General features: G+C 29.8%; 1 long non-coding RNA gene across 1 annotated transcript; it reads left to right on the top strand.

The window, feature by feature from the left end:
• The first annotated feature begins 28,730 nt into the window (after nt 1–28,730).
• Nucleotides 28,731–59,413, top strand: LOC142318087 (uncharacterized). The gene is made up of 3 exons (XR_012754821.1): nt 28,731–28,851; nt 44,589–44,756; nt 59,256–59,413. It is a non-coding gene; the product is annotated as an uncharacterized LOC142318087 (long non-coding RNA).
• The last annotated feature ends 12,676 nt before the right edge of the window (nt 59,414–72,089 follow it).

Below are 72,089 nucleotides of genomic sequence, written 5' to 3'. Positions count from 1 at the left end.
GAAGTCCTACGCAAGAACTATCGCATGAAAATAAACAAGAAGAAAACAAAAGTAATGAAATGTAGTAGAAATAACAAAGATGGACCGCTGAATGTGAAAATAGGAGGAGAAAAGATTATGGAGGTAGAAGAATTTTGTTATTTGGGAAGTAGAATTACTAAAGATGGACGAAGCAGGAGCGATATAAAATGCCGAATAGCACAAGCTAAACGAGCCTTCGGTAAGAAATATAAGTTTTTCACATCAAAAATTAATTTAAATGTCAGGAAAAGATTTTTGAAAGTGTATGTTTGGAGTGTCGCTTTATATGGAAGTGAAACTTGGACAATTGGAGTATCTCAGAAGAAAAGGTTAGAAGCTTTTGAAATGTGGTGCTATAGGAGAATGTTAAAAATCAGATTGGTGGATAAAGTGACAAATGAAGAGGTATTGCGGCAAATAGATGAAGAAAGAAGCGTTTGGAAAAATATAGTTAAAAGAAGAGACAGGCTTATAGGCCACATACTAAGGCATTCTGGAATAGTCGCTTTAATATTGGAAGGACAGGTAGAAGGGAAAAATTGTGTAGGCAGGCCACGTTTGGAATATCTAAAACAAATTGTTAGGGATGTAGGATGTAGAGAGTATACTGAAATGAAACGACTAGCACTAGATAGGGAATCTTGGAGAGCTGCATCAAACCAGTCAAATGACTGAAGACAATAAAAAAAAAAAAGATTAAATCAAAACAAAGTATTAATATCTTCTAAGAACAAAATTTGATATCCTAAAAAAATGGGGAAGGATACATATGAACGATAAATAGTCAGTTAAATAGCTAATTAAAGAAAATTTTCCAAGAATTAAATTAAATTTTCCAAATTTCTTTGACATAACTACTCAAACTCAAAAAAAAAAAAAAAAACAACTTTATAAGATACTCCAAGTAACATCAACAACAATGGAAAAATTTACTTGTATCATAAGTGCTCAATAATTTAACAGCATTAACTTCAAATGCAAAAACGCTGAAAAACCTAAAGTCACTAACGAAAGCTATTTATTTCATGCTAAACAAGTTTAGATTTGGAAAAAAGTTTACTTTATAACAAGGTGTATAAACTATGTTGATTTTACTTTTGCTTATAAAGGAATAACGGTAGTTGGCGAAGATTGGGTAAATATTTATACCGAGGATGTGCTTGTTACTAGAGTTATTGTAGTCAGTACCGCACTGTTATCAACTATATCCTTCTGTAGTTAATGGATATTTTGTGGCTTAGTGCTAGCACATTAGTTTACTAATCTCTGTATTATTTATTGCATATTACACTATAATTGCGCACAAAGGCAGTGCACTGAATCGTATACCTACAATACAGAATGATAAGTACACAACGTTAATAATGGCATCAAGAGACCGAATAGGGACATACTTCAAAAGGATATCACACAAAAGTTAGAAAAGCAGAAAATTTTATTTCATTTCTTTTCAATATAAGCACTAATTAGGTAATCATATAAAAATTAGAGCAACGTTCTCTAATTAAAAATACATGAAACTCGGATCAATTTTAAACTTTTAAAAACCAAAAGTTATTTGATTTTTTTATGTTTTTTAAAATGAAAATTAACCCTTTAAAATTATATTCCTTGAAGCGTTTCTAAGAATTTCAACGATGAATATTATAAAACCATATCAATCTCTATTTTAATTATTAATAATAATGATAATAATAAAGCATAACTACCTCTAAAGCATGATACAAAAAAAGTCATCGCAAAACATGGTTTCTTTCATTACCTTCTTTAAATTGTGAAAATAATAATTTCAAGCTTTGTATTTAGATTTTTTAGCTGCTAATACAGTTTCATAAAAACAGATACAAGGGAAGGTAGAAATGTATTATTTCTGAGATATATACTTGTACATTTCAAAATATTTTTTCTTGCATTTCTGTTTTTCATTTGTTTGAATTAAATTAAATGTTTTTATGGTTGATAGCGTCCCGGAAATGGTAGGAAAATCTGTAAATATACAGTATATTTTCGAGTAAATGGAAAACATTACTGTGTATATACACAGTAATTTAATTTAATTTTTTAACGCAGAATTTTCTTACGAACTTTCAGCGATTTCTGGTAGAATATTTATTAATTTCTGAAACATTTTTGAGTAATTTCATTTAAAAAATGTTTGTCTTATAAACCGAATTTTATTGAAAATTAGTGATTATAACTGACTTAGATTACTTTTTTATGTAACTTTTAGAACGATTACTAATTTTTATATTTTCGTGGTGGAACTGCTTTGTTCATCAATCCGATGTAATCCTCTTCTTTATCTCTTTCAGGTCTCTACTCGACACAAATGTCTCACGTAGATCCTACATGCACAATACACATATTAAATTTTTCCATATACTGTGCGTTTACGTGTCAAATTTCCAACGGTAACATTATTAATCAGCCCTAAATTGCTTACTATTTAGCCAAGAGTGTTTTTTTATTTATTTTGCAAGCTTCTAATATAAAATTAATTTCGTATTTTGATAATGGTAGTTAAAATAAAAATTTATCTATATTGAGTATTCTCCTGTAACAATGAATTTCAAAATACCCTTCCAGCTAACCCCCCTCAGAACTTACATCCTTAATTTTAACATTTTTTCCTGTGATATCATTTTATGATTATGTTAAAAATTGTAATTTCTACCTTCTTTGTCACAACCGGAGTTTCAAGTAAACAAGATGGTTGCTTATATGATTCTATTAGCATGATCTTCAGGCATCAATGTATTCGTGTTTTTATTTTATTTTTAACTGAATAAGCGAGTCTATTGTCTAGTTTTAAGTATCATATATAAGGTCCTTATATTAAAATAATTAACTGGTAAAAGAAGTTCTGGGTAATTTAATAATGTAAAAAAGTTATGGGTAATATAAAATTGTACAATCAGTTAAAAATTTTAGATTCAATTTACATATATATATATGACGTCAGAGTTAGAGATATGGATATATACACGCACCTAGTATGGATCATACTTCCCACGTACTCACAAAAGTGTACAAATATAAAATAGTGGAGTGTAGAATAACAGAGAACTTATGGATAAAAATCAAGAAAAATGAAATTCATTTCTTACTTAATTCATGAGTAATTTCTCATTAAATTAGTTCAGAATCTTTTTAACTTTTTGAATAATTGTAAAAAAAATAATTAATACTGCAAAGACCACTGACCCGGTGGAGTTCCCTTTCCGGGGAGACCATGTCAGTGGCGAGGCGTGCAGAAGAGGAAGACCTAGTTCCGGCTGCCCGGGTGGTACTGCTAGGAACGTCATAGCTGGGCCCAGTGTGGTCACTCGGGTTGGAGGCAGTGGAACCCCCCTACGCAAGGGCCGAGTTATGCTGGAAAAGCGGGTCAGGCCTTGGAAGGGCGGGTTGAGTAGTGGGGAAAAACCAAAAAAAAAACCTTTATAATCATAAATAATAACTGAAATAAGATTTTTATAGTTTAAAAATATGACATTTTTAATATAATGCAGTGTTGAACAACAAATTAGCATTTCATTATTTTATGCCATTCTTTCCTAAAAGAATATATATTTAGATCTTCCTTAAAAATCTTTTCGTATATTTTGATGTACGATTAAAAAGACATTCTTAGGGTAAATTATAAACAACATTTCTTAAATATCGTAAAATCTAGTTTAGGAATACATACATTATATTTGGTTTAGATGACATAATTAGAACATTTTTTTAAGCTCTTTAAATTTATGGTTCCAATTAAGAATCTATTCGAATAAAAACTGAGTTCCTGAATTATTTGTATTGCTAAAGATTTACATCGGTTTCTTTTACTAAACTCTTAATTACCATATTTTAAACGATGTAAAATATCAAATATTTTGGGTTAATTTCCATAAAATTATTCGTAAACCACCAATTCAATCCTTTTTAACGAGTTCTGTATACGACTTTTTATTTTTTATTGGAAATCCAGTAATAAAATAAGGAGTATCTTACAAAAAATAAAACCATTTAAATTTAAATTTCCAATTAGATAAATTTGTTCTGTGTAATGAAAACAAAGATCTGTTTAGGACAGAAGCTGTAGGGATACCACATTCTATTGTCATCGATCCGTCTAACGTTCCGTTTACCTTATATGTGATCTGTCAAGCCAGTTATGAGCGGAGCAATTATAGTGCGACACCATTCACTCTGACTTCGTACAGCGAAGACAATAATATTGCATAGTATAGGATCTATTGTGTCAAATGCTTTCATTAAATCTCTGCAACCGCTTATTATTTCCCATCATTGAGTCCACCTCAAATGGTGTAGAATTCATTACAGCTGTAAACTTTTTACTACGTTTTCCAAACTTACAGTCTTTAACTAAATAATTTACCTTAATACGTTGCAATCGAGTATGTAAAAATGTTTGTAAAAACACCTCTAGTATTTTATAATGTGCCTCTAGGTGGGTGATTTTACTCGTTAATAACAAACTTTTCAACCGTCCACGGTTGCTACCTCCTGCATGATATGGAAACTCAACTAAAAAAAATTTCTATCTGATAAAGGTTTTGCAGAGAAAAAGAGAAATAGAGACTATATGTTTATCAGTTGCACATGACCGGATGTTAATTACTTCATTTATAGAACACCGGATATAATAAACTTATTCGACCGAGAGTTTGTGAACATTTCCTGTGCAACCGTCCATGTGACAGAATTAGCAGGTGATAGATTAGTTTATTTCATCCGATTAGTTGTGTGGGTGTACTTGTGCAGACAGAATGTGCGGGTGTGACAGACCGGGTACTAATATTCGCCTGTAACCGCGTACCGATATCATTCGAACTTCAATTCTTGAAGAGACACATCAGGTTTGATACTTCGAGAAATCACTTTGCTCAACTTCTGAACAAGAAGACTTCACGGGTCACCAACACAAAAGCGTTGGTGATCTCTTTGTTAATAAAAATATGATGTTAACACGTTTAATGTTTAAGTGTATTAACCCATTATTACAAAAATATATTTTCTCATTTCTTTTGCAAAGATTTGAAGTAGCTTAAAAAAATTTATATTGTTTTTCAAAGTATCATATACTTTGTTAACAACATAATATTATATTTTGAAAAGCCCAGAATTTAAAAAAGTAAATTTGTGGATAAAATGATACGATAATAATTTTTAAATGGAGGCTTACAAAGTACAGGGGGAAATAAATGTGAAGAATACAGAACAATTAGTTTAACTAGCCATGCATCAAAAATCTTAACTAGAATTCTATACAGAAGAATTGAGAGGAGAGTGGTGGAAGTGTTAGGAGAAGACCAATTTGGTTTCAGGAAAAGTATAGGGACAAGGGAAGCAATTTTAGGCCTCAGATTAATAGTAGAAGGAAGATTAAAGAAAAACAATCCGACATACTTGGCGTTTATAGACCTAGAAAAGGCATTCGATAACGTAGACCGGAATAAAATGTTCAGCATTTTAAAAAAATTAGGGTTCAAATACCGAGATAGAAGAACAATTGCTAACATGTACAGGAACCAAACAGCAACAATAACAATTGAAGAACATAAGAAAGAAGCCATAATAAGAAAGGGAGTCCGACAAGGATGTTCTCTATCTCCGTTACTTTTTAATCTTTACATGGAACTAGCAGTTAATGATGTTAAAGAACAATTTAGATTCGGACTAACAGTACAAGGTGAAAAGATAAAGATGCTACGATTTGCTGATGATATAGTAATTCTAGCCGAGAATAAAAAGGATTTAGAAGAAACAATGAACGGCATAGATGAAGTCCTACGCAAGAACTATCGCATGATAATAAACAAGAAGAAAACAAAAGTAATGAAATGTAGTAGAAATAACAAAGATGGACCACTGAATGTGAAAATAGGAGGAGAAAAGATTATGGAGGTAGAAGAATTTTGTTATTTGGGAAGTAGAATTACTAAAGATGGACGAAGCAGGAGCGATATAAAATGCCGAATAGCACAAGCTAAACGAGCCTTCAGTAAGAAATATAAGTTTTTCACATCAAAAATTAATTTAAATGTCAGGAAAAGATTTTTGAAAGTGTATGTTTGGAGTGTCGCTTTATATGGAAGTGAAACTTGGACAATTGGAGTATCTCAGAAGGGAAGGTTAGAAGCTTTTGAAATGCGGTGCTATAGGAGAATGTTAAAAATCAGATGGGTGGATAAACTGACAAATGAGGAGGTATTGCGGCAAATAGATGAAGAAAGAAGCATTTGGAAAAATATAGTTAAAAGAAGAGACAGACTTATAGGCCACATACTAAGGCATCCTGGAATAGTCGCTTTAATTTTGGAAGGACACGTAGAAGGGAAATATTGTGTAGGCAGGCCACGTTTGGAATATGTAAAACAAATTGTTAGGGATGTAGGATGTGGAGGGTATACTGAAATGAAACGACTAGCACTAGATAGGGAATCTTGGAGAGCTGCATCAAACCAGTCAAATGACTGAAGACAAAAAAAAAAACAAAGTACATTGGCTTACTTTTATGAAATGTCAGGTTACGTAAATATCAGCTAACTCATTTATTTGTTACTTTAATAACAAAGCCGGTAAGGTGTTCTTTATGTCCTTTCCATTTACACTGAAGATATAAAATTTAAATTTTATAACACCACATAATTGTATTCATTCGAAACATATTTGTATAACTGTTATAAACAGAGCGTAAAAACAGCTTAAAGAATATGACGAAAATTAAACTAGGTATTATATTCTCTTATACCTTACCTTGCAACCTCTTTTCCATATTCCCAAAGGATTCGTTCTTTTAGACAGCATTATATTACCATTCATAATTTTCTTCTGGAGCAAAGTAAAATGTAATAATACTTTCCAATTGAGTTCGTAGATAAATTAAAATGAATTCCACGTCGAATTTATTAATTATCAGATTTTCTTAGTAAAATTTATTACATTTTTAACTACGGTTTACATACGTGTGAATTTACTAATGAGTAGTATAATAGATCTTATTCGTATTGCAACCACTGGATTCACAATTTATTTAATATCGGCTAAAATTATTTCTTTTAATAAAATAATATTTTTCGACATTTAATGGATAAAACAAGTAAACAAAAAATAAACTATAATACTCAAATATCCCTGTAATTTTGTCAAGAATAAATGAAACTCGATGAAACATAAAAATAAAAAGTAAAAGTATAAATTTTACCAATATCAGTTCTTAGTTACCTAAACAAAACGGAAACGAAATATTAAGTTTAAAATCTTGAAATTTATAAACGTATAAAAACAGACACTTTGTGAACAGGTACAGATCGAATGTAACATATAATTTCACATGGTTCAAAATAAAATTATGTTATTCTGACGAAAAGATTATTGGTAGTAATGATATTCGCTGGATTGAAAGTAGTAATAATAGTACTAATCACTAAATCTGGACACTAGAGCGACTTAAAGCATCTTAATGCGAGTTTTACCAACCAATAGTTCTTTCAACTTAAACAATTATGTTATTCAACATATAATCGTGCTAAATATTTTTAAACAGGAAAATTTTAAATATTAGTGAAAAATGTATAAAACAATGTGTATAATATATTTTCCTAGCATAATAAGTTAAACAACTGCAATCTATTTATGGATTGAAAAACTTAAAATTGAAAGCACGTGACTATTATTATTATTAAATTATTTTATATTTCAACCATTCAATTACATTAAATGTTAAATAAAAACATTGATCATTTACCGAGAAATATTGAGTTAATCTCAAATGTAAAAATACAAAAAGACATATTTGGTTACTTTTAAGAGCCGTTGACTATTGACTATTTGATGAGATGACTAATTTGATTATTTAAATAAGTTTACTTCATTTTTACATGAAGAATGTTTATTTGGCTAATAAGCATGTGTTAATTGAATGTTGACCCCAAAGACGAAAAAAAGAGCAGAATAAAATTTACAACTTAAGAGTGTTACTTATGAATTTACATGTACGTGTGGTGTAGTACTTGTGTGTATCTATTAGTATTATATTAATTTTCACTGAACTATTAAGGCATTTTATTTAATATTTCATTATAAATAGTACATACTTATATCTTTTGTAAACGTGTTTTTTTTATTTAATTCAAAGTAAACTTTTTCATACAAATTAAAAATATACGTAGTATTCAATCACACAAAGGATCTGAATAATGTTCCATCAAGCTCGTAGTTTTTGAATTGAATAAATTTATAGTGACTTTTTTTAGTGGTAAACTCTTTTACCTTTAAACAAAATTCACGTTATTTTTTTCTGTATTAAAACTATTGTGAGCTATAAACTATTTTTTCGAGTTAAAATAATCTTAATAAATAATTAAAAATTCTTTAAATATTGTCTTCAGAAAATTAAATATATAAATAAATAGTGAGGTACAATAACAAAAATACAAACTGGAATAAATAAATATATCAATACATCTTTCTTTTAAAAATATATTAATCAAGGATTAGTCTTCCAGGCTGCTTCAGTGATTAACTCGTCGTCGCAATCCATTTGTTTAACATCGGTGGTGAAGTCAAAGGTACTGAGGTTCAAATCCTAATAAATATTAGTGGCTTTTATACGGATTTGAATAGTAGACAGTGGATACCGGTGTAATTTTGTGTCGGGGTTGAATTAACCACACATCTTATGAGTGGTCAGCCGAGTCTATTCAAGACTGCATCTCATTTACAAGTCACACATATATCATCCTCATCTCATTGGTAGTACGGAACGGAGGGATTGAATATTGTTCACAATTTGAAAAGATAGCAACGTACAAATTAAGAAAATAGAGAAAAAAATTATTCATTTGCTCTCCCATTTTAAAATTAAAGATTAAAGAAAAACAAACCATCATACTTGGCGTTTATAGACCTAGAAAAGGCATTCGATAACGTAGACTGGAATAAAATGTTCAGCATTTAAAAAAAATTAGGGTTCAAATACAGAGATAGAAGAACAATTGCTAACATGTATAGGAACCAAACAGCAACAGTAATAATTGTAGAACATAAGAAAGAACCCGTAATAAGAAAGGGAGTCTGACAAGGATGTTCCCTATTTTTTAATCTTTACATGGAACTAGCGGTTAATGATGTTAAAGAACAATTTAGATTCGGAGTAACAGTACAAGGTGAAAAGATAAAGATGCTACGATTTGCTGGTGATATAGTAATTCTAGCCGAGAGTAACGAGGATTTAGAAGAAACAATGAACGACATATATGAAGTCCTACGCAAGAACTATCGCATGAAAATAAACAAGAACAAAACAAAAGTAATGAAATGTAGTAAAAATAACAAAGATGGACCACTGAATGTGAAAATAGGAGGAGAAAAGATTATGGAGGTAGAAGAATTTGATATTTGGGAAGTAGAATTACTAAAGATGGACGAAGCAGGAGCGATATAAAATGCCGAATAGCACAAGCGAAACGAGCCTTCAGTAAGAAATATAATTTGTTTACACCAAAAATTAATTTAAATGTCAGGAAAAGATTTTTGAAAGTATATCTTTGGAGTGTCGCTTTATATGGAAGTGAAACTTGGACGATCGGATTATCTGAGAAGAAAAGATTAGAAGCTTTGGAAATGCGGTGCTATAGGAGAATGTTAAAAATCAGATGGGTGGATAAAGTGACAAATGAAAAGGTATTGCGGCAAATAGATGAAGAAAGAAGCGTTTGGAAAAATATAGTTAAAAGAAGAGACAGACTTATAGGCCACATACTAAGGCATCCTGGAATAGTCGCTTTAATATTGGAAGGACAGGTAGAAGGAAAAAATTGTGTAGGCAAGCCGCGTTTGGAATATGTAAAACAAATTGTTAGGGATGTAGGATGTAGAGGGTTTACTGAAACGAAACGACTAGCACTAAATAGGGAATCTTGGAGAGCTGCATCAAACCAGTCAAATGACTGAAGAAAAAAAAAATTTTAATTCTTCTAGTAATAATAGTTCTTCTTTCGTGGCTTCAGTTCCTTCTGAAGATTCACCAAAATTTCTGAGCGTTGTTAGACCAACCAAGGCTAAGAATAACTTACACTCATTGCGCAATAAAGTATATCATTTTACAAATAACAAAGTATTACACGTATGTGACGTATTTATAATTAAATATATATATTTTTTTTCCTTTTTTAATGAAATTTTCTTGTTGGTACTGATCCTGGAGTAAGTCCAACTTTATTTGAAACGAAACATGTAAATAATATTTCTTTCTAAAATTCAATATTACTGCTGTAGTACACCAGTTATAAAATCTTATTCCAAAATTGAAATTTTCTATTTAAATAAATGTTATCAGAAAATTAAATAATTCATGAAAATAAGATAGTAAATGAAAAAAAAAAAAACAAATAAAAAAGATGAATATAAGAAGAGAAAAAATTATAAATTCTTATTTTCTAGCGTTGCACCTTTACTCTTTTAACTTCTCACTTTCTAAAACAAACAAGGGAGGATTAACGGAAGTCGTCTTAAGTCTGTTTGCAATTCAAATGATTACCCGGGTTTCATGGAATAATTAAACAGGTATACGTAGCTAGCTGATCGAATCATTTTTCGAAATATTTTCTTCAATTAATCTTAACAAATTACGTACTATTCCATACATACATTCTATGAAGTAGTTATGAATATTAAATTAAATACTGGTTTCTAACTTTTTATATTTTACAGTAGAATTAATGTAGAGATAATATTCCCAGTTAATGAATCTTACTTTAGAATTTATTCATGGATAATAACTCTGTAGGATCTGCTAATTAAAAAGAAATATATATATTATCTGTATATATCTCATAATAAATAAATTAATAATAACATCCTCGTCACCGCTTTGCCTTTGAGTTACGGTAACTTTTTTAATGTGTTTTTTTGTTTATTAACCGGAAGAACATGCAGCCAGTCTCGTCTCACATACAGTAATAGTGAGTGTTAATATTTTTAGTTAATTCCTGACCGGTATAAACGAACAAACGTGATAGTCTGCCAATCCTTGAACACGCAAAATATAATTTACCATTCAAAACCACGGATTTTCTTCTAGATCCAAACCACAAATTATCATTGTTTGGCTTTGTGACTTATTTATAATCATTGCGAATGCCAAGCGAATTGGAAAATGCAAAAGTTTGAATGGAATTGGCGAGTGTGAAGGGATCATTGGAATCCGTGATAGAAGAACAACTTCACCTTGAAACTTGCCGTTTCAAATGGTAGCTTCAAGAACATTGCCCAAGATTAATTTATGACAAATCGCGTGCCATTACAGCTTTGGTGCATTCAAATTTCGAAGCAAAAATGATTGGTGAACCAATCTTCAATTCCAAGTTATGTGGTGGCATTCCAGATAAATCCAGTGAATTCAATAATTCAACAGGATAGTCGAAAACTTCCTCAGGATCGACAACACTGTCGATCGATTTCAATGATATTTCGTTGTCAGGCAATAACTGTCTATTTTAAAATTAATTTCATCGACATCTATATTTTTTGCGGCCAAAATAGCTCGCTCATGTAGCCACGCATAATTAATGTAATTAGCTTGTAAATCTGGAAAGATACCATCAAAGCATCTTTGGTATCCACCATGTTGTAAAAATTGTCTGGGAGTCGGATGAATTGTGTATTTTCATGTAATTAAATTTTTCCATTGCCAGTGTTGAGCAATATTTCGGAGCATGCCAATGCCAGTGGATTATTTTGAAGCTGAACACGCATGTTTATGGTAAGGCAAAATTTACTGACACTTCTCCATAAGTATGATTCTTTTAAATATGCGTTAATTTCATGATCTAAGTTTGGTAACTATGCTTAAAATGGTTGATGGATATTTTTAAAGAATTTTGAGAGAATTATTTTATAAAATCTAAAATGGAAGCAAATAATATTTTTTTGAAAAAAACTAATATTTCAAATAAATTCAAAACCGGAAGAATAAGAAAACGTAATCGTTTATTTGATTATGAAGGAGCAGGAGCAGATGGATGTGATCGAGAAATAAACTTCTACAGAAATTATTTATTAGCAATAATGTATTAAGCCATCTTCCTTACAAGAAAGATTTGAACAAATTGAAAATCATATTAATATTTTCGGTTTTCTTTACAGTATCCACTATTACAAACAATGGTAGACGACCAAATTAAAAGGTTTTGCATGGACTTAAATTTAAAATTAAGGCAAGAAGATAATCGTGATATAAATGGAGCCGATTTATGTACGAAGAAATTAAAATTTTTGTTCGATCTGTACCAATGTTGAAAATGCAACACCAGTACCGGGTTTTAATACGCTGAGAAATATGCACGCTCTTTTCCAAATCTGGCCGTTAGTTTAAGAATATCATTAACAATTCCAATTTCAACAGCATCATCAGAACGACGTTTTTCTAAATTAAAACTAATTAAAAATTATTTACGGACAATAATGTCTCAGCAACGATTAACAAATCCGACACTTTTGTCTATTTAGAACGAGGTATGTGACAAATTAGATTGCTAAGATTTAATAATAGATTTTGCTAAAATAAAAGACCGCAAAATTAATATTTCCTAAAATAGTAAGAAAGATTCATTAAAAAAAATGTAGATAAAAATAAATAAAGACAAACATACATACAATCTTTGAAAAAAATTTCGTTTTTTTTACACAATTTTTTATAATTTTCGCAATTTCGTTTAAATAAATTTTAGAAAAGTTAAAGTTAATTGTATTACTTTTTAGATTTTTTTTTAAAATTATACTTAGTTTATTTATAAAATAAGCTCCGCAAAAGCTAGGGACGGCTCTGTATGTCTATATGCAAACAAATAAATTATACATTCATTGCTTTCTATTTATTTAGAATTAATATTCTACTTTTTAACCGTTTTGAAACCTGTCTTTTTTATAATTATGTGTCAACACTATTAAAACTTTTTATTTTTAATAATGCTGAACCGTTTTTACATTATTATTGAAATTGTTCAAATCAATGAAAATAAAAACTAATATACTAATAGATGACTAGATATCGACTAGAAAGTGTGACTGATATGAAATAAATCAGTATTAATTTCATTTTTACTGAAGTGAAAAAAAAATTCATTCATGAAGGCAGTGCTTTATTTGATGAGAATATGCTGTTTTTGCATAAAAAGAAGAAGAATCTTATTATTAATAGATATGACTAGTTATTGACTAGACTTGATATATCCTCTAAAATTTCACAGAATTTAATGAATGAACAGAAAACAAAGAACAGATGATATCAGAATTCCCACAACAATAAAATTATTAAGCTTTCGGCGAGAGTTTGCCGTCAATTGAAAACATCAAAAATCGAAAATCAAAATTTACTGTTTATTTATTTATAGTTCTTTAAAAAGACATTATCCGAATCAAAAAAGTACAGATATGTCTGAAAAGTGAGATAATAATTTTTATATATTTTTTCTACTTCATTTTCTCAAACACAAATATATACACCGTTAAATATATTCTCCCTGCCCTGCTAATATTATAACTAATTGATAGAACTTTTTAACATAAAACAAATACGAAATCATCCTGAAATAACTGGAGATAAAAAAAATTTATTATATTCTCAGTAACATAAATCATATAACAAAAAATTCGTCAAATTTCCTCAAATGATTTGAATGAAAATGCAAAATCTCTTACCGGCCGATTTCATACTTTAAAGAACGAATTTGAACGAAACTTCAATATTTTAACCTTGATTTATTCTTCTACGTAAATGCATTACGATCTCAACAATAAGTTTAACTTTGACCGTTACGGCGAAAAGATAATCAATCTCTGATTTCAATAAAAAGATCACTTAATGAACATATCACGTGTTGATCAAAGATCTACATTACAGGCAGTACGGGTCGTTGTGATAATTTGAAGTGAACGTTACATGAACTATTTATCATTTATAAGTTTCTATTGGTATATTTATTATATGTTCCTAATAATTAAATAGTCACACAATATTATTCATATGTAAAAAAAAAATTAATAAACCTTTAATAAAATGCATCCTTGATATTTTGAATATTTAAATTGATGAAATCATTTCTAATGTCACATTCACTCTAAAAGCATCATAACTAACAGTACTGCCTCTAATTGTGTAATAATTAGCTTGGAAAAAATTAACTTATTATTAAAACACAATTCAATATTGTTAATGAAATTTACTTTTTGTTTGCTATTTTGAAATTATAAATTTTTTTGAATTGAATTTTTTTTTTAAACATCGAAAATTACGAACCGTTAATATTTTTTCAGCTAATTAATTATTTTCAATGATCGAATCACATGATACTGATATGAATTTAGAACTAGAAAATGATCGAATATGATTTGCATTGTGAAGAATTATCGTCATTCAAAAGCAAGTAAAGTAGAACACTTACTGATGGATCATGATTTATTAGGATTTATGATGTAGTTTAAAGTACGAAATCGGGCCGGCAAGAATTTTTGCATTTTCAATCAACTTATTTGAGAAAATTTAACGAATTTTTTATTATATGATTTGTGTATATATACTGAGTATATAAATATATACAAGCATATAAAAAAATAATTTATCTCCAATTATTTCTCGATGATTTCGTGTTTGTATTATATTAAAAATGTTCTATCATTTAGTTACAGTATTAGTAGAGCAGGAAGAAAATATTTAACTGTGTATATTTTTGTATTTGAGAAAATGAAATAAGAAAAATATATAACAATTATTATCTCGCCTTTCATACATATCTGTACTTTTTTGATTCGGATAATGTATTTTTAAAGAACTTTTTTTCTTTTTGTCTTCAGTCATTTGACTGGTTTGATGCAGCTCTCCAAGATTCCCTATCTAGTGCTAGTCGTTTCATTTCAGTATACCCTCTACATCCTACATCCCCAACAATTTGTTTTACATATTCCAAACGTGGCCTGCCTACACAATTTTTCCCTTCTACCTGTCCTTCCAATATTAAAGCGACTATTCCAGGATGCCTTAGTATGTGGCCTATAAGTCTGTCTCTTCTTTTAACTATATTTTTCCAAATGCTTCTTTCTTCATCTATTTGCCGCAATACCTCTTCATTTGTCACTTTATCCACCCATCTGATTTTTAACATTCTCCTATAGCACCGCATTTCAAAAGTTTCTAATCTTTTCTTCTCAGATATTCCGATTGTCCAAGTTTCACTTCCATATAAAGCGACAGTCCAAAGATATACTTTCAAAAATCTATTCCTGACATTTAAATTAATTTTTGATGTAAACAAATTATATGTCTTACTGAAGGCTTGTTTAGCTTGTGCTATTCGGCATTTTATATCGCTCCTGCTTCGTCCATCTTTAGTAATTTTACTTCCCAAATAACAAAATTCTTCTACCTCCATAATCTTTTCTCCTCCTATTTTCACATTTAGTGGTCCATCTTTGTTATTTCTACTAGATTTCATTACTTTTGTTTTGTTCTTGTTTATTTCATGCTATAGTTCTTGCGTAGGACTTCATCTATGCCGTTCATTGTTTCTTCTAAATCCTTTTTACTCTCGGCTAGAATTACTATATCATCAGCAAATCGTAGCATCTTTATCTTTTCACCTTGTACAGTTACTCCGAATCTAAATTGTTCTTTAACATCATTAACTGCTAGTTCCATGTAAAGATTAAAAAGTAACGGAGATAGGGAACATCCTTGTCGGACTCCCTTTCTTATTAGGGCTTCTTTCTTATGTTCTTCAATTGTTATTGTTGCTGTTTGGTTCCTGTACATGTTAGCAATTGTTCTTCTATCTCTGTATTTGAACCCTAATTTTTTTAAAACGCTGAACATTATATTCCAATCTACGTTATCGAAAGCCTTTTCTAGGTCTATAAACGCCAAGTATGTTGGTTTGTTTTTCTTTAATCTTCCTTCTACTATTAATCTGAGGCCTAAAATTGCTTCCCTTGTCCCTATACTTTTTCTGAAACCAAATTGGTCTTCTCCTAACACTTCTTCCACTCTCCTCTCAATTCTTCTGTATAAAATTCTAGTTAAGATTTTTGATGCATGACTAGTTAAACTAATTGTTCTATATTCTTCACATTTATCTGCCCCTGCTTTCTTTGGTATCATAACTATAACACTTTTTTTGAAGTCTGATGGAAATTCCCCTTTTTCATAAATATTAAACACCAGTTTGTATAATCTATCACAATCGCTTCCTCACCTGCACTGCGCAGTAATTCTACAGGTATTCCGTCTATTCCAGGAGCCTTTCTGCCATTTAAATCTTTTAATGCTCTCTTAAATTCAGATCTCAATATTGTTTCTCCCATTTCATCCTCCTCAACTTCCTCTTCTTCCTCTACAACACCATTTTCTAATTCATTTCCTCCGTATAACTCTTCAATATATTCCACCCATCTATCGACTTTACCTTTCGTATTATATATTGGTGTACCATCTTTGTTTAACACATTATTACATTTGAATTTATGTACCCCAAAATTTTCCTTAACTTTCCTGTATGCTCCGTCTATTTTACCAATGTTCATTTCTCTTTCCACTTCTGAACACTTTTCTTTAATGCACTTTTCTTTCGCCAGTTTGCACTTCCTATTTATAGCATTTCTTAATTGCCGATAGTTCCTTTTACTTTCTTCATCATTAGCATTCTTATATTTTCTACGTTCATCCATCAGCTGCAATATATCGTCTGAAATCCAAGGTTTTCTACCAGTTCTCTTTATTCCGCCTAAGTTTGCTTCTGCTGATTTAAGAATTTCCTTTTTAACATTCTCCCATTCTTCTTCTACATTTTCTACCTTATCTTTTTTTCTCAGACCTCTTGCGATGTCCTCCTCAAAAATCTTCTTTACCCCCTCTTCCTCAAGCTTCTCTAAATTCCACCGATTCATCTGACAACTTTTCTTCAGGTTTTTAAACCCCAATCTACATTTCATTATCACCAAATTATGGTCGCTATCAATGTCTGCTCCAGGGTAAGTTTTGCAGTCCACGAGTTGATTTCTAAATCTTTGCTTAACCATGATATAATCTATCTGATACCTTGCAGTATCGCCTGGCTTTTTCCAAGTGTATATTCTTCTATTATGATTTTTAAATTGGGTGTTGGCAATTACTAAATTATACTTCGTGCAAAACTCTATAAGTCGGTCCCCTCTTTCATTCCTTTTGCCCAGCCCGTATTCACCCACTATATTTCCTTCCTTGCCTTTTCCAATGCTTGCATTCCAATCTCCAACTATTATTAAATTTTCATCTCCTTTTACGTGTTTAATTGCTTCATCAATCTCTTCGTATACACATTCTATCTCATCATCATCATGGGTGCTTGTAGGCATATAGACGTTAACAATCGTTGTCGGTTTAGGTTTTGATTTTATCCTTATTACAATGATTCTATCGCTATGCGTTTTGAAATATTCCACTCTCCTCCCTATCTTCTTGTTCATCACGAAACCTACTCCTGCCTGCCCATTATTTGACGCTGAATTAATTACTCTAAAATCACCTGACCAAAAGTCGCCTTCCTCTTCCCACCGAACCTCACTAATTCCTACTATATCCACATTCACCCTATCCATTTCCCTTTTTAAATTTTCTAGCCTACCAACCTTTTTTAAGCTTCTAACATTCCACGCTCCGACTCGTAGAATGTTATTTTTTAATTTTCTGGTGACCCCTTCCTTAGTAGTCCCCACCCGGAGATCCGAACGGGGGACTATTTTACCTCCGGAATATTTTACCAAGGAAGGCGCCTCCATTATTGCTATGTGAAAATGCAGAGAGCCACATTTTCTTGGAAAAAAAGCAGCTGTAGTTTTCCATTGCTTTCAGCTGCGCAGTACTCAGAGGACTGAGTGATGTTGATACGGCCGTTTAAGTCATTGTGACTCACGCCCCTAACAACTACTGAAAGAGCTGCTGCCCTCTTTCAGGAATCATTCCTTAGTCTGGCTCTCAACAGATACCTCTCCGATATGGTTGCACCTTCGGTCCAGCTACTCTGTATCCCTGAACACTCAAGCCCCCTCACCAACGGCAAGGTCTCATGATTCATAGAGGAGGTTTAAAGCACTATAAATAAATAAACAGAAAATTTTGATTTTCGATTTTTGATGTTTTTAATTGACGGCACACTCTCGCCGAAAGCTTAATAATTTTAGGAGTTTCGATGTTTCTATCGTTGTGTTGAGATTATTATTGAATTATAGCTAGCAAGACTTTATGAATTTGTATTCAATTATCAGCTGAGAGGTTTGGTACTTTTCGATATATAACATTTCATTAGGTATTACTTTGCATAAGGTAACGTGACAAAATACATAATTGTAAAAAAAAATAAAACTTACCCGTTTATTTTACGTTACATTGGTTTTTTCTAATCATCAGTGAAGGTTAAGTTTCAATCTCAGTTTCATCTCTTGTCATCTTCTTACTTCTTATTTGTTTATGAACCAGCTGAACTTATTTATTGTTAGAATAATTAGTGGTACGGTTTTTACTTTCCTTTATAATGGGAACGAATTAACATGAAAATGTATAACTGTGCTAGCCAGAATGTTTAATAATATAAAAAATGTGTAATTAACCTTAGAGCAATAATTTAATATAATTTTTAAGTAATTTCGTGTAAATTTAAAAGTAAATAAAATTATTAATAATAACTGATTATCCGGCATTAATTAATGTAAAATCTTTACACAACCAACGAATTACTCCACGGCTGGAATTGTTGTACATTAAGAAATTTCTTTCTTTAAATAATATTTTTTTTATATTGTAATCTCGTAACTGTTAAAGTGTGAAAGGATTTATTTACTTTCACATTATCGAATATGTAAGACAGTATGGATTAGAATGTTGCTAATTTGCAGATAATGTAAATCTAGTAGAATTATTTCCTTCATTTTGAAATCTGATCAGACTTAATCGTATAAGTCAATATGTATGGAACACCCGATTAATCATAAATTCTTATCACTTCGTTTACAAAACAATAAGATTCTTTAAATATCTTTTCTATTTCTTCTTCTTCTATAGACGACAATGCAATATAAAACTTTCATTATTACATTTATCTTAATTTTGAATCAAACGTGTCGAAAAACTTCCTTTTCTTACGTGTTGTAATTCTAACATTCACAGTTTATGTTATCTCATCTTATTTAAAAAAATTTTTCAATGGTTAACATTCTTTTTAAACGTTTTTATTCATTTATCTTTGTAAATTTTCTAATGTTTAGTCATTAGAAATCTTACTTAAATTTATGAGATGCCACTTAATGATGAAAATGGTTATAGTAACCTAAGATAGTTTTCAATCATTTCATCTCAAAGATCCAAATACGGTACTATATAATACATCGTAAGAATTCTACATATAACACTATTTTTGTAGTAAAGAAAATGAAGTAAAGAAAATGTTTTCTTTAATTTTACAGCTCTATATTTTTTTTACTTATTTAGCTTCACAATTCAGAGAATTTTACACACAAAATTTTATATTGTTGAAACCCAAACCGAAAAAAAATATGGAGCTCTAGCCGTTTAGTGGGATGGTTGTTTGCACTTCTATCAAGAATAATACTCTCTTGTAGTATAACTCTTTAAATGGTAACAAAACCATTAACCATTTTGTTGGTTACAAAACCAACAAAATAACGTCTTTCTTCTCATAAATATCTCTAGTTATCTCAAAACAGCCTTTGCGATTACGTACGACATAAATACACATTAATGAAAAAACTGCCATTGTACTGTTAAAATATAATAGAGTTTAGAGTTTAGACCGTAAGTTTAATAAAACGGTATTTGAAAAATTGTAATAATTATTTTTTTTCAATTTCAAATTAATGTAACGAAAATTGCAGCTACTATTTTGGTTTACAAATCAGGACATAATTTTTTTTATACCGTTTTGCTTGTCTCGCAAAGACCTTTAAAACGAAGTATCACATGACCACATGCTTCAATTACATTTTTTGAGCTGCTCCTGTCACCCTCTCATCCTGAAGGGCGAATACTATAATTTGGAGATTAGTGATTTAACCTTTCTTATCGGAGAAGATTTCCAAACGGAGAATCGGAATAGCATAAATAACAAAAAAATTAAAGTGGACCATACAACAGTAGTTCTAAGCTATCTGAAACAAACATATTTTTGGCGACCGTTTTGGATTTGGCATACGAATTTAATTTTAGATGTATCATTACTCTCGTGTATCATTCTTTAAATGTATTATTGTCTCTCGCGCGCGCATCTTCAAACACAGACAGGGAAAGAGAGAGAGCGCAAGAGAGATGTTGTTATGTATTAAATAATTTAAATTAACTACATTATTTTTATTATTACGTTTTCTAATAACTCCTTATTATGGTTGTTGAAGTTTTATCTTTCAATTCCAATTCTTTCAACTAGCAGTTGAAAATCAACTGCATGAGATATAGGACGGCATTATATATTCTGTGTATATAAATTATTCACAATGCGCACAATCGTTAAGGTAGTTCGATCTTTTTTCTGTCGCAGTAATAACATCTTCCCAATGATCTCAAAACATTTCTTTGATGCTTCTTATTCTGCTAAATTTATCGTCTTAATACCTTTATGTTTCCAAATAAAATTTTACGTATTTTAATTATAAACATGTAATAAAAATAGTAGAAATTTAAATATTTTCTGAAATGAAATCATAACATATCTAATGATGACCCTTTTTGAAATAATGGAGTATAATAACGCCCTAAACTTAAGGAGAACCGCCCATTACCTGTTCGTTCCTTTTATTGTACGTAACGGTTAGGAAATCTTCAAGAACTTTTGAATAAAATTACACTTTTTGAATTTTTGTATGGAAATTTTATCTTTACTTAAGTATAATAAGTTTAATGTTGTAAATAAACAAAAATTTAGATAGGATAAATTTAAAGATTTAAATATAACCAAAAATGATTTTCTATACTCTAAAATGATATCAGTATCTGAATTACAAAACAAATGAATACATTATAATTATACATTTTAATATAATATTTTAATTAAGGTGTTTGTAAGATTAAAACAATCTTCTTTCATAAATATTTGGCTTAATAGCTGCCTTTTCTTTCAGTCTATCCAAGTCTTGTAGCCAGATAGTTTACACTTAAGACCTAGGTTAAAATTTTAGATTAAGATTTTTTTTGTGTGTGAATGCCCTATCAGGTTTGTCTATTTTTCAATTTTATTTCAATTTTTCTGATTATCTTTGAACAAACCTGTTCTCATATAAGTTCTTTAATACAAATAAATCAATTTACTAATGAAGCTGAATTAGTATTAAAAAAATAAAAATATAAGTTTTTAAAATGTACTAATTTATACACTTCTATAACTCCTAAACTTTATATAATTTCTAATTATAACTTATTTTCTAAATAAATATAAAGCTAAAGCATAAACATCTCAGCAAACTCATGCTTTGGGTTTTTATAATGAAATAAATTTGGAATGTTAAATTCCTGATGCTTTTATGCCTTAATATAAAAATAAATTCAAGGATAATTATACAGTTATATATAAATACACATTAAATTGTTTTCTATAGTCTTTAATTAGTAGATTACATATATTTTTGGTTGATGGGAGGAGGATGGAAATAGGTTACTTTGCAAACTATCTTTTGTTACATATTTCGATAACTATATTCTATGTGTATGCATTTATGTGTGTGTGTGTGTGCGCGCGCGCGATCTAGAATGTGTAATTTCGTATGGTGAAAAATATTTTAAAATAAAAAACTAATATCATCTTTAAAATATGAATTTTTGTACTTATTCACATCGTACATCCAGTAGTTCAGCACATACAGATATAACCATCGGTACTTTTAATTAACTTACACTTAACCTACAGGCTACAGAAAACGGGTTCACTTTTTCGATATCTAAGAATAGGACAGTTAAAAGTCAAAATTTTTATAACCAATATTTCCAAAATATGCCTACAAATTAAAGATAGTGGTGAGTGGCTTATTTTGATTTTAAACCACAATAATTCTGTCAGTAATTTGTTTATTATTTACAAAAAATACACGTTTGTTTGATTTTTAATTAAATCATCTGAAATTTGCTGCAGTGCTCGTTAATATTATTCAATAATATAACACATAAATAGTTGTTAATTATTTTACTGTAAGAATATAATAATAGTTCTCTATTATAATTATGCCGTGGAAAAATACATCTGCTTTATATTCATATGTATTTAACTAATATATCAATAAACACATTATAAACCTTTGAAAGTGTTTACAGGCCATTTTATTAATGTTAAATACATTATTATTGTTATAATACATTATTATTATTGTTCAAATGTAAACGAATTTTACGAGTGTTTAGTTTACTTATTATTAATAAGTAAATATAATAATTTACTTATCTAGTGAAGAAGTAGAATTAAAAAGTGCTGAAATATATTTTATTATTAAAATAAATTTTAATTTTAATCTACAACGGAGACTCTTATGGTGAAACTTTAAAAATGATATCTACAATATTCCAATAAACTGTATATTGTAAAATTTATAAGTTAATTTTGACTGCAGTTAACTGAAATTGATGCACGAAAATAAATTGTAATTTTAAATACAGTTTATTCGTTTCAGTGTACTTATAAACTACTTATGATTAATACTTATTTTCATTTTTATGAGTGTTTACAAACGATAATGTTTATTTATGTACGATTATGGTTGATGTGGAATATTTTATATGTGATATTATAATATTTTTAATGTTAATTTTGATTAATTATTAGGATTTTAGATTTTGTTTATTTAGTGCGATACATAACACGTAACTTACCAAAATATAAGCATGGATCATCTGTAAACAGATCGGTTTGACGCCAATTAAATTACTACTGGTGGAATTAACTAGTTATTTACTACAAAATATTGATCATTGAAATGTTTTTTGAGCCCATGGAAGTTATCCAAGCGTAAACTTATCAAGTATTTCGTTATTTTTTGGGACGTTGAGGCCGTATTTCATTGCGGGTGAGGACTGGGATGTTAAGCATTTTCGTTGGGAATCACGACTTACAACAACAGAGATCGAGCTTGAAAGACTAGGATTATGATTATCTTCGAATTAGAGCCTACATATTTGGTCATCAGATATGAGTATGATACCGGACTTATTGGACTTTTACGAGACTTTCATTGAATCGTCTGAGTATACTTCTATGAGGATTCAAAATCTGATCATTTGCCGCTCCAACTCTTTACACGCAAAAAGGAGGATCCACCGATTTTGGACAACAACAGGACAAACTGGGAGTCTTACAGGACTGGATCGATGAAGAACTCGTCGTACCCACTAAGTTAAAATATCTGGCTGATATAGATTATGCAACCGAATACCGAATACTTCACATCGCTGCTGCAGGAGGCAGCCTGGTGCTCATCATCTGGAGACAAACATGAGAGATTATGGTAAAGCAGACTATCCACGTGAGATAATGGATCTCATTTCAAAGAATTGACATCTAAGAATGAGATGGCAGTGTTATAGAAGAATAGAGGATCTTTAACCATGGGAGGGTACCGAGTGCTTAAGTTTTTTAAGGGGAAGACATTTAAAAACTACCTCAGCAATCTCTGATCTTCAAAAATGGACGACTATTCCTGTAGAAGGCCACAAGAAAATTTCAACGGCCGTCGCTTCAGTACCGTCTAGCTTAGAAATCAGATGGATCATTGGATAAAAGTGTCAGTTAGAAGGCCAACCTATTTGCTAGGCTCATTTGGTCGCTCTTTCAACCATTTATCTTCCAGGATGCCGGTGAAAAAAGGATATTACGGACTATTTAGAGATCTTGATTCTTCTGATTAAGTCGTGCACATCTACAGAATTGCTAAAGGTAATTGAGGAATGAAACTCAAAGAAAGCGCCTGGATTTTACTTGATTACAAAAAAAAATTCTCGCTATGCACCCATCTAGGGCGGTACTTAAGTAAGTCAACTGATAAATGGTATCCGTCGAACGACGTGCTACCCGCAAAAGTGAAAGTTGACTAAAATAATGATGATCTGTAAGTCGGATAGGTCAGCTAAAGAGGTGTTCCCGTACAGGCTAATAAGCTTGTTATATATATTATCCAAAGTGTTCGAAAGGCTATTAATTCGGAGATTGCGAACAGTTATAGAATTGGGACAAGTTATTCTTTACCAACAGTTCGGTTTATGTGATGTTCACTGCATTATTTAACAGATGCACAACAAGATCATTCGTGTTGTAACCAAATGCTTACAGGAAAAAAATTTTTTTCTGCTGCTTTTCTAGGTGCCCAGTAAGCGATCTTAAGGTGTGATAAGTTCGATAAGGTGTGGCTACCTAATCTGCTGTATAAACTAAAAACCTCAACCATTTCATTTGATATTACATAGTTGAAGGGATGGACGCCTTTCCAAAATTAAAAAATAAGGAGGCGATTTCAGTTTCTTTGACGCTTCCTCGAGTGTTCCTCATGATGCGTTGTTGGGCTATCCTCTACTACGTTTTCACTGCAGACATTTCGATTTCGGTGAAACCATTATTGCATCGTTTCCCGATGACAAAACAATCACGGCTGTTGATGATGATACAACTCAAGCCTCAGCTAGGTTGCAATTAGGATTGGACCTTCTAGCCCGGTGACTGAGGAAATGGAAATTACATGTGAATCAGGCTGAGTTTACTCATATGACATTCGAGATGTGAAGAGTTGACTGCCCAGAATCCATTTAGATGAGGGCTACATCCCGCGAGCTGAGAGTGTACAATATTTTTGTATTCACCTAGATCGGGTTCTAACGTGGATGTTTGTATTAAAGAAAAGAGGAGAGAGCTAAATAACAAATTTAAGGAACTATACTGGTTAATAGGCACGAAATCTCAGTTGTCCGTATCTAATAAGCTACTATTGTACTAAGTTATCCTAAAACCGTGTGGGATATACAGAATCCAACTCTGTGGTTCGGCAAGTATTAGCAATATAAAGATTATAGAGCTCTTTCTGAATAAATCTGCAAGATGCATAATGAAGGTGCCATGGCTCGTTCGGAACACCGAAATTCATGAGTATTGATTGTTACCGTGTGTTCGGAAGGAAGTCAATCGATTGGCAACCAAGTACAAAATGAAACTTAATGACAACTTGAACCATCTAGCAGTTACTCTTGAACATTGGGAAACATGATAGATGGTTAAAGCGGCTACATGTATTAGACCTAGGAACCTAAAAGTGATAATCAGGAACAGGATTTTATTCTTCAGTTGTGCATCATGTAAGCATTCTAATTAATGTTCATCATTGTTTATGTTTCTATCATCATTTGTTTTTATATTACTTTTCCTATTACCTTTTGGTTTTTTTCGTAATACTGAATTTTATGGATTCTAATGCTTAGTTGTGTGAAATTTATCATTCTGTAACCTATATTTGATTTACTGTTTATATTTTTAGAATGTATTCAATTAAGGCTTTTCAAGGAAACTTCTTTTCAATTGTTCATTGTGATGAGATTTACTTATGGTTTCTACCGAACTAGATATAATTTGAGATGCAAAATAAAAATAGGAGTAAAGAATATTCAGTATATATCATGTTATCAGAAGTAGTTTTCTAAAAGTGTGAGGGAGGGCCAATTTATGTATAAAAAACATAGAGTGTAATCTGTAAATTAAATTCAACCACTTTTTAAAATATTTCTCTGCTGTTAATATTTTATTTTAACTTTAATTTAGATGGTAGTTTTACTTTGCCAATCATTTTTTATGTGTATTTTCATTAAAGATCCACGTTGATGTTCCATTTTTGTTACTATTATGAGTTGTTACTATTATCCATTATGAGTTTACTATCAGAACTTCTGTAGGTATCTTCATGATATATATTAAACCTTAATTGAAAACTGTAGCCAGCTTCAGTCAAGCCTTTACATTGTAGGCGAACGAAACTTAAATCCATAAATTATTAACTTTGTCACCTAATAAACTTCTTTTTAAAAAACATAATTAATGTGACAAGAATAGTGGGAAATAAAAAAATAAATTTTTTATAACGGAGAATATCAGCTTCACATCACTACAAATAAGATATGGCATCCCTTTATTTACCCGTGGCAAACAGACATAGAAATTTAACGGAAATAAATTTCAAAAGAACTTCTCTATTTAACTATAATTAAGTTTTATTGAAAAAGTATGTTGAATAAGATATTTGAGAAGTAATAAACTCACAACTTTTAATTATTTAATATAATTTAAAATGCTGCATACTTAAAATTAGAATATTTTCAGAACAAACATAAAGATAAAAATGTAATTTGCCCTGCAATACATGAATGATTAAGTAAACATATATTTTACATGACTAATAACAATAAAAACACAGAATCATTGAAAAATTCCTGCACCATTTTTTTGTGTAAACATCTGTCATTTAAAATTTCCTTCGTATAATTTTGAAAAAAAAACCATAGCTTTTTTTGAAGAGGAAGCTTTTTAAAACGGAAATGAAATATGATTTTTAGGTTCCGGAAGTATTCCGGGTGTTCGTATGTACGTGTGTATGTTTGGTGTCTCACACCTTATATCTCCGGAACTACTGGACCGATTTTGACCAAACATGGTCAGATTATTTCTGTATATGGGACATTGATGCCGTTAGATTTTCAACTTAAAAAGTCGAGGAGTAGAGGCTGTTGAGTAAGGTCACCCTCAGTATCTCAAGATTTCACCTAATTAAGATCTTATTTTTCTTAGCCACATTTGTAAACAATTAAAAAATAATATTTAAAAAATAAATTTTAAATCGCACCCTACCCCATAAAATGCTCTAAACTGGTGGCTAAGTGGTTTTACTCCGTCAGTTTTACCCCCTATAACCACAAGGAGCGCTAGCGTAGCACTGATGTATAGCTGCACAAAAATATTATATTTAAATAAAATTAAAGAATATTTTTAATTAAGTTGTAAGCATATGTTTGTATGTGTGTGCGCGCGCGTGCGTGTAGCGGTGCATCAGAAAAAATCCTTAAACTGTGTTGTCATCTTTTTTTATTATAAAAAAACTATCAAAAAATAATAAAACGATAACTAATAATCGCCAATCGATCACGGTGATTCCAATTTATTTTTTACATACGTTTAATTATGTTATGTTGTTTTATGATAGTATGTACTACTATTAACTGTTTAACTGAATATATTAATATTCACTCATTAGCAATATTATAATCACAAAATCTCACTGAGTAGTTTTTCTCCAAATTTAGTTATTTAATACGAACGCCATTTATCCAAAGTAATAAAAAACGTGAATGGAAAGTTTGTTATTTTAATGTAACTTAAGGAAATCCACGAGAAAAATTTAAGTATTTTTGTAACACAAAGAGAAGATATTGGATAGTTTACTATAGTTATTGGTCTCAAAAAATATAATATTATTACAAAAATGAATCAGATTAATAATAAGCACCTTTACTTGTCATAAAGAAGCGTTAATTAAAAATGATTAATTAAGTAAATGACGTAGAAATAACAAAGGAACAATCGAAATAGTTTCCTCCATAACGGAAAATTATGATGAAGAGATAAAAAATGTATTACTTAAAGAAGTTAATATAGTACAATACATACACCGTAGTAAAAAAGTATGTTTGTCGTATATCATGCTTAAAAACATAACATTTGACATGCTAAAATACGTGGGGAACAATATTTAATGGTCTGAGCTAATCTTTTCAGGCACGCCCAGCAGTCACTTTATTCCACCATTATCATGCATGTAGTAATAGTAAACGTTCAATAATCAGGTTTCAATTGTTTGTTTTTTAACCGCTAAATAATTTTTAATTTTTAATTGAAATCTTTACATCACAGTGTGTTCCCTTGCGTGAACATTTTGGAATTACATACCTAATTATTTCAACCGATTGCTCGTTTTTCTATTCGAAATTATTTTTTGTTAAGATTTATAAAAACATTTATTGGAGTAGACGATTTCTTGAGCTAATTTTTTTTAAAGGCAAAGAACAGAAAAAAAAATGTTATCAACTTTTTAAACTCAGAAACCTTTTTCGCATACTAGAAAACACAAGTATTTATTAAAAGTAAATTATAGCCATAAACAAACATGAAAATATTTTTAAATTGTGCTATAAAAACCAGCGTAAACGTTTATACGATGGGGGGGGGGGGGGAATAATAAAATTATGATTCCTCTAAAGACACTACTGAAATCATAAAGATAAAAATGAATTCGTTTTATTTAAATAAGATAGAAACAAAAATAGAACATCAACGTGGATCTGTAATGAAAATACACATAAAAAATGATTGGTAAAGTAAAACTGCCTTCTAAATTAACGTTAAAATAAAATATTAACAGCAGAGAAATAATTTAAAAAGTGGGTAAATGTAATTTACAGATTACACTCTATGTTTTATATACATAAATTCGCTCCCTCCCTCATACTTTTAGAAAACTACTTCTGATAACACAAGAACAGCACACTTGAGCGTGTGGAACATATGTTTTTCATTTACTTAATAAAAAAATTATGCAATATTTACATAACTAAAAGTATTTTAGATCTGTTTGCAGTATAATCATACGTCTTCAAAATACTCTTGAGTGCTGAATGATACAATATTCTGTGTTTAGTAATAATATTTTCCACAGATTAACATTTTTAAGCTTCCATGGAAACTTATTTTTTTTACAGATCTACTACTTCTATTTGTTAAAGTAAGTTTCACTAGATTAAATTTATAATTACTGGTTTTCAACAATTATAAAAAAATATTTAATTATATTTTTTCATCAACTAAAAAAAATTCTACATTTTTACTTTTCCAATATTACTACAAAAATAATCTCATTGTTACAGTGTGATTCTATATATCTCTTGCTAGGGCAGTAGTTTTTAAATTCAAATAAACTGATTAAATTTATATGCTAGTATATGGAAAGTAACAAATAAGAAAATAAAGTGCGTTCGAAAAGTAACGATAGAATTATCATGCACTAATAATATACGTAACATCAACTTATCATACATTAGTTTTTGAAAACGGCAGCCACGAATATCCAGAAGTATCTGAACGCGATTCTTCTTGTTCACAGATTCTAACGATTTGTTTATGTATAACGTTCTTGTTGAAATCACCAGAAGCAGTTTGAAAAACTGCTTCTGGTGATTTCTTAACCTGAGGAATAAAACTACGGTGAGCTTAAGTCTGGTGAACAAGTTGGCCGCAAGCCCTTAGAAACGATTCGATTTCTGAAGACCCCTTAAAATAAGTTAATGTTGGGTTTTTGGTTGCATACGTGGTTGCGCAGTCTTGTTGAATTCCAGAATTCACTTCATCCTTAGTTAGCTCTCCTAAAAACTGAAGAATTATTTCACTTTAGCGAGGTAAACCCGTAATTTCTGTGAAAAATATTGAGCGGACTATTCTTCTCCTGAATGTTGCGTTTCTCACCTCAGTCATGTACAGGAGATCATGTAGTCATGTTATTTCGACACAGAACCACGTCAAATTATGGGTTTCTTTGTTTGAATCCCAATCAGTGGTGGCATTTTCACAAATTAAATATTTCAAATCAAATTTCAGCGCTCATAATTTAAGATTATTTTGTAACTGAACCATAAAATATTGTTTTAAAATACATTGAACATTTCAACACTACGTATAAAATACAATTTAAATCATTAGTATAGTGTCAAAAAGGAAGTAGTAATATTTGAAAAAAAATATATTACGGATCAAATGACACTTATTTATTTATTAAATAAGACATGAATAATATATTTGTAATAAATTACTTCCTACGAAACAGTAAACTAATTTGTTATTTAACAACATACAGGCCTAGTTTTTTTCGTGAAACGTAAATCGAATGAGTTTCTAGTGATTATAATTAGGATTTTTTTCTAAAATTAATAAAGTAAAAAACTCAAGGCCCAATGTGTACAGACTGAAGATTTCACGTGTAATCTTAAATATTTCTCTTTGGTTGATGAACACAGTTCATAAATATGATGTGATGGCGCTTGGTGGGAAGGCGATATATTCAATTCTTTGTTAACCGTATCGTCCAGTCTTGGTGTAGAAAGCTTTTAATTTCTGTGTTTCTTATTTATCCTTCTCAAGAAGGATTCTTGTTTGCTCATCTATAATCATTCAGTGCCGAACCTTAACCGACAGGTAAGAAATATCTTATACGTTGTAATTATGAATGTCGTTACTTTACGTATAATTTTGATAGCAGTACAAAAGAAAATTTACGGTTTTAAATAAAATTTTAAAGGATTACATCTACACATAGTATTTTACAATTGTTTTGCTTTGTATGTAGTAAAATACTTAAATAATTATTTAAAAAAAAAAATGAAACCGACATCAAAATGCATTAAAAGTAAAAAATAATTTCCTTCAAATACTTAGTTAATTCCTTACTCAATTTTTTCAATCGATGTTTGCTTCTATAAAATTAATTTTTAGACACAAATATTTTCAATAATACTATATACGAATTCTTTATAAAAACCAATACCGATATTATATATGGAGTACATTCGGGATCTGAGAGTGTGAACATCATTACGAGAGATCGTAATACACTATGTAATGTGATGCATGTTCGTCAAATTACAATATTCCAAGAGTTCCTAACGATTCTGTATATTATATAGAATTTATATTAAGTCAGAAAGATTTAACACGAGATATCTCCATTTTTGGTGATTTTATTAACGATACTAGATATCTTGTGCAGAAACTCACATTACTTCCCCTACAGAAGACCATATAACATCAATAAACCTGATGCATACATATAAAATATCAGGATTCACAGTATTTCTACCTATGCGTCGTACGGCGAAATACATTTTTTGACAATTTTCCGACCGATTTTTTGTATTTAAAAAGTTTTTTCAACGACTTTGTACCACCACGAAAAAAAGCTGCAACAATTACACAAGATTTATTATAAACAGGTTAGTATGAAAAAGTAATGTGCAAATAAAAAAAATGCAAATAAAAATATGCTGGCCGAATACTAACCTCCTTTTTTTGAGGTCGATTAAAAAAAATTAAGTTGAACTTTAAAAAAAAATGTAAATTGTTGGTACAATAATCAAATTATTGAATTTAAACCTTGAACGGTGTTAAGAGGTCTTCTTAATCCAATATTTCTATAATATTTCCTTCCGGTGAATAAAATCGAAACAATGGTTTTCAAAGTGGTGGAATGCTCCACAGTTTTATTTCAATCGGTATCTGGTTGTTAAATGTCGGTGTTTTGCTTCCGATTAATTTTTCTTACCAGATTTATTTCTACTGTAATTAGTCACATCTCAAACCAAAAATAATGTTGTTGCATAGAATAATTTACACATCTATTTACTTTTGTGTCTTGTAATATATCATTAAGTTACTAAATTTCAGCAAAAAAATCGAATTCGGTTGATTTTGCGATTGAAATTTTAGATGAAAATAAAAGTGTTTTAGGTGGTAAATGTCACTTTAAAATCATTAAATGAAATCTTTCCCGAGTTTATTAAATTGCATAATACTGTTAAGCATAGTTTTCATAGAAAACTATGCTTTATCCTGTTAAGGATAGTTTTCATAGACCGCAAATATACTGCGAACTTAACAAGTGGATTCACCTCAAAGTGGCCATTGGAACCCTGCATTCCATCTAGATACAGGATCTATACTTATTGTACCGGTTGATTGAGAAAAACATCACACATAAAAGTTTTGTTCATTACGTTATTAGCATTTGAAATTTCGGAATTTCATTTACATCAGTTAACTGGATTAAAGATATTCTATCAAATTTCTTCAGCTATCTAGGAATTTTTTGAAAAACCAAAAGCGAAAATCGGACATCTAGTTTTCCCTGTTTTTAGATTTAAAGATAGAAAAAGGGAAAAATGTTAATTTTGATCCAGTTTATGAGAATATAAACGATTGATATCAGCTGTTTTGAATGTAGATATAATTAAGTAAAGGCTGCCGATCAATGTTGTGTATCACCATGCAGAAAAAATAAAAATCTGCTTTGAAAATGATAATATTTTAATATAAATTACACAGCAGTATTATTAATTTACCGAACGTAATTAAAGGGTGACTTAGATTTTTTTAACATAGTTTTTTTAAACCAGAGGAACATTATTAGTCTGGTATTTTAGTTTGGAAATTTACACGTTTAAAATATTTTAGTAATGCTATTCCTAAATCCACAGTATGTTAAAATGTTAAAATGTAAAAATATATATTGTTATATATAAAATAGTTAAGTTGTTGATAAGCATCTCTGTCATCTGATATAAAAACAACATATTTCGTTAACTTATTTCGGTTTGCTGTGCCCCCAAAAAAAAGTTAAAGAGAATATTTGATATCTCCTTCTGTAACGTTTTTTCTGAACTACATTCTCATTAAAAACAAGTTTCCGCAGTTATTGGTTTCCTACAGCTCAGGAATAAACATATATGTACATATATATATATATATATATATATATATATATATATATATATATGTGTGTGTGTGTGTGTGTGTGTGTGTGTGTGTGTGAAAATAAGAATCTCCTTCAAATAGACCAATTTTTCGATACATAAAACTATAAATAAATCAGTGTGTTGTAATTAACTTTTCACTCTTCTTGGTGGTTATTTATTCTAATAAAGATTGCACGTTATTTTTTTCCTTTTTGAAATAACAGATTGGTATTGTTTTGTTTTAATTAGTATTCCGTCATATAGATTATCCAATATCCCATAAAATATTACCTATCTTCACTATAAAGCTCTACTCTTAGAATATTAAAGTTTATTATGTCGATAAATAATCGTTTTATCAGACTGAAAGAAACCAATTATTTGTAATCATCTGTTTCTCTTAATCTCTTTCGTTTATGTCTGACATTACGGAATCCCATTTTATCACATACATATCTACTTCCATGTACAAAGAGTTTCCATCTCTTTTCAAATTTATTTTATATGTCCATCTCGTTCATTCAGTTTTTAGTTTTTACATTGTATTTCGTCACATCTGAAAACATATAATCAAAAGTTTCGATTGATAAACTGATTGGTACAATGATTTCAATTTATCTCCTTTATACCCTCAAAAATAGACGCATACAGTACAGTTAAGTTACAAATTGTTACATGTAATGAATACCACCATGTGTTAAGATTTTCTAATTTAATAATATTATTAAATGAATATTATAATACTTTTTAATAAATTTTTAATAATATGAATAATGAAAATTTTTTCACATTCATATGATTATTAAAAGTAAAATTAGGTTGAAAAACTTGAATAGTTTTGTCTCTTTAATAATATAGTATTATATTATCAGTTTTCTTCCTATTTCGTAGAATAGATAATGGATTAATTAATGTTTTCATTAAACAGGTTATTAAATTATAAACATCAAGTATTTTCCAGAAACTGATAAATATTAAATATACTCTTCTTGATAAATATGTTTGCTGAATTTCATAAATTACTTTTTTGTTTAAAAGCAAATATTTTGTAGAAGTAAAACAAGGCTTAAGGGAATTAATTAAAATAAACAGATTAAGCTTTTTTTTTATTTAATATTAATTCGTGTAAATAATTGCTTACTATTAATGTTGTACAAAATTTAAAAAAAAATTACTTAATTATTTAAAAAAATTACTTTTTTGTTTAAAAGCAAATATTTTGTAGAAGTAAAACAAGGCTTAAGGGAATTAATTAAAATATGGTTATGTTCATTATGTGGTTATGTTCATTTACCAGTGAACAGTTTTATTAAATCTTAAAATTAATATGGTCATTTTTCCATTGCCGAGAATAAATATATATTTCTTCTGTAAAAGAAAAAAACATTTAAAATGTAAAATACTTTAAATTTCAACTGCTAATCTAAAAACCTTTTTTTTTACGTTAAAGAAAAATTAAACTTCTTGAAAGTAGTATTTTTTAAAAACTACTAAAAGGTAATTACGAATTTTTGAACTAGAAAGTGAATATGTTGATACTTTAAATAATATTTGTTGTTTCTAATAGATTTTTCATAATTCTTTTATAATCTGATCCAATCCATCGTGAAATAAAAATATGAATAAAATATTGTGAACGATAATATGAAGCTATCTCTGCTTTGCATATTATTTTAATGCAGTCTGTTCATGCTGTCCATCTGAGAACCTGACAGCCCCAAACATTGATGATTTGTATTAAAACGCAGTGTATGTTACCTGGTGTTTTAAATTAGATCTTTGAATATACCTATTTTATAAACATTTCAATAATAACACATTCACATACACATCTTATTTTTGACACATTTCCAGAAGAAACACTGCTACTATAATCACTTCAATCATTACTTTTAATAATAAATATAGTTATAAAAAAATCTCGTGTGATCATTGAAACTTCTAACTAATCAAAAAATACTCTCATGGAGGTTGAAGGGAGAAAAGATACTGAAACGTTCTATTAATTAAAAAAATTAAAATTAACAAAAAAGTAAAAAATGAAAATAAAAAAACTAAAAATGATTATAAAACTAAATAAGTAAAATAAGAAAATTAAAAAAAAAATTAGATAATTAATTACTAAAAAAAGGATTACATTAATTCTGAAAGGTCATGAAGTTTGCCCTCTAAGACATCTGATATTATGAAAAGTAAAAAAAAGTATGAAATAAAGTAATAAAAGTAAAAAAAATTCGATATAATTTATTATAATTAATTTGTTAAAAAATAATAATAAATTTGGATGATTTACATTATTTAAAAAAAAAAAAAAAATGTAAAAAGTTCCAATTTGAACAGATCTGATTTGAATAAAATATAAAAGAAAATACCTTATTTTGTCCAATAGCACAATCCTTTGTACTTTGTAAAATTTTCCCCTCATTGAAAATAATTTAATTGGACCAATGAAGTCCGTTGGTTGATGTTGTGTCCGAACAACTGGAATCCAACCGCCCGGGCAAAGGTTCACAAAACTTGAGTACTACAGAAAATATTTAAGATAAAACTGAAATATTTGAAATAAAATTTGTGTAATATAAATAGGCGAAAAGAAAAAGTCAATTTAATACATTTGCAGAAAAGAAACATCCTTTCTAGATGATGTAATATGCTAAAAGTAGCCAAAATAAAGTATAACAGTAAAAAGTATTGAGGACAAAATTTTAATTTTATCCGTGATTCAGAAGTCAAAATAATTTACCCATTAGTCTCAGACCTCTGACAATGGAAATAGAAGTAGTTTAATAATATTTTTATCTATTTAGAACAACTCTTCTTGTCATACTATAAACTTTGTAAAGGCTTTATATTGAATGCGCAAAAAAAATGAAAAGGATTAAACTAATCTGCAAGAAATTCTAAATATAGTAAAATGTAAATGAAACATGAATATCGTTCGCGAATTACTGAGTTATCAAGATATTTGAAAATTTGAATAAACTTATGAAAAATTTTAATAGTAATTAATAGCTTTAAAAAGGATAAAATATGAAATTCATTTTTAGATATATATCTATTGATGTAGTAGGTTTGGTTTCCTTTACCGTACAAAAATGAAACCCTAAAACATGAAAATCTTATACGTTAAAATGACGAAGAACATTACAGTACAAGTGAAAGCTAACTTGAATTTTGAAAATTGATCCACGGGTTGAATAGTTTATAACTCTTCAACCCGTGGATCATACTTTAAAAGTATGAAAGGAAACTAAGGATTATTTGATCTAATTTTGAATAACAAAACTGCTATCTTTTTAATTTTTTATTAGAAGTTAATATAATATATATTACTGAAATAAAATCAAAATAGAAATAAAATTCCAACAATGTAGGCTAGAAAAAAACGGTCGCTATAATACACATCGTGTTTAATAACCATCTCTTTAACCACACACGAGGGAAATTATTGTTAGGAGGTTGGCCTACCTTCTAACATTTAATATGAATCGTCATTTGCATTGCATAATTTTAGCAGCTGTTCTTGTGGTAACAAGATATTTTTATTAGGTTCTTTTATTATAATTTTTTTAAAATTCCTGTATTAATAATTATCTATAATCATTATATGAACATGCAGGTTCACTGTAACATATTATAAATAATAGGTGTTTTTGCTAAGTCAGTTCTAGATTTTTCATTCAGATATTCAGTAAAGTATATCCTACGGTGATCCGTAGTTATGAATCAGTTATCAGCTGATCTTGATAAGAATAGTGATTTGTCATTTACTAGTAACAGCATACCAAACAATAGGAAACGAGAACCTTATACTTCGTCGAATTGAGAAACGAGATAGATATTGCGCCGTAAATTCATTAGGGATAATATTGTCGGTAGTACTTCTGTGAGTTAAACTGAGATAATGATTACGGATTCTCAAAACGCTATTTTGCCGTGACTGAATTTCTGGTTTTGCGTAAACAAAACGTGTCACGTGATACTTTTACTCATGATTTAACATTAACAAATCGTTGAAGATCTTCTAATGGAGGAAAGTATCAACGAAATGATTCATAAGACTGTTAAACCTCCTACCTGTTCTGTACTGCATTAACCACTGTAACTATACGACTTAGTTGAACTGTAATGGCCACAAGTTACTATAGTGTACAAGTTATTAAGGATAATTTTAATGGATATAGAAGTTTGCATTAAGTTTATTGATAAAAAAAAGGGAACACAACTTTATAGCCCATACATTTACAAAGAAGGGTTACAAGGCTTTTCACGTGATTCTTAAAAGGGGAATATTTTCGATTTCAGTTCAGATAATTCAGGAAGCATTGTGATTCACGAGCACAAAATCCGGAGTATTGTCAATGACCGCGATCGAGTGACAAAAAAGGTGTTACCATATTTTTTTTATTGAGTAGAGCCCCAGGAGAAAAACAAGGAAATGTTTAATTCAAATTTTATATCAAACTGGGATGTTATTTTCGTGACGCCTCAGAGATTTCTTGTAATCATTCATGTGCTGTCAGCAATATGGGCGCATTAAAACTACTGTATGCGGTCATACCGTTGTGTGAAATGAATTGATGCCCACAGGACTGTAGAATAGGAGGTCACAAGCAACATGTGCCCTATGTCACTTGGGGTCATCCTGAAAATTTCAAAGGATTTAGAGTCTACAAAGAGATTTTTTGAAAGGAAACATAAACAAAAGATGCATTGTACTAGAAAATACACCCTTGCCCAAGAGTCACAAATTAAACCGAATACATCGTTTGATTTAAATACTAATAGTTTCACTTCAACGAGTCAAACAACATTTAGAAACTGGACAGCTGTTCAGTTATCTTCTTTGATCGTATGCAAATGCTGTAGAGCAAAAAACCTGTAATGGTTCTGAAACTGATAAAAAATTAAACAAACTAACGTCAAATATTGAATTTCAATTAAAAAAATTTGGCAGTCAAGTAGACCTACTAATTAAAGTAATCACTAAATTGTTGACAGCAAAATTTATGCGAACTGCAACTTGGAACATCAGTGGTCTTGGGAAACGGAGAAAAGAATTGGAAGCTGTGATAATTTCTGACTTGTGAAGTTAACGTTGTTTCAGACACCTATTTTACTGACCTCAATTATTCTAGTCTACTTGGTTATGTTGTGTACACTACCAATCATCTACATTGTAAAGTGCATGGTGATACTGCAATTCTTGTCAAAAATCTAATAAAGCATCACCAGTTACCAGCATACAGCAACAGTCACATGCAAGCGGCTTCAGTTGAAATCTTGGATTGGCTTGAACCTCTCTGGTTAACTGCTATTTATTCTCCTACTCGTCACACCGTATGAGATGATTAGTATTCCCAATTTTTTAAAACACGAGGTTCCCGTTTTATTGCGGGAGGTGAATGGAAAGATAAATATTTGCACAGCAAAAGGGAGGGCCTTACAGGATTGTGTCATTATACTGAAGATAAACGTACTATCTGGATTGCAACCCACATACTAGCCGATAGATACAAAAAAAAAAAATTATTGGAGTTTTTTTTATAGCTTCGGGAGTTTCTTCTTTTACACAGATGTTAGGAAGAAATATCATTAAAAAAATCTGACCAATCAGCTGTTCTTATGGTTAGTACGACGGTGATAAAGAAAGATTTTCCGGTCTGTATAATAATAGAAGTGACTGGGAATTTTATTAAAATTGGATAGAAAATAAATTAAGTTAGAATGTTTTTCTCAAATGCCCTAATGATATTCATATGCTACCCAGAGTTTGACAACAGTCTTCTAGGGAGCAGCATGGCGTTCAACACCGGAGGATAGATATAAGGGGTGGGAAACACAGAATACTTAATGAAGGTAATGGATCTAATAACTAATAAAAACGGCTTCAGAGGTTGTGGCAGTGTTACAGAAATGTTTTCAGATGAAACAACGTTAAATAGAAGTGCTCGTAGTAGAGGAAGAGGAAGGAGTTGAGGAAGCTACTACAGATAATTAAAAACGAAAACCTTTCACCTTCAAGTAAAGACGATTACGTACTGTGGAAAGCAACGAAGTGATGTGAAAGCGACTATTTCATTTCCACTTTGAAAGGCTCAAAACGGATTCTGGGCTAGAAGCAATGGGGAAAAGGCTGGCCTTTTTTCTGAGCACCTACGTAAGGCCTTTCAACCTCAAAACATTAGTGGTGATAATGATGATGAAAGAATGCTAGAATACTTAGAATGGACGTTTCCTATGTTTCTTCCAGTAAAATCTTTCTTTATTAATAGAAATTTTGCTAGATACGTACACAAGGACCGAAATATAAAGAGAGTTATGATATCATTTAATGCAATCTTATACATTACTGACTTGTTTATCGTAATCCTTCCAATGACTTTAATTCCAGCTGAGAAGAAGGTGTCACAGATAATAATGGTTCCAAAACCAGGTGCGTCAGTGCACGAGGTGATTTGGCACTGACCTAAAGCCTGTTACTTTTTCTCTATAAATTCTTTGCGAGACTCTGACGAAAGATTGAAGGTTATTTTAATTAAACAACACATTTTTAATCATAATTTTGGCTTCTGGAGTGGTGGATTCGAGTCTGTGTCAGCAATGTGGGGTGCAGAACGATGCCTTACATGTGTCGTATGAGTGCGCCAAATACGATCAGGTGCGCACCGCAGTAATTTTTCGACTAGATACCGTCAGAGCAACGCTTGTTATCAGTCAAAACTGGTAGGGCCGGATTGAATGGCCAGTGGTTGCAGAATTTCTGCACTATTTGGCTAACTGATGGCGGAGGTAATGTAAAGTGCTGCTTGGTCTTGTTCCTGCATACTTTATTTTTTTACGATTTCTTGTTGGCTTCGTTTTTGTCTAGTTAGTGTTACATCAGTTTTGGTTGTTTTGTTGTTAGTTTTATTTCCCTGTCTTTGTTATAGTTTTTTTCCGCGTTAGTGTCGCATGTGAATTCACTTTACCTTTCCGGCAGGTAGGTGATTCAGTTCTTACGACGACTATAGTTTTCAGTCTTGCTTGAGACTAGAGATGTTTAGAGATGTGTTTAATTATTTTTAGTAATAGCTACATCGATGGGAATGTCGCTTGTGGCATTTGAATCTGTGGCATCCTGGGCCGAGGGGACTGAGAAATGTCATATGCCGAGGTTTAAAAGATGACCTCCGCTAAAGTCCATCAGGGCTATGTACGGAGGGGGTGGTTGGAGGGTGTCTTCCCCTAGCGGATCAGAATGTTAATGTCATCAAAAGGTTTTTAGAAAGGAAGAAATATTGTATAGCGGCTCTTTTAGATGTACAGCAGGCTTTCAGTAAGAACTAGTTGCTTGGTTTGCTTTATAAATGGAAATTGAGTTTGCATCTACTAATTTGCCTGATTCTACGTAGCTACCTGAGCGACATTTTATTCAGGTTAAACATAATCAGGTGTAATCTGAGTTTTTAACATTCAATCAAGTGTTTCTCGAGACTCAATTCTGGGACCGATTTTATACTCTACCTTCACTTCAGATATTCTATATTGAAACGATCTCGCTGTTGCCTTTTGTGCTAATGATACGGCGATTTCAGCCGTAGAAAAGACCCAACACTAGCTTCAAATAAACTACTGCCTTTCTTTATTTTTCCTGTTTAGCCTCCGGTAACTACCGTTTAGATAATACTTCAGAGGATGAATGAGGATGATATGTAGGAGTGTGAATGAAATGTAGTCTTGTACATTCTCAGTTCCACCATACCTGAGATGTGTGGTTAATTGAAACCCAACCACCAAAGAACACCGGTATCCACGATCTAGTAAAATAAACTACTGTCTGGATTGAATCAAATAAACGGGTGGCTAATTAAAGGGAAAATCAAAGTTAATCCAGCGATGTCTAGTCATGTAACATTTACAATGAGAAAAGAAGACTACCCACTAGTCCACCTGGCATTTTTATCTCCCATGTTGACCACATAAGGTATCTAAATTTGCATCTGAATCGTCGACTGACGAGGAAAAATCATTTAAGAGAAAAGAGGAAACAGTTGAACATTAAGTTTAAACGGATGTATTGGTTATTAGGCAGAGGGTCCCGGTTACAGTTGTTAAAATAACAGCTACGAGTATTTGCACAAAGTACTTCTGAAACCGTTACGGAACTGCTGTAGTACCCAGTTTTGGGGAACGATGAATAAAAGCAACGTTGGAATTATTCAGCGATTTAAAAATAAATTATTTACTACAACATAACTGTAGCACCATGATTTGTAAGCTATAGCGAGTTTCATGAGTATCTGGAGTTGCTTATATGCACGAGAAAATTCAGCGATTTAGCTCAAGGTACAAATTATAGCTTAACAACCACGAAAACCATCTTGTTGTGAACTTTCCGATTTAGGAAGGATATTAGAAGCTTGAAACGTTTCCATATCTTGGATGTAGAAAGTAATGTGTGATGTCTAATGTTGGGATTTTTTCCTAATGTACTTTTGTATATACTATGTTTTAAAACTTGTTTCTTCTATTCTGTGTTCTTTTCATAGTATCCTATTTTTCACTTTATATTCCTGTATTTTATTTTGTTAATATGCATAAGATATATATTTGCTTACATGAATTGTTTTTGAGAGTTTCATTAGAAAATATTTTCATTCAAGCCTATTAATTTACTTATTTTTTTGTAAATAAAACCTTTTGTAAATAAAATTTGCTAAAAAACAATTGTATTGTAATTTTGTGTAAAGTACATTTTAAGAGTAGGGGTACAATATGAAAAGAGGAAAAGTTAAGATTTACTTATCATATTGTTCATTTGGCATCAAAGCAGGTGAGTTAAAAGAAAGTCTGAATTTTATTGAATTATTTATAAAATAAAAATTCAATTTAAAAGCAATAAGAAAGGAAACCTTAGAAATAAGGAATGAAGTATATAACCATGGAAAATATAACGTTCTGAAGTACAAAATTATGTTTTGTAAAAATAAGGAGAGGGAGAATAAATAAGATAAGTGTATAAAATTGACTGGTAAAGCAAGGTGAGAATCATATTGTGGTATTAAATGTGGATCAATGATTTAAATTTCTTTTTAGTATTTGATTTAATTTCACTGCCAAAGAAAAAAACAAAATGTAGAAGAAACCTCAGAAAAACAAAACAGAAGTTAAATTTAGCGGGTTCAAAAAGTTAAAAAAAATATCTTAATGCAATAACATAAAAATTTTATTTTCAAATTTTTTAATGAGAAAAATTAACTTTTGTTTTACTATTTAAAATTATCTAATGAATACTTTTTTTAATAACCTAGGCTTAGTAATTTCATTTAATAAAATGATTTTTAAGGGTTGGACTGAGATTGGAACCACACTTCGGCGTTTAGCAGTTTTATTAATCTACTGCTTACTCTGAATTTATTTTCAGTCAAGACATCATGAGAAATCTATTCCTTAACACAAGATCTTTAATTACTTCATATTTTTTAGGGCTTTAAAACTAATCCACATTTTGTACTCAGTTTTCAAGAAACATTTAAGTAGTAGACGTGTAGGTTTTTGCTGTGTATGCCTGTATTTATTTAATTTATGGCTTTGATTAAAACAAGTCTTTAATTATTTTTCATTATAAATTTTATCTTGCATTAACATTTGTGTAGTAAGTTTAGTACAGTATTTGTAACATCTACGAAACTTAACATTCTTGTTCTAAAAAATACTATACGGAGACAGTAATTTATTATTGTTATGTAAATAATGAAATTTAAAACCAGAAAACCGATGTTGAAGAAATTATGTTTTTAAACGCAATGTAATTCGAATTTTTGTTCAAAACAGTGATTTTACTTGTTTTAAAAGTTCTGAAATATTTCAGTAGATAATTTATTATATTGTTAAAAGTTCAGTAGGAAGGAACCATTTTTTCAGGATAATAATTTTGAAAGCGATATCAGTTACATCAATCAAGAAAATGGAAAGCAATCTTTAGATCATGAAAAGAGAAGTGTCATTAAACGTATGCAATCTTTCATTATATCATTAAACGTGGTTTGATTTTAATATATAATTTTTTCATAAGTATTGTGTTACAATACAAAAGTAAACGAAGATAATTATTATAAAGTATATTATCAAAAGACTATAAAAATATAAAATTCATCAATAAGCTTTGTTGAAACGCAATAAAATTCTTCCTCAGGCTAAAATTATTAATATTACAGTTACTTTTACCATTATAATTCTAGATGAACTATTTGATACTACTGGAAAAAGACAGTGTAAGATAAAGGAAATATTTTGAATGAATCCTTAACACTAACGGCCAGATAGAATATTGTGTAACAAAATTAATTACTTCTGCATAAAATATGTGAAAATACTAATATGTTTTAAAGTGAGTTTACAACAGATTAAAAGTTAAAAACCGTATCTGAGTATGTAAGCCTCTTTTCAATAAAAAAAAATTACTTAAATTTATAAAAATACTTTCTTTTAACAATAATAGACAGAATATTTATTAAAGTAATTCTACAAGTTGTATAAACTAGTTTATCAGTGTAATCTAATAAAAATGTTACAAATATAGTTGACAATATGTGCGCAGTACAAATCTTTGCAATATTCACGTGTTCGAAGTAAGTTACAAACGGCTGATACAATAACCAATTGTTAATGTAGTAACATTAGTACAGCACAGTTACATCCTAGTTATGTTTACTATTTAACTGAATAATAAACAGGCAACACAAATCCAGAGATTAGTAAGATTATATTTTATTAATTCTGAAATCTTTTTGGTGGATCTTTAATTACAAGAAGAAAAATAATTTTTACGATAAATGAATTAGCTTTTCAAAGAATAATCATTGATGGGCTACTACCATTTTGAAAAACTGCCCCAAACATTCAATGTGAATCATGGGTATGCATTGCCTCTACCGTTGCTTCCTTGGATGTTTTAGCTAAACGCTTCGCTCTTCTGAAGTTGCCTTTCTCACATCCAACCTTTTTGCTTAATTCTTCATCCTTACAATTCCGGTTTGTGTTCGTTGAGCTTAGGTGCGGTATAAGATTTTCTCTAATCCGGGAGTTCACTGAAATGTTTAGTCCCACAAAATAAGCCAATTTTTAAGGTTCATATCGGGTTAAACTGGGTCACATAATTTCTCCTAATTTAGAATCATGTAAAAAAATACTGAAATACCTTTAAATTACTGGATCTTTTTGCTAAGAGACTATAGTCCTGCGTTCAAATCACAGTGACAACATAGAAAAATAGGACTTATCTCGTTTACTATGAGAAAAAATGTAATGATAAGAGCACGGTGGTAAGGAGAGCTCGACTCGTATACATAAAACAAAGAGGTTGTTACGTCGGAGTAATGTGAGCAGAGGGTAAAGTGCGTGAAACAAGCTACTGCGTTGAAGAAGCTTGAATAAAACATCATAAGTAAATATCATTTAGAAACACTCTATTCTAGAGATTATCTGCCATCCACACGCTTGTGTAACGTAAGATTTGGCATCCTGTCTATTCTCACCTGTTACTAACCTCTGCCTCTCTTTAGCCCTAATTAAATTGTAAAATATTTTATATATATATATATATATATATATATATATATATATTTGTGTGCGTGTGTGTGTGTGTGTGTGTATAATGTATATATATATATATATATATAAAATAATAATTGTTGGTAAAGGACTGTATATACAGTCCTTTACCAACAATAATTATTTCAAACCATGCCCATTTTTGTCATAGCCAATAAATCCTTTTATTCTATAAAATCTTATAGGTAAATTCAGTTGTAATGCTAAAATGTTTGTATAATATTTGTTTAAAGTAACGTAGACACTTTTTAACTATTTATTTTCAATTAGAAACATCAAGATTAGTTTTTGCTGTTTCATTTGTTTTTTATCGCACACCTTTACGTAGTAGAGATTGAAGTTACCATCAATTGATTTAATTTTTCAGGAAAAAGATCATCAATTATAAAAGTCTTTTCTACCAGCTACATTTCTCCTTCATCCACCACTTCAAAGTGAAACATTGAATTGATATCTTATAAAATGGAACAATAAGGATCATTAGAAATTAACAAAAAATGACGAAAGTAGACGAGGTTTAATATAAGCAGTAAAGGTAAGCACAAAATTATTTGTAATATCAGTGAGAATATCTCAAAATTACGGCTATGATTTCACCGTTCATTATTACAAAATCATAATGATAATTTAATATTAATTGTGGAAAGCAATGTATTTAATGTAATCAGTGTGATAATTTATTTAATCTATTTATATTTATTTGATAATTACAATTCTTATAAGTGCACCAAATTGCATTAATTCAAACCGTTTAAAATAACTTTAACCTGATTTGCTTTTTTATTTATTTTTTTTTACGGCTGTGCTCAAAAGTATTTATGAAAAAAACGGGCTTTTCCTTTCACGTAAAAGTAAGTAAACGAAGTTTTCCCACCTTCTATTTGGCAAAAAACTGGCAAAACAATGAGGTAATTATTTGTATGATTCGATTCATTTCCGTTTCCGTTATCTTATTTACAATACTAAACTGCAGTCCAAATTTTAAAATAAAAATTATATAAATGAAATGCGCTGATAAAAAATAAATTATTGTATTAATGGTTTAGCTATTCAAAGAATAATCTGGTTTGCTATTTCCATGTTGAAAAAAATGCCCTAAATATCCAACTTGCACCATCGGTATGCGTTTCGTCTAACATAACTTTTCTTGGGATGAGTGTTTTAGCTGGGTGTTTCGCTACTCAGAAGATGCCTTTCTAACATCCAACCATTTTACTGAATTCCTCAGCCTTTAATATTGATGAATTAAAACGTGCAATATATCTCATTGCTTTTTGGATAACCTATCAATATAATCTAATTATAACTTGATTATGATAAAAATGTCACAATCAATTACCAATCTTAAAAATGAAGATTAAAAGCAAGATAAAATTTACCTGAAGGGAAAAAATAATTTTAATATAAATAGTAAATAATAAACAGTAAAATATTTTAGTATAAGTAATATACACGGAAACTATTATTTTACTCGTTTAATATACTTTTAACAATATCGCATGAGTAATGTTTACGCGTTATTCGATAAATTGCTGCATTTTAATCGATGTTTTATAAAACTGCTGCCACTTTTCGTTTAGTGAGCGTAAACATTTCATACATTTGTTGAATTCTGTTGTAGATATTATAAAACAAAAATTTTCTAAATGAGGAGAAAGAAGTAAATGCTGTGAAATTAAAATCATTTCATTTTAAAGACAAGAAAGTGAATAACTGTTATTTTAAAAGAGTTTCTTTTAAGGAAAATATTTTTTTTAAAATTAAACTTAATTATAATTAAATATAATAAACTAAATATATAATTTCAAATGTTATCAAAATATTATACAGATTAAGTGAATGATTTTACATTAGTGATACTGGAGTAGAATTTGCTGTCATAATTTTTTTTTTGAAATTCAGTGATATGTTTCTATAAAAATATAATATTTATGATACAACATAATTAATTACTGAATTTAAACTGGAACAATATTACACCATAAAAATAAATATTTTAATTATAATTATGTAACTGAAAGCACGTCACAGAATTGTAAATGATATTGAATTTCACTTTCAATAGTACGTTTAAAATAAATGTATTACAAAATCGTTGAAGAAAAAATATTAAACAATCTAAAACCAAACATACAATTGGGATATAGCACACAACAAATAAGAGTTTAGAAAAGGAAAGCTCTGAATTTTATTTATATTCTAATCTTATATTGTTAGAATAAACCTCATTCAAGGAATAGTTATAATTTAAAATGAGATAATTTTGCATGCCATGAGAAAAATTAGTTAATATTTACAACGTTTAATTGACTCAGACAATTTACTTAATACAATTAGTGGAGTAATATAGTGAATTTTAAATGAATATATTTCATGTCTTGGATCAATAATTTTTTACGACCCTTGTTATAATTGCAAAAAAAAGAATTGGATCAAAGTTTTGAAACAATTTTTAAAGCACACAATGAATGCGAAAAAATAATGATTGTAATGACAGCACGTGTAATCCTCACAAGATTCTTAGGATAAATTTTTAGAGTCCAGATTATTTGTAAATCTTATACTCTTCTTTTAATTTATAAATTTTGTTTTACTCCTCAATTCCCTTAAATTACACGGCAATTTGGCAATTACTACAAACAGGTGTAATACACCATTATGATCCTTTACACAAAACGTTTTTTGTTGATATAATAATAAAAAATATTAGATAAAAGACCAACAAATCTATAGTTATTAAAATGTATCTTCTCTAAAACTTAACGTAGCATTCGTATAGAAAAAAATCATTTTTAATAAAAACAGAAATTAGGGATTATAAGAGAGTTATTAGACCTGAATATTTGTAAGTCACTGAGTGTTTATGTATAAGTTAGATGAGATTCAAGAGCTAGAGAAGAGAGAGAAAAACATTAAGAAAAATATTAGAGTCGGTTATAATTGAAGAGAATAGAGAAAATGAAGAGATCTATAGATTTAATGACAGATGTATCGTAATTGATATTATAAGTAAAGAAGACCGATGTTTTCTGCACATCTTTTCAGAATGAAAGAAAAAATATTGACTAAAAGAATTTTTAATTTTGCCTACAATCAAAAAAATTAAAAGCACCTGGGTTAACAAAGTTTTAAAGCATAAGAGAGAACTAATCATATATATATACACACACACACACACACACACACACGCACGCACATACAGAGAGAGAGAGAGAGAGAGAGAGAGAGAGAGAGATAGTGAGAGAGAGAGAGTTTTTTGTCATTAAAAATAAATAAAATAATTATATATAATTAAATCACATAAATCATATAAACCATGTGCAAATAGAATACTAAAAATTATCGTGGAAATTTGATGAGAAAACGTAGGTATTTTTACACTGTTCTAGAAAAATAATACCGAAAAAATACTTTGATACTATAATTTCACCTTTACCTTAAGTAAATTTAATAAAATTTATGTTATGAAAATAAATAGTTGTTTTCTATTAATAAAAATAATTTCACTAACAATATAAACAACTTACAACCATGTTAACGATTTACGCATACATTGGAGGAGGTTGCACCAACAATTTAATTTCATTTCGTAACTGGAATAAGTAAATGTCATTATGCAGGGTGATTCAAAGAAAAGGGAAATTTTGAAAGTTGTGTTGGTAGCCGTGGGCGATTGGTACCACTTGATAAATGGCGCCAGCCTCTCTAACCTAATCTCCATTTAGTTGTCATGGATCCTTGGAGTGCTGCGCAACGTGCATTTGCTATCAAAGCGTTTTACAAAAACAATGACAATGTGGAAGGAGCACGTAGAGAATTTCGCCGTCATCTTAATCTGGGACGGCACGACCGTGTTCCATCAGCACATGCAATTAAAACATGGATATCTAATTTTGAGGAAACTGGTTCGGCAATGAAAAAGAAGACTCCAGGCCGTGAGCGAACCGTCCGTACACCACAGAATGTTCAAGCTTTACGAGATGCTGTCACACGAAGTCCACATCGGTCAATCCGTCGTCTCTCAGCATCTTTACAATCGCATAGTTCAAGTGTTCGAAGAATGTTAGCGAAGGACTTGCAATTCCATCCGTACAAGTTGCAGATCGTCCAGAAACTGAAACCGAACGATGCGGTTGTGCGAGCACAATTCTGTAATGTAATGCTTCAGAAGATAATGGATAACAAAGAGTTTGTTCACGAACTGTATGTCAGACGAAGCGCATTTCCACCTCAGTGGATTGTTAACAAGCAAAATTTCAGATACCGGGCAAAAGAAAATCCTACGCAGCTACATCAGCGTCCGTTGCACAGCCAGAAACCGTACACAAAAACTGACCGTGTGGTGTGCTATGTCATCTTACGGTGTTATAGGTCCTTATTTCTTTGAGGATGACAACGGTCTCGCGATTACAGTGACATCGGCTCGTTACGTAGCCATGCTTGAAACCTTTGTTGTGAAACAACAAAAGAGATATTCACCGATTCTTAACACAGCCTGGTTTCAACAAGACGGAGCAATGTCACATAGCAGCTGTACGCCGACTGTTTGGACAACGTGTCATTTCACGAAATGGTGACATTAGATGGCCTCCCAGATCGGCTGGTCTCTCAGCTTGCGATTACTTTTTGCGGGGTCACCTTAAAAGCAAAGTGTTCCACAGTACACCTGTTACAACGGAAGAACTGAAGGCAAAGATCCGAGAAGCAATTGCGGGAATTCCAGTTGAGATGTTACGTCAAACCATGAACAATTTAACGAAGAGACTTCGTGAGTGTTTACGTAGAAGAGGAGGTCACCTGCAAGATGTCATCTTTAAAAAATAAACTAAAATCTATGTATCCTAAAATGGCAACATTTGTACAATTACATGAAATAAAATTCATTTTCTAAAAAAAATTTTCATTAACGTTATTTCATTTTTAAAATTTCCCGTTTCTTTGAATCACTCTGTATGTTTAGATGAAGATGGAAAATGTTTATAAAAAAAAAGAATCAACACAATCAAACACATTTTTGTTTAATTTTTAATAAAGAAATATCATAAATAAAATTTAAATAAACAAATGTGAATATAAATTGCGAAATTATATCTATTAAGCAGCTGAAAGAAATCCTTTTATTATTTATGGTATTAAACTGTTAACCTATGGAAGGATTAAGAGATTAACATATAAAAACGTAAATTGGACACTAAGAAAATATTCTTGGATTAATATAATAGATACAGCGGAAAAAAGTATTTATTAAAATTAGTTTACATCATCCAAACAAGACAATAATCAATTTATACGTAATTTTTATGAACATCACAAAAAGTAATCATTTTACAAGGAAATGCCAAGATGCATTGCTACCCAATACTACAAGGTATATAATCTGTAGTAGACCTTCCAACTACGTGTCAATTGGTACGACTGTCAATTTCACGTAGAAAATTAACGGATAACACTTCAGTATTGAATAGCTGTGTACAGAGTTACTTTAGCAATCAAAATAAAATTATCTGGTACAGCTTCAGTAGAAATCTCACAAAAATCATTTAATATCGTAACTGATAAACTTTTATAATTAGAAATTCCTGTTAAATTTTCTGTTTTATAATTTAAAGCATTGAAGACTGGTATGAAGGAAAGCAAGAGTGTTGTATTCTAAATACATATTTAGTAAATTTGTATTTGTATTTTAATTTTTTAATTTTTTTGTATTTAGTTTTTATTTGTAGCAAATTTATACTACAAATACAGGTTTTTTTATTATTTATATTCTTTTTTTTTTTTTATTACAGTTTTGTGAAAGTTTTAATAGAATTACTTTTCTAATTTATATCAAAAATCTTTGTTTTAATTTTATTATAATTGCGAAACAATTGCTCTTTCTTAACCGTTTGACCAGAAAATACTGTTTTTTCATTTGTCTGGGTAAACATAACTTGCATTATGGTCTTCTGCGATAACATAATTGGTGTAAAACCCTTGATTGTTATATTTTTTTAGTAAAGTAGTAAAAAAATAATTTGATATTTTTTTTTAGAATAAGAATCATACTAACGAAATAATAATAAAAAAACTATATTTTTTTGAAACGAAACCCCAAATGAATTATAATATTACATAAAATTTTAACAAAAAAACAAAAAAAAAATATTAAAACACAAGAAATGTTTTAATAATTAATTACTATATACGTCTATTGTGAAACCAGAAATCTGTAAATTTGAAATATGTGTATTTAACATTACAGATATTGTATATACTTACTTATCACTGTTTATTTTCCTTAATTCAATGTGCATTTAGGAGAGCAGAATATATTCGTTACAAGCAGGATTACCGCATAATATACTTGACCGTACAATTTTAATCATTAAGTATAACACGCACCATGCACAGCCAGTTATTTTCTCACAGAATAGAGTATTATATTAAATAAAACTTACGTAGAAGCCAAAGTTAATTAAAAACATTTTATTATAATTTTTTTTAAATATTCAATTATTATGATTCGATCAGTTTTAACATGATGGTTTATTCGTTGAAAACAGATATTAAAGTATAAAACTAATAGAAAAGATTAAGTCAAGAAATTCCCAAAATTCTGTCAAAAAGTTGTAATTATGAAAATTCTTAAAGATCGTGATTGGTTCTTTTGGAAAAAAATGAAGTGGATAAAACGTTTCCAGTATTAGAGTCGTATAAAAAGGATATGACTGCGTCTTTTTACTTTCTTGTACAAAGTAAAGCAAGTATTGTGATCAGGAAAATATTTGGTTTTCAGATTTCAACGGAAATATCCATTTTGACCATCCATGAACCTATTATGACTAGTTTCACCGTGACGTATGTAAGTAGATACGTATTGAAATTATATATGATTGAAACCATCTTTATAATTAAAAAATATTCCAGGTGTAAAATATAGACTTTACTCCTGTTCGCAATTGAAATTACCACTGGAAATATTGAAAAGATAAATACTGAAACTAGTAGAGTTCATTAGATCTTACTTCATAGAACTTATCATTCAGACGACTGAAGTTGGAAATAACCAGCTCCTAGTTTTGATCTTAGAAAATTTTATGGAGAATTTTAGGTTATTTAAACGTTTAGCCAATCAAGAAATATATTTTTGGGCACGCTTATCCTGCTAACCAAAACCATAACATCGTCTGTATAGCTTCCAACCTCTTAATAAATGTCAGAACTTCCCAAAAAATTAAAAGTTCTTGAGAACTCAAAAACTTTTAGCCGTAGAATGTTGAAATTTTGGATTTAGGACTGTTGTAACGTCTAGTTGCGCACCTTCCATTTTGATTGCAATCGAGCCCAAACTCCAAAACAATTTGGATTTTTGGCTTTTTCATAACCCTCACTCAGAGCTTTTCAACGGTATATCATAGTGGTACTTATTTCCATTTTTTCCAGAGTTAGATCCAAATAAAATTTTAAGTAATGAAATGTTTGGATATTACAAGGGAAGGCCCATCATTTCGAATTAGAGTTCATTTCATTTTTTTTAACTTTTTAATTTAAATATATTGATTTTATATAATAATTATAAACACGTGATTGTAAAAAATTCACAATAAATAGTTATTCAATAAAAAAAAAAAAAAAAATGAAAATATCAGAAGTGAAATAAAACTTTATGTACTTCATCACACATCAGTACGTGTAACACATCAGAGTTTTTCTTTGTTTCTAAGGAATTATGTTCAATATAGAAAACAAAATCATTGTAAAGGCGTAAGAAATACAACAAAACTGCAAAGGGTGGAGTTCAGTAAGTGACACTTACATGTACGTTTAAAAGATTACAAACTCTCTTAAAAATAAAAAGTTGATAAACATTTTTGAAACAATCAAATTAATAAATGAAACATCGGAATGGGGTTGTACTTCAGAATATATCCTAGAACCCAATATTAAAAAATAAAAGAACTTGGTTTGAGTTTAAGGGAATTCCTGTTTCTATGTGATATGAATCTTATGTTTTAAAAGAAATTGAAAATATTCAATTTTAGAAGTTTAGTGTCTATGTTGCCATAAATAATTTTTTAGTAAGTTATAATTTGAAATGCCATTAGCGGCTGAGGAAATATGATATAAAACGCTAAAAATTCAAAGATTACGATGGAAATTTTCACAATAAGGACGTCTACTTACATTACTATTGAGATCAACACTCAGATTCAACTAGTGAGATCAATTTAAAGTATCTTATAAATATTTATCTCACCAAGCACCAGGAACTGTAATTAATTAAAATCTGTGTTTGGAGTTTTTGTAAATAAAAGCAGCCGATCTTAGGTGGAAGGAAAAAGTTAATCACAATACGTTCTATGTTTAAGTGATACATTTAATTATTTAAAGGGAAGAGATTATTAAAGCATTTAGCCAAGCAAGAAACATATTTGTTGGTACGCTTGTCCTACTAAACAAAACCGTAACATCGTCTTTATAACTTTCTACCTCTTAATAATTGTCAGAACCTTCCAAAAAATTAAAACTTCTTGAGAAACTAATCCTAAAATTTTTGTTTTCTCTGAATTATTTTTTACCATTCACACTTGTTTGCTTCTTCTGAAAAATTTTACAGTTTATTAATAAATGAATTGCCTTCTTCAATCTGCTTCCATGAAGCTGGGTAACAGGAATTCAAGCTGGCCTATTAGGTATTTAAGTTAATGTCTTCCCGAAATTTTTTCGAGAAAACTTACAGAATATGTTGTGCGTTCCTTGAAGTCTCACGTACAAATCGTATTTTTAGCGATTGTATAATTTATGCCATAAAAAGGATAAGTATCGTAAGATCATGTAAATGAAAAAGAGTTTCTTTTCGAGTGTACGAAATCTCTTACTAATTTCAATAACTGTATATTTTGGCATTTAAAGAAATCCACTTTTGTTGTGGACAACATAAAGAAAAGGTTCCTTTGAATACTAGCGAGTACTCCTTTGAATTTTGTGGACAGAGTAATCAAATTCTAGTACAACTCTCAATTCAGATTTTAAGCGATAAGAAATCTGAGGTCAAAGTGCTGCTTAACTTTTCGTGTAAATGAACATTCACTGGCCCCTGTATCCTAATACGCTTTATCAGTTTGCACTCCCAAAAGTGTCAAATATATTGGTCTATAAAATTGTACTTAATTAGTTTTATTCTTAAGTTGAGAAATATCTCAGCATGACAGAATATCTTTGATCCCTTGTCGTTTGATTAAAATCATCTATTTCTGTAATTCAAAAACATTCTAGCTGTAAAGTATCCACTGTAGTCTTGTCCCCAATTGCAATTACCATTGGAAATATTGAAAAGATAAGTACTGATGCTAATAGAGTTCATTAGATCTTACTTCATGGACTGAACAACGACTGAAGTTGTAAATGTCCAGCTCGCAGTTTTGATCTAAGAGAATTTTAAAAGTAGTAAGACCACTAGTCTTACTATGACTGAAACCATAGGATAACTAGAATATTTTATTCAAGTTGGTGTTTCACAATTATTAAAGTTGAAATTTAGTTTTCATAATCAATAAACTATGTATAATCTCATAAGAAATATCAAAATAGTTATTATTATCCTAATAAGTATTATAATCCTAGTTAGTATGAGGAAAAAAATTTACTACTTTAAATAAAAATAATGCTTCTTATTATTCATTTAATAATTAATTCATTTTGATTGCTAAGGAAAAATATTTACAAAATAATATGCAAATAATATCTTTGGTTGACGAAATATTAATGTTGATGATTAACGCAAGGCTATCATATAATTTTACTCTATACGTAAAATTATCGTTTGATAACATAAACTGCATGTTTTGGTATTGACAAGTTACAGATTTAGACAAATTTACATTACATACGTTAAAATGTATTACTAAACCATTTAAAAAACTACAAAAAGAACGTTAATTTATTTTTAGAATTTTCAAATAAATAATTTGAAAAATAAATCACTGTTATAAAATATTTAATGTGTGTTCACGCAAAACTAAGGTCTAAATGAGCTTCGACTGAATTTACGTTGGAGCGAACGCTTCCCATTTCATGATAGTTACAGTAAAAAACATATTATTTTCTATAGTTTTATTTACATGACTCAAATGGTGTACGCAATTTACAAATAAATTTGGAAAGTAATAAAATTTATCCTGAATTTATTACTTTGTTAATGTTTTACTAAGAACGTTTTAATCATTCGCTACGTGCTGAAAAAATAAAAATAAATATTTTTGTATCTGTTGAACTCCAAAACCCGTTCTACACAAGAACTTTACTAATATGATAAAAAGAAATGACAATATCTGTGTTCTAAAGGAAAATCGCTTTCGTCGTTGATTCAATTAAGTATAGAGTTAAAAATTTTTATTTGAAAAAAAGAATTAGCGAAGGATTATTTTACTAACCGCTGGAAAAGGTCTTATTGAAGTTATGGGTATTACAGGGCGATCAATTAGGTAAATAATAATAAATTCTCCAATATGTTGTGAATTCAGTTTTCCTGATTTTTCACTAAATAAATATGGGGTTTCAAAGGATCATTATTCGTTTATCTGCTATAAAGAATAATTTATGGTATTCTAACCAATTAAAACGTTTTTTTTTTTTTCAAAAATTGATTTAAATAATAAATTGAAGTATATTTATTGTGTCTGCATACATATTCAAGATCAAAGCAGTCATAGATGCAGAATTATGTAAACAGAAGAAAAACTGATTCAACTCATCTGATTAAAAAAATTTTGCAAATTGATAAAAAGTCCCCTCCCTCAATCAATCTTTCACTCTGTGGTAAATAATGAATAAATTAACCTATAAATTTGTTCTTAAATGAAATAATTTCTGTATGATCCGTTCTTGAAATTATATTTTAATGGATCTCATAAATTTTAATACTTTCCTTTGTGATCAGAGTAAATTTATAATATTATTAGTGTGTAAACCTACTATTTCCAATGTCCCACGTAAGCTACCGATTTTTTATTTACACTCATTAGTGATATTGATTGGTCGTAAATTAAAATCAAAATCATAAGACCAAGCATTACCTTTTTTCATAATTATCTCAATTTCCTGATAATATTGGTGATACATCTGTTCAAAGAATAGTTATGGAAAATCTTATATATTAATTCAGCATTAAAAAATTAATTTGATATGTGTGGAGGATGATGGCTACAATAAATGTAAATTCTAAACTACGTTTATATAGAAAACACTCTGTAATAAAAAATGAAGTAAGATGGTTACTGAACCTACATAAAATGCAACCATAAAATTCTAAGCAACAAATAACGATTATATTACCATATCTGATTCGATTCAATAAAAAATTTGAAAGAGTTCAAACTGAAGAACGGATTATTCAAATCTATGAAAACGTAGACAAACCTAAAATTCCTGTCGAAGTTATCAAAATGTTTCTCCGCTTAAATTTGCCGGATACATGGAAATGATTATCGTAAAAACATAAATATTAACACATACATAAATATTCTGCGCAAAAATCAGGAACAAAATAAAAATAATCAATGCGTCAATAAACTCAGCATTAACAATATAATAAACTTGTCCACTAGCATCGCAGTTACAGAAAAATTTTCCTTTCTTAGAAACAAACTAGAAGATGAAAAAGATCCGTCAAGATTGGATCTGTGAAATCACAAACGTAAAAAAGTTACTACAATAAATAATTATTTTTCATTAAAAAAAAAGAAGATATTATTTACAACCTTATGATCTCATTTCTGTGTGCTCTCCTATTTCTAGCATTCTAGCTCTTTACAACAAGTAGGACAAACACACAAAATCATCATGAACATATGTCAGAAAATAATATACTAATACGACGGTGACAAAAGCTTATTCTACCAAGGCAACACAAGGCGTTATCAACGACTAATAACATAAATAAACAAATGACACGACATGCTAAAGTTATTTGTTGAATATAAGCCCAATTTACACAATTATTATCTGAAATTTACATCGTACTTTTGCACGTAATAGTAGAAAAAAATAATGTAAAAGAACGGTAAACTGTACATAATTAACTAAACGACAAAAAAAAAATGGCTTAGAGAAGAGGCGTTATACAAATATTCAAGTCAAGTAATGTAGAATACAAAAGTGGAAATGAAGTTTAAATGTACATAAATAAGAAAAAACTTTGTAAAAAAAGAATGATTCAGAAAGAATGTGAATGGCATAAAGAACTATTAGACAGAGGAACAAAAAAAATTTAGTGGGTTTTATATACACAAAAAAAAGAACCGTGTCAAATTGGATGAACTAGTGAAAAGTCAAAAAGGAAATTTCAAAGATAGAAGGTTAAATAAATAATTATACTTTAATCAGAAAAAACGGTAGAAAATCTGAGTGGTTTAAAGTAGGAAGAGGTGTTAGTTAAGGATGCTGCTATCACCGTCATTATTTATTATTTAATTTTTTATTATTATTTTTTGTTGAACATGTGAAAAACGTAGTCTAAATATGATAAAAAATCAGGTGAGGATGAATGAGAATTGTGTAAGGTTCCCAGATGACATGATTTTTTAAAAGTTGAAGCATAGCAGATTAAATAGAGTTTCTTAATGATTTAAACATCAAAATAAGTTCTGATGAAATATGAAGTAAAAATAAACGTTAGGAATGTAAAAGTAATGAGGATAAAGATCAACGAAGAAAAAAATATTGAGTAAGAATAGCAAAATAAATACTTAAGAAGTTTTCAAACCGATAAATCACTATAGAAAGAGTTATTATGAGGGAAGATGAAGTTAGGGCAATAGAGCGTCTTCTGGTAATATGTTTGGAATGTACTCTGCATAAATGTAAAATATAAACTTGTAGAAAATACTATAAGAAAATTGTAGGCGCTTTACAGACAGTATAGAAGAGAAGTAGACAGAAAAAGTATAAAAAAAAACAAAAACGAATAATTAATGAAGAGTTAACGAGAATATAATCTTAACCCAAAAAATTGTGAATATTAAAGCTAAACTGACGCTGGAAGATATTATGAAAGATAAAGTACTGATAATATAGGAAGGATCACTATAAAGTCCGATAAAGGTAAAAGTTATATATAATCTACAGTTTAGCTTAATCTTTAGCTATAATCTACCCAACTATTTAGCTGAGAATAAAGATTATACACTGGATCTAGAGACCATATTCTTTACTTGCGTTACTTTATTCATTTTAGCAAAATATTATGACATTAGGAAATGCATTTTCTAAGTTTTGGTAGGAACTGTCTAATAACAGATTTAATTAGATAAACAACAATTTAACTATCAAATAACAATCGTATTTTAATTTAGAGAATGAAACATTTATTAACTATCTATTGATTGTATTTCATGTATTTTTTGTTACGATTCATCCTGCCCGTCGTAAAAGGCGACTAATAGATGCCCCCAATCCTAAGGGGTGACACCCAGGTTGATAGAATGTATGATACGGGAGTCAATGTGTATATTTACTGTGGAACTCGAGCACCGGAAGACCCACTGCTTAAATGTAGCCTTACCAGTGTACTCCGAGGGTATGTGCTGGCTTACCCACCCTTTCTGTACGTACTTGTAAAAATACTATGAACGATTCAGATAAATACAACGGCTTGGGTACCAGCTTAAATATATCAAAACCAACACCAACCACACACTACCACAACCGCCTACTCTATATCCAGCCAAAAAAAAAAGATGAATTCGTGGTCACAAAAGAATACTCCACGAAAAACAAAGATACCACTTTCACAGGACTATACCAACAAAAAAAAAAACAGCTAGTTACAATAAGGTCCGCTCTTCCCTGAGAAACGGAGTGTTTCCTAATTGCCATCCAAGACCAAGTAATAGAAACGCGAAATTACAAAAAGTACGTAATTACCATCCGTCAAATTACACATGCAGGAAATGCCATCAACAAAAGGAAACAATGGAACAGATCACAGATGGATGCAGAGCTCTAACCGGAATCGAATACACAGCCAGATATATCACAGGAGATAAAGTAGTATATCAAGCTATAGCCACCACTTACAAAGTCATCAAAAATACAGATCCCTACTACAAATAAGTTCCGACATTCATACTCGAAAATAGTTAATACAAAATATACTGGTATATAAAAATTCATATGGATAAAACAATCCCCACCAATTGACTGAAAATACACTGAAAAAGTATCCAAATTCAACGTTTTAGCAACAGAAATAGAAAGGCTCTGGAAACAAGAAAAGTCATCATAATCCTCATTTAATCAGTTACGAGCCTTAACCCTACATATTCACATCAGATCTAATAGAATTAGCAACTAATACACTCATATAGAAAAACTGCCAGAAATCAGTCATACTCAATCATCCAAAATTGTCAGATCTTTCTTCAATAAACAATCATAATAGTATTTGTACTGACTTGTAGCCCGGCGTGCAGAATTAGATTGCAATCACTCTAGAGAAGAGAAAAATAAAAATTATAATTTATTTTTTTTTATTTATTCGATTTGATAATTGTGCAAAATTGTATCTCGCAAAGAAATAATTCGTATCACCAGGTTCCCGGATTAATATTATTTGTATAAATGCTAGTCATACTGTAAATCACGAAAAATAAAAATAAAAATTATACTTATAACCTTACTTAATATTTAAAATGTTATCAGTTACTTAATTAAGGTAAGAACATACAAGCCGATAAAAACAATTAAAGTAAATACAGATTATTATGAAAGAATAAATAGATTTCACTAAAAAATTAGAATAAATATAAATACAGGCATTTTTTAATAAATTTATGGATCTAAATTATCCTGTACTTATAGAACACAAATTCCATTTTTAAATATAAAATGTATTAAAATAATTAATACATAGAACTTAATACATTTTTATAATAAAATTGTCAATAAAAACTATAATATAAAAAATACAAAAAATAATTAAAGTACATAATATATTTTATAATATAAGGAAAATAACAATTAAGAAATTTCTGGTAATTAATAATTTTCTTTTTAGCTATTTCTACAATATTTGATGACAATTCATTAAAAATGGATGGGTTTTGGCATTTTGAAATCTTCTTACAACATATATATATATATATATATATATACTAAATAATTTGACAACGTGTACATTCGCTTGTGTGAAAGATAAAGGGATACATTGCATTTTACCAGGTATTTATTATTTTGGAAAAACGATTTGAAACCCCATTGGAAGGGACAATGCTTAAAGTAAAATAATAAGAATAAAAATAAAAATAATAATTTATATTATGTTCCTGTATTTCACACCACAAAGATAAAAAGAAGTTGAAAATAGAATCGTAAACTGAAATTATGTTAGTAAAAATTATATTATATAGATTATAGAACTTTAATGTTATTCATGCTGAAATTTCAGTTAAATGATACAGGATTTTAATAAATATTAATAGATAATAAATTATTATTAATAATTCTGTGGTAAATTAAAAAAAAAAGACAAATTATTATTCAGAGGTATTTTCTAGTGAATTAGTATAGAATACACGAAATAAATATCTAATTTAGCTTGGCTTGAAAACAAGATCAAGTAATGTTAATAAATAGCTGTAAAGATACTCCCCTCTAATATACAGCCGTGGCAGTAGACTGACCAAAACTAACCTATCATGGTCAAGATTGGTCAAGAGAGATTTGATATATAATCATCTCATATGTTTTGAAGTCATGTGACGGTGATGAAAAGTAGTGGTAAATTTACATTTTTGGTGTTTATTCTACCACGTCACTCCAACTTCCATGGTATTCAACGCATGAACGTCACACCTGTTCGCTATTTATCAACCTGTGTTTGTCACTCCTGGCCTTTACATCGTAAATCTCACAAATGGCTAGTTGCTCCGCAAACTCCCTCTTTGTGTCACTAATAAAGCTCTCTACCCACATCCCTAATTTCACTGAAAATTATGAGTGGGGTACAATTCATTCTATATTAATTAAATGATCACACAGCTCGCTGCTTTGTTACAATCACCATCTAAACTGCATCCACGTAGCGCTATCCCTCCAATATCATAATTCTGTTATGCGTTAAGTTTGGAGAATTTGTTATAATTACATTAATAATTTTTTTTTTGTTATAATTAAGACATTAGGTTTACATCATATCAATTTTCAGTACTATATTTTGTTTTTTGTCAGAAATTATGTAGCTGATTCGTTGATGCAGAATGAAACTTCTTCTTCTTTCTTGTGTTGATCTATCAATCTATAAATCGTTAAGCTCTGGAAATCCTAAAACATCAGATTCTTATAACACGTTATGTTTTTCTGTGTAGTTTATCTCCCTATAATCTTTATTTTTGAACCAGGTTAAATGGTAACGCAAAAAATTCAACATGATTATCAACCTTTACTGCGAACTACAAAAACTAAACGGTTATATCCTTATTACCCAACATGAGATTTGAAACGCCCAGATTTAAAACAATATCCCCTTTTTTTTAAGAATTTCATCCAAATTTGAATTTCAATGTTCCTGTGTAAATAAAATCTAACATATTTCCTAGCAGAGATTCAAATATTTTTTGTACTAATTTTTTCTTCTACAAAATGAATAAGCATCTTTATTTCTTCTACTTCAGGTGCGACTTTACAATCAAATTTTCTATCTAATTTTTAAACTACATTTAATCGTTATATACGTATATTATGTATCAACTTCACTGGTGAACCTCGTTATTCTTAATCTTATACTTTGCAATGATATTATTAATTATAACTATTATTAAAATAATTACTTTCCCGTATAGTTTTACATACGAGTAATAATATAAAGTACAATCCTGTGCGCAAATATCCCAGTTTCTCAGAAAAAATCACAAATCTTTAAAAACCTCACTGAAAGATTTATTACTCTATGAATATGACACCTACCACATAAAACTAATATACATATATATATATAATGAACAAATTATGCTTATAAAAAAAATATTTAGAATAATTATTCCATTGGAAACCTTTCGCCAATATTCTATTATTGCTAAAGCTGTTGGAATTATTCATATTGTTTTCTTACATATATTTGGAAAACAAATGATGTTATTTAAATATTCATTTTAGATGAGAAATTTTCCGTTTTTAGCCATAATCAGTTAGCGAGATTATGTTCTATAGAATTAATGTTAATATTAATCACAATCAGTCAATGTTATTTCGTTTTTTACAAAAATCCTGTAAGTGATAGCAGAATTTAAAATAAAACAAATGGTAATGTGACTTTTACATTGTATGAGAATTATAATTATCCATGAACTCTCTATGAATCATGAGACCTTGCCGTTGGTGAGAGGGCTTGAGTGCTCAGGGATACAGACTAGCTGGACCGAAGGTGCAACCATATCGGAGAGGTATCTCTTGAGAGCCAGACTATGGAATGATTACAGAATGAGGGCAGCAGCTCTTTCAGGAGTTATTAAGGGCGTAGGTCAGGACGACTTAAACGGCCATATCCACATCACTTAATCCTCTAAGTACTGCGCAGATGAAAGTAATGGAAAACTACAGCTGCTTTTTTTTCGAAAAAAATGTAGCTCTCCGCATTTTCATATACCAACGATGGAGGAGCTTTTCTTGGAAATATTCCGGAGGTAAACTGCTCCCCCGTTGGGATCTCCGGGTGGGGACTACAAAGAAAGAGGTCACCAGAAAATTAAAAAGTAAAATTTTACGAGTCGGAGCGTGGAATGTTAGAAGTTTAAAAATGGTTGGTAAAATAGAAAATTTAAAGAGGGAAATAGATAGGAAAAATATACATGTAGTAGGAATTAGTGAGATTCGGTGGGAAGAGGAAAACGACTTTTGATTAGGTGATTTTAGAACAATTAACACAGCTTCAGATAATGGCAGTCAGGAGTAGGTTTCGTAATGAACAAGAAGATAGGGAAGGGAGTAGAATATTTCAAAATGCATAGCGATAGAATCATTGTAATAACGATAAAATCGAAACCTAAACCGACAACGATTGTTAACGTCTATATGCCTACAAGCACCCATGACGATGAAGAGGTAGAGTGTGTATACGAACAAATTGACGAAACAATTAAACACATAAAAGGAGATGAAAATTTAATAATAGTTGGAGATTGGAATGCAAGCATTGGAAAAGGCAAGGAAGAAAATATTGTGGGTGAATACTGGCTGAGCAAAAGGAATGAAAGTGGGGACCGACTTATAGAGATTGCACGAAGTATAATTTAGTAATTGCCAACACCCAGTTTAAAAATCATAATAGAAGAATATACACATAAAAAAAAGCCAGGTGGTATTGGAAGGTATCAGATAGATTATATCATGGTTGAGCAAAAATTTAGAAATGAACTTGTAGTCTGCAAAACGTACCCCGGAGCAGACATTGATAGCGACTATAATTTAGTGATAATGAAACGTAGATTGGGGTTTAACAACCTTAAGAAAAGCTGTCAGATGAATCGGTGGAATTTAGAGAAGCTTAAGGAAGAGGAGGTAAAGAAGATATCTGAGGAGCACATCGCAGAGGTCTGAGCAAAAAAGATAAGGTAGAAAATGTAGACGAAGAATGGGAGAAAGTTAAAAAGGAAATTCTTAAATCAGCAGAAGCGAACTTAGGCGGAACTAAGAGAACTGGTAGAAAACCTTTGATTTCAGACGATATATTGCAGCTGATGGATGAACGTAGAAAATATAAGAATACTACTGATGAAGAAAGTAAAAGGAACTATCGACAATTAAGAAATGCTATAAACCGGAAGTGCAAACTAGCGAAAGAAGAGTGGATTAAAGAAAAGTGTTCAGAAGTGGAAAGAGAAATGAACATTGGTAAAATAGACGGAGCATACAGGAAAGTTAAGGAAAATTGTGGGGTATATAAATCAAAATCTAATAATGTGTTAAACAAAGATGTTACACCGATATATCATACGAAAGGTAAAGTCGATAGGTGGGTGGAATATGTTGAAGAGTTATACGGAGGAAATAAATTAGAAAGTGGTGTTATAGACGAAGAAGAGGAAGTCGAAGTGGATGAAAGGGGAGAAACAATACTGAGATCTGAATTTAAGAGAGCATTGAAAGATTTTAATCGCAGAAAGGCTTCTGGAGTAGAAGGAATACCTGTAGAATTACTACACAGTGCAAGTGAGGAAGAGATTGATAGATTATACAAACTGGTGCGTAATATTTATGAAAAAGACGATACGATTTAGAAATGATGCAGTAATATCATGATGATTATATAATAATTCTAGCTGAGAGTAAAAAGGATTTAGTAGGAACCATGAAAGGCATGGATGAGGTTCTACGCAAGAACTACCGCATGAAAATAAACAAATACAAAACGAAAGTAATGAAATGTAGTAGAAATAACGAAGATCGAGCACTGAAAAAAGAATATGGAGGTAGAAGAATTTTGTTTTATTTGGGAAGTAGAATTACTAAAGATGGACGAAGCAGGGGCGATATAAAATGCCGAATAGCACAAGCGAAACGAGCCTTTAGTCAGAAATATAATTTGTTTACATCAAAAATTAATTTAAATGTCAGGAAAGTATTTTTGAAAGTACATGTTTGGAGCGTCGCTTTATATGGAAGTGAAACTTGGACGATCGGAGTACCTGAGAAGAAAAGATTAGAAGCTTTTGAAATGTAGTGCTATAGGAGAATGTTAAAAATCAGATGGTTGGATAAAGTGACAAATGAAGAGGTATTGCGGCAAATAGATGAAGAAAGAAGCATTTGGAAAAATATAGTTAAAAGAAGAGACAGACTTATAGGCCACATACTAAGCAATCCTGGAATAGTCGCTTTAATATAGGAAGGACAGGTAGAAGGGAAAAATTGTGTAGGCAGGCACGTTTGGAATATGTAAAATAAATTGCTAGGGATGTAGGATGTATGGGGTATACCGAAATGAAACGACTAGCATTAGATAGGGAATCTTGGAGAGCTGCATCAAACCAGTCAAATGTCTGAAGACAAAAAAAAAAAGGTGTTATAAATTTCAAAAGCAATGTTGACTGTATTACATACTCTTCCTCTTAATCCCGCAGTTACGAATTTCATTTACAAGAGTATTTTGTAGTAAAATTCATATCATGGAAAGTTTTGGATCTATTCTATACACTCCAAATTACATGGTTTTAGTAATAAGCTGAATCGCAAATCTGAATAAGTAGCCGTGCTAAACACTCCTGGAGTACATATACGACTGAAGTATGAGTTTGGATAATAATCCAAATTAACAAGCGCGCTCCGTTAGTATTGTCACGCAAAAAATGCTCTCTCTCCCTCACCGGTAGTGGTTGAATGAAAATGTCTAGTTTTCCAGTAATTTGTTAACATATGGACTTGTAATGTATGATGAAATTGTTTTTTCAACAAAATAAAAGAAATTCCACATAGGTATCTAATAAACATAATTTAAACAAATAAATTTCACGTTGATAATGAAGGAAATTTAATAAAAATGTATATGTATTTTATTATTTTATTTTTTTATCAAAGGCAATCAATTTATTATTCATTATTTTTATTTGTATCTATTTTTTTAGTTTCTGTTATTATCATGATTAATGCCTCAAACACTTACAATAATGAAAATTTCTACGAGATCATCATTTTGCTGTATATGGAACATTTGATTGAAAATTGTCTTTTTGATGTAACGTTGTAATTAAATTTACCTGATGATATCTGGTCGATTTAATAAAAATTTATTTTTTGAATTAGTAATGGTTTGCTGCAGTATTTTAGTTGAAGTGAAAAAAGGGCGTGTAAAATGACAGCTCTCGAAAGCACACCTGAGACCAAAAAATAATCCAGAAAAAGGCTACATCCCAACAAATGCCGAGTAGTCAAGCAGAATGATGTCAAAATTATCTATAAATTTCTATACTAAATAAAATTTGCAAATGCTTAGGCGACAACCGATCATTTTGCTTAAAAAAAAAAAAAAAAATATATATATATATAAAGCAATTGAAAGATGAAACAAAAAAAAATGTGATTGCACAACACAAATTAGATCAGATAAAATTTTAATCATGTGATATTCTACCTGGCGGCAGATCTCTTACAGCGGTCTCCATCCATTTATCTTCCAAGCCTTTTCCTTAATCTCCTTGTAGTTTCTAGTAATCAATTCATCTACTTACTCCTTCTTCTAGCTTCTTCTACTGATTCTTTAAATGAAGTTGTCAAGATTCCACTCTCTATCTTCCTCATGTCTTAACCAGTTTCCTTTTCTCTGTGTACTTCACCCGTAAGTGTTCTTTTTTTTATAATCCTATTCATTATTTAATTTCTCATTTTATCCGTCCATCTTACTTTCCCCATACCATATCCAAAAAGCTCCTCTCAGTTTCTCTCTTCCTGTTAATCATCCTATACTTATTGCTTCTTCGCTTTCCTCTAGAATATTCCTTCCTAATCATATCTTCAATATTGATGTTGAACAGTGTTGGTTAGAGGCAGCATTCTTGCCTCTAACCACACCTTGACCTTGATTTACCCGTTCAGTGGAATACTTATTTACTTTCATAACTGCTGTTTTTTTCATTTACAATTCTTTAATTAACCCTCTGTCTTTTCATTCTGCTTTTTCTTCTCCCTAAATATTTCTCTACAACCATCCTTTAGCCCAATGGAATTTCTGGTTCCTACCCCTTTCTGTACCCAAACTATTCCACCCCTGCACTTTTTTCCATTATTCTAACCAAACTTGGTTTATGATTTTTGACAATGTTTCAGCAACATTGGCTATTATATATGTTGTTATGGGTTCTGTGAATTTTCTTGTATCATATTTCTTTGGAATTTGTGTAACAGTTTTCTCAATGTTTTCAGAATTCTTTTGTACACACAGTGATTCTGAAAACACATTCCAACTACTTAAAACACATTTCACTTTTTCCTCCTTTAAACATTATAAACTTCTACAGGAAGTTCACGTACATCAGCCGGTTTTTTATTCTTCATTGCTTCAATTGCATTTTGTATTTCACATTTTAATATTGATGCCCATTTATTTTGTGCAGTTACTTCCCATCCTTTTCTGTATTTGGATTTTCAATTTTCTCTTTCGTTATATTTAGGCCCTCCATATTTCTCTTACTTTACCACCATTACCCTCCATTTCTAAGTTATCCATTTACTTTCCATTTATTCCATGTATAGGTTAAGTAGTATTGCACTTTCTTTTACAGGTAATCAATATCATTATTTCTTAATTTGCGATACTCACTCTTCCATTTTTACTTGTATTATTCTTATACCTCATTCATTTTCCCATTTTTTTAGCATTGCTGTTTTTCACCAAAAAAAAAGTTAATTGATTGTTAAAAAGTTATTAATTGTTCGCATGTAGTTGAGGCTCGTGAAAGTAATAGATCCATAAGATGGTAACGATGGAGGTATCACGTGCAATTTAAAAAAAGATAAGAGGCTTAGAGGTGAAATTTCATGATGCATGGCAAATTTACTGTCAAAACTAGAAAAACTTATTATCTTAATAAACTGAAGAATGAATTCCAAAATATGGTGAAATCAAAAAAAAAATTAATAAGCTTGAAGTGAATCGCCTATTCGTCAACGTTCGTGACTACGCAATTGCAAAAAGGAACGAGTTGAATGGAAATGTAAGAACAGAAATGCTTGGTAAGAATTTGGATCATTTGATAATGGTTAGATTGCTGAAGGAAACAAAAATAAGAAGGAAAGAAAACTAATATAATGTATAGGAATGGAAGTCTGCCCGAATAACGCCTTGGCTTTTCCAGGTACGCTTAGATAATATCATCTTATGGTAAAGCAGGGATAAGAAATAAAAAATAATTATACAAATTTTTAAATTTATTTCTCTCATAGACCAAGATTGTGGGCAATCTTGTTTCAAAAATTCAGATTGTGGGCACAATTTGACTTTAGTAGTTAAAAATTCCCAAGAGTAACAAAAATTAAAAAAAGAAATCCCGTTGCTTTCCTCGTCAGTGAAAAAAAAGTTTGTATCGGTAAACCTTGATATCGGTAAACTATAAAATCCAGAGTTGTTTAGCCGAAAAAAAGACAATTTCATTCTGACCACCACTGGAGCTTGTTTTACATCCAGCATTGCATAATTCTTCCAAAGAAAAAAATTGTAACTGAAGCCTTTCATATTTGAGATGCATTACATGCCACAGTGATAAAGATAATCGAAAAGTGCCATAAATACCTTTTGTATGTATGAGTATGATTGTAGTGTAGTCTTGCACAGTCTCAGGTTGACCATTTCTGAGATGTGTGGTTAATTGAAACCTAACCACCAAAGATCACCGATATCCAAGATTTAGTATTTAATCCGTATAAACGTAACTGTCTTTACAAGGACTTGAACGTTGGAACTCTAATTACTTAGATTTATTTAATTGTGTTTTATTATAATTTCAGAACTAATATCAAGTAAAAAGTAGGCCGATAATGAAAATTATATCTAATAACAGATATAAAAAACATAAAATAAAATAAAATAAAACTGATATTAAAACTTGAAAAGAGGGAATTCAATATTATTATATTTTCATATATATGCAATCAGTATATACATTGACTGGTCTTAAACATTATTAAACTAAATAATTAATAATTATTGGTGTATAATAAACATTATGAAAAATTGTTTAAGAAATCTATTTTAATATTTATACTTGTTCTTTAATAAAAACAAAACTTGCTTGTAAAATTATTTATAACGACGATTAATTGTAATACATATTTACAATTTATTGTTGTCGCCGTATTGGTGTGTTATGAGCTGGAGGCAATCCACTACAACAAAGTAAATACAGAAAATATATGAATAAACAATATATGGGGCGAATGACACATCAATATATGAATAACAAAGACGCAATAATAAACTCGGTCATCTTCAGTAATGTAGTTTGTGCAAATGCAATAGATGTACAACGGCAAACTTGTAAAACTTATTAAAGCTTTTTCCAAATTTCCAGAAGCTATTATTTAGAGATTACGAATTTATATATTAAAATACTAAAAGCGGATGATTAGATGTGTTTAAAAGTTACATTAATCTAAGCTTAGAGTATACCAAAAATGTAAAAATCAAGAAGATTCTCAACAGTTTCAAAATTATGAAATTAAGAGCGTTATAATACCTAAAAAACATTTAAAAGAAAAATCTATAATTTTATTTATAAAATAAATTGGAATAGATAAATCACTTTCTAAAAATCAATTGGTTTAATAATTTTTAGTTTAATAATAGTTTAGTTTTTGTATACTTGAAAAAAAATCTTAACTAGTTGAATCAAAAATCTTAACTAGAATTTTATACAGAAGAATTGAGAGGAGAGTGGAAGAAGTGTTAGGAGAAGACCAATTTGGTTTCAGGAAAAGTATAGGGACAAGGGAAGCAATTTTAGGCCTCAGATTAATAGTAGAAGGAAGATTAAAGAAAAACAAACCAACATAATTGGCATTTATAGACCTAGAAAAGGCTTAACGTAGACTGGAATAAAATGTTCAGCATTTAAAAAAAATTAGGGTTCAAATACAGAGATAGAAGAACAATTGCTAACATGTACAGGAACCAAACAGCAACAATAACAATTGAAGAACATAAGAAAGAAGCCGTAATAAGAAAGGGAGTCCGACAAGGATGTTCCCTATCTCCGTTACTTTTTAATCTTTACATGGAACTAGCAGTTAATGATGTTAAAGAACAATTTAGATTCGGAGTAACAGTACAAGGTGAAAAGATAAAGATGCTACGATTTGCTGATGATATAGTAATTCTAGCCGAGAGTAAAAAGGATTTAGAAGAAACAATGAACGGCATAGATGAAGTCCTACGCAAGAACTATCGCATGAAAATAAACAAGAACAAAACAAAAGTAATGAAATGTAGTAGAAATAACAAAGACGGACCGCTGAATGTGAAAATAGGAGGAGAAAAGATTATGGAGGTAGAAGAATTTTGTTATTTGGGAAGTAAAATTACTAAAGATGGACGAAGCAGGAGCGATATAAAATGCCGAATAGCACAAGCTAAACGAGCCTTCAGTAAGAAATATAATTTGTTTACATCAAAAATTAATTTAAATGTCAGGAAAAGATTTTTGAAAGTGTATGTTTGGAGTGTCGCTTTATATGGAAGTGAAACTTGGACAATCGGAGTATCTGAGAAGAAAATATTAGAAGCTTTTGAAATGCGGTGCTATAGGAGAATGTTAAAAATCAGATGGGTGGATAAAGTGACAAATGAAGAGGTATTGCGGCAAATAGATGAAGAAAGAAGCATTTGGAAAAATATAGTTAAAAGAAGAGACAGACTTATAGGCCACATATTAAGGCATCCTGGAATAGTCGCTTTAATATTGGAAGGACAGGTAGAAGGGAAAAATTGTGTAGGCAGGCCACGTTTGGAGTATGTAAAACAAATTGTTGGGGATGTAGGATGTAGAGGGTATACTGAAATGAAACGACTAGCACTAGATAGGGAATCTTGGAGAGCTGCATCAAACCAGTCAAATGACTGAAGACAAAAAAAAAAAAATACTTGAAAATTTACATTTACGTTATTTATTAGAGTAATTAAGTTACTCTGAATTTATCCCTTACCAACAACTCAGTACTCAGTAAATAGATATAAGATTACATTTTTAATTTAAGTGTAAATTTTTATTATAAGACTAAATTACGGATAAAAAACCGGAATTTATACATTTAAATAAAATATCTTCCTGAATTTTATCTGATGAATGAACATACAGATTTTCTTTCCATTTTCTTATTGCTTCGAATGATACCAATGCCTCATAAATATTCCATTTTCTTTTTCATTCTAAGTCTTACCCCTCTTTTGCATAGAATTCTTTGGTGAAATTTCTTATAATTATAAAGCAATACAATTCCTTACAGTGGTAGTACACCTTTCAACTTCGATTTCCCACATCATTTTTAATCTTAAGTTCCTATGAATAGTGACGCATATAAAATGAAAACAGAATATCACGTGGAAGAAAATGAAATATCAGAGTTGTAATTTTTTTGATGATGCAATTTGTAAGGAATTGCATAGTCTTTTTGAACACATTTCTGAGTGCTAACAGTCTTTCAAATCATACCATTTTATAGTCATTGTTATGTATTTATTACTTTGTTTTTACTTTTATTATTCACCGTTATTTTATTACTTTGTATTAACCGTTATATTTGTACTGCTACTTCAGGATAGGTTTAAAGATGTAAAAAATTTTAAAATAAGAGTTTCAAAAGTATTACTTATTGTAATAAAATCAGTAGAAAAAATATGAATAAGATTATTATAAAAAGCTCGGCAAAACAATTACATAAAAAAATATATGCATTATATATTTTTATTTATTTGTTCTTTAGTCAGTATGAATTCCAGCTAAAACAATAATTCCTTTTTCCAGTTATATATCCTTCTTCAAAATTGATTAAGTGAAAAAAATATTCAGGTTATATTTTTGTTGTATTTACATATGAAGCTAATAACATTTACATAATAATTTAAATTTATTGTTTGTTACTTTTGAAAAAGTTTTACTTAAAAATGTTTTATAATTTTTTTAGAAATAATACGTTACTAGTTTTCTAAAAGTAATAAATTGTTAAAAAAAAGGCAGATTAGCTCTTAAAATTGTTGATATTTGTGGAAATAGCTGTGCATATATTTACAAAAATCAACAGTTCGGGTGACAAAAGTATTTTTTTTATGTACATCTGTCACTGAAAAGATTACTAAAAGACTTAAAATTTATGTGAGTAAAGAAATATCCGTGTTTTCTCCCATGATCATACATTCCTTTTAATTTCAGAATTACTTTATTCACGTTACAGGAATCAAAAGTTTGTTCTTCATACAAAAAAAAGGGGCGTAAAAAATTTTTTTTCGATGTTACTCTGAAAATATAAATGATGAGCTCTTATTTTTTTGATTAACCGAGTCCGTAATAAAGTATGAATAGCAATACCAGCTTTAATTTGTGTATGTTAGAATTTTTTTCAAGTATTTTTTTTTATAATTATTATTATCATTTATTAACCGTTTCACGGCTTGAAGAAAGAATTATTTCCTAATTGCTATTATTTTAAATATTTTTATGGATAAATATAGTTAATTTTTTTAATGTGAATTACTTTACTAAATAAATAAGTAAATATTAATTCATTCTAGTGGAACTTGCGATATTTAATAATCAGAATATACAGAAAATAGGTTGCAAATCACCTCAGGCTAGTAATTCAGTGACCATTCCCACTTATGATCAGCTTTTAATGTGCATAATATATTTTAGAAACATGTATACATGTATAATGTATAGTTTATAAAATGTATATATATATATATATGTATATAATGTATATATGTGAGGGAGAGAAAGATAGATACAGAGAAGAGAGAGCGAAAATGCCAAACCTGAATCAAACGACTCAAACAAATTTGTTTGACTGGTTTTATTCTCTTTTCCGTTTCTTCACTCCACTTATGTTTTTACCTCAATGAAATCGCTGCATCTTCCAACCACACCAATCCATTTTATAAATTCCCATTTTTGTCTTATTCTATGAGTTCCCCGTGCAAACATTTCTCTAATATTTAAATTCCGAAATTGGATATTTTTCATTTTTTACCTACAAAATAGTTGTCTCTTTGCCAGATTGTATGCCAAATTTCCTGCCGATTCTATTAGTCTTATGATTTCCTCATTTTGTATTTTATCAACCCAAATACTTTCAAAATCAACAATAACACCCATTTCAATTTCTCCATTTTTAATTTTTTTTTTCTAATATGAAG

The sequence above is a fragment of the Lycorma delicatula genome, chromosome 1 (genome assembly GCF_047948215.1).
Source record: "Lycorma delicatula isolate Av1 chromosome 1, ASM4794821v1, whole genome shotgun sequence".
In the NCBI taxonomy this organism is placed as follows: domain Eukaryota; kingdom Metazoa; phylum Arthropoda; class Insecta; order Hemiptera; family Fulgoridae; genus Lycorma; species Lycorma delicatula.
Note: the sequence above shows the minus strand (reverse complement) of the source record. Positions and strands in the feature narration are given on the sequence as shown.